General features: G+C 36.6%; 6 protein-coding genes across 7 annotated transcripts; 2 read left to right on the forward strand and 4 right to left on the reverse strand.

Annotated features, from left to right (window-relative positions):
* The first annotated feature begins 9,211 nt into the window (after nucleotides 1-9,211).
* On the forward strand, nucleotides 9,212-10,800 carry LOC134851460 (uncharacterized). Its single transcript, XM_063867561.1, has one exon. It carries the CDS (start codon nucleotides 9,535-9,537, stop codon nucleotides 10,672-10,674), a length of 1,140 nt encoding a protein of 379 aa, XP_063723631.1. The 5' UTR covers nucleotides 9,212-9,534; the 3' UTR covers nucleotides 10,675-10,800.
* A 3,453-nt stretch (nucleotides 10,801-14,253) lies between these two features.
* Nucleotides 14,254-17,358, reverse strand: LOC134851707 (uncharacterized). The gene is made up of 2 exons (XM_063867912.1): nucleotides 15,267-17,358; nucleotides 14,254-14,658 (listed from the first exon to the last, which is right to left on the reverse strand). Exons 1-2 carry the CDS (start codon nucleotides 17,291-17,293, stop codon nucleotides 14,292-14,294), a joined length of 2,394 nt encoding a protein of 797 aa, XP_063723982.1. The 5' UTR covers nucleotides 17,294-17,358; the 3' UTR covers nucleotides 14,254-14,291.
* A 368-nt stretch (nucleotides 17,359-17,726) lies between these two features.
* On the forward strand, nucleotides 17,727-21,036 carry LOC134851396 (uncharacterized). Of its 2 annotated transcripts, none has more exons than XM_063867460.1 (6): nucleotides 17,727-18,462; nucleotides 18,737-18,919; nucleotides 19,107-19,279; nucleotides 19,470-19,762; nucleotides 20,088-20,491; nucleotides 20,686-21,036. In XM_063867460.1, exons 1-6 carry the CDS (start codon nucleotides 18,079-18,081, stop codon nucleotides 20,845-20,847), a joined length of 1,599 nt encoding a protein of 532 aa, XP_063723530.1. In that variant the 5' UTR covers nucleotides 17,727-18,078; the 3' UTR covers nucleotides 20,848-21,036. The 2 variants fall into 2 exon arrangements, with proteins under 2 accessions (XP_063723530.1, XP_063723531.1); XM_063867461.1 differs by having other exon boundaries at nucleotides 18,737-18,880.
* Nucleotides 20,978-23,107, reverse strand: LOC134851398 (something about silencing protein 10-like). The gene is made up of 2 exons (XM_063867462.1): nucleotides 22,875-23,107; nucleotides 20,978-22,503 (listed from the first exon to the last, which is right to left on the reverse strand). Exons 1-2 carry the CDS (start codon nucleotides 23,093-23,095, stop codon nucleotides 21,189-21,191), a joined length of 1,536 nt encoding a protein of 511 aa, XP_063723532.1. The 5' UTR covers nucleotides 23,096-23,107; the 3' UTR covers nucleotides 20,978-21,188.
* Nucleotides 23,108-24,541: 1,434 nt separating this feature from the next.
* LOC134850971 (GTPase Era, mitochondrial-like) lies at nucleotides 24,542-31,298 on the reverse strand. Its single transcript, XM_063866810.1, has 6 exons — nucleotides 31,073-31,298; nucleotides 30,157-30,325; nucleotides 26,635-26,907; nucleotides 25,989-26,452; nucleotides 25,057-25,224; nucleotides 24,542-24,787 (listed from the first exon to the last, which is right to left on the reverse strand). The coding sequence occupies exons 1-6, from the start codon at nucleotides 31,214-31,216 to the stop codon at nucleotides 24,632-24,634; spliced, it is 1,374 nt and encodes a 457-aa protein (XP_063722880.1). The 5' UTR covers nucleotides 31,217-31,298; the 3' UTR covers nucleotides 24,542-24,631.
* A 6-nt stretch (nucleotides 31,299-31,304) lies between these two features.
* On the reverse strand, nucleotides 31,305-41,017 carry LOC134850972 (citramalyl-CoA lyase, mitochondrial-like). The gene is made up of 4 exons (XM_063866811.1): nucleotides 40,560-41,017; nucleotides 32,932-33,120; nucleotides 32,405-32,703; nucleotides 31,305-31,672 (listed from the first exon to the last, which is right to left on the reverse strand). The coding sequence occupies exons 1-4, from the start codon at nucleotides 40,960-40,962 to the stop codon at nucleotides 31,370-31,372; spliced, it is 1,194 nt and encodes a 397-aa protein (XP_063722881.1). The 5' UTR covers nucleotides 40,963-41,017; the 3' UTR covers nucleotides 31,305-31,369.
* Nucleotides 41,018-58,217: the final 17,200 nt, after the last annotated feature.

Genomic DNA, 58,217 nt, shown 5'->3' on the forward strand with positions numbered 1-58,217 from the left:
CGTACTAACCTGTCTTGTTTTGCGATGCTCTACCTTGCTTTGAGCTGCGTTGCCATGCTCTTCCTTCCGTTTTCCGGCGCTTCCATACTCGAACCCTCCTTACCTTGCGCTGCCCTGCCTTGATCTGCAACGCGCAGCTCTGCCGTCTTTCGCCCTGCCAAGCGAAGCTCCCTACCATGCGCTGCTCCACGTGGCCTAATGCTGCGCTGCCCTACCTTGTCTTGCGCAACTTTGCACTGCGTTGCTATTCTCAACCTGCCCTGCCCTGCTTATCAACCTGCCCTACCCTGCAATGATTTGCACTACCCTGCCTTGCGCTTCGCTGCCTTTCCCTGTTTTGACTTGCCCTGCACTTCCCTCCGCTGCCATGCCTTACTTGGCGCTGCGCTGCCCTGCTTTGTTCTGCGCTGAGCTGTCTTGCTTTGCGCCGCCATACTTTTCTTGCCTTGCCCTGCCTTGCCTCTCCTTCCTCTGCCTTGCCTTGTTTTGAGCTGTTCTGCTTTTCTTTGCCTTGCGCTACCCTTCCTTGCCTTGCACTACCCTGCCTTGCTTTGCGCTGCCCTGATATGCTCTTTCTTGCCTTTAGCTGCCCCGCCCCTCCTTGCCTGGCGCATCATGTCCCTTCTTGCGCTTCGCTGCTTTTCCCTGTCTTGACTTGGCCTGCACTTCCCTCCGGTGCCCTGCCTTACTTTGCGCTGCGCTGCCCTGCTTTGTTTTGCGCTGCGCTGTCTTGCTTTGCGCCGCCATACTATTCTTGCCTGGCCCTGCCTGCCTTGCCTCTCCTTCTGCTGCGTTGCCATGTTTTGAGCTGTTCTGCTTTTATTTGCCTTGCGCTACCCTTCTTTGCCTTGCCCTACCCTACCTTTCTTTGCGTTGTCCTGACATGATCTTTCTTGCCTTTAGCTGCCCCGCCACTTATTGCCTTGCGCTGTGCTGCGCCGCCCCTCCTTGCCTTGGGCTGCCCTGCCCCTCCTTGCCTTACGCTACCCCTCCTTGCCTTGCCCTACTCTGCCTTGGCTAGCGTTGCGCTGACATGCTCTTCCTTGCCTCGCGCTGCCATATCCCTCGTTGCTTGCGCTGCCCTGCTCCTCCTTGCCTCACCCTGCCCTGTACCTCCTTGCTTTCCGCTGCCCCGCCCCTCCTTGCCTTGCGCTGCCATGACCTGCGCTCATATAACTTCAAATTTCACAACAATCTGTCTAGACATTTGGCCATGACCTTTTCAAGCTTACTGTATCTTGAAAAAATAAGGTAAAAAAAACGTTACGAGTGGTAAACTGCTAAACATGGCGCCCACAGCAGTTGAAAACGACATACAATTGATCATAAGATACGCATTTTTTTTTAGTTTTTAAGTTTAAGATATCTAAAAGGTAAATCTTAAATACCCGTCGCCTCACAACAAATGCTATTCAGATTACCACAAAAAAGATTTTTTCACAGTTAATTTATCTCATGATTACGTTAAAATTCTATACTCAATCAACATTTTAGTTCTTTGGTTGTTTTTCTATTAAAGCTTGATTCGATTTCTTATGCTACAATGGCTCCAATTTATCTGAAAATATACAAAAATTATATAGCTTTTTGTGAACTGCAGCCAGTAAATTGTAAGATTAATTAAATTGGTACATTTACTTAAAATAGAACAATACGTCGTTTCATTTGAATCTACTTAAGAACTTAAAAATCCTGCCCCCACCTGTGAATAAATAAAGTCATTTAGAACAGAGTTTTTTATTGCTAATTCTACTTTTGCTGCGTTCTAATTGTTGATTGTTTGAAAATTCGATAGTTTTAATCTACTTAACAATCTTGACCCCTCTTTCTTTAAAAGGGGGAGATTGTTAAGTAGGTCCTTTCATTTTAAACAATGACAAAGTGACTCATAATTTTCAGTTTGAAGTATCATTTATGGACTATTTTGCTAGGTAATCACAAGCCAGTCTAAGTCTTGTCAGATGTCAAAAGAAATAGTTTGAGACATAAATCGGTCTGAAGCTCAACAAGCTGGAGACTAAATGAACCTTTTTCAATGTTCTAGTCAAAGCGTTATTGGCTTGTTAAATGATCACTTTTTTACCTCGACGCAGTATTGACGGCCAGCGCACTTAGTCCAGATGGAGGCAGAAAAGATGAGTTGGAAAAAAATAAATTTCGATCCGTAAATCTAACTCAACAATTCGTTAAATACCTGTCAGTTTTATCATACAATTCGATACAATAAAAATTTTTATCATAACATTCCATACATCAAATGTATGAAGAAAATGCTTGTCATACAATTTTCAAAAAATTTTCGAAAAACAATAGAAAATAAAAACTAAATCTCAGGTTTTCTTCTCTGTTCAGAGGTTGCACGGCTTATTAGATGAGATTTAATGTAATTTGTGCCGCATTTGAAAAAAAATTCCAAAAACTGTTTTTTTATACATTTTTTTATGTTTTTTATTTAGTCATACAATTTCCATTTATGGCAAAACTGTTAGTCATACAACTTTAATTTCTGGTAAAATGTTTATTATAGAGATTTCATACAATTTGCTGTACGTATGGAATTGTATGGAATTGTATGACAAGAAAATTCCCATTTATGAGAATTGAATGACGAGCATTTTTGGTCAACCCGGGCTACTTGTAACCTCCCGGGGTTGCGCAAATCTCGCCAGAAAATTGGATCAAATCTTTTAGTTTTGCGAGGTATGAAAGAAAGTCATTTCCCTTTCCAAGATCTTTAGTATACTGCATGCAATTCCCAAGGTTATGCCCTCTCAATTGAGTTTCTACTTTGCCAAGAATATTCTTATAATCACAAATCCTGCAAGAAGGCAGCAAAAAATCGTAAGCTGCAAGCAGTTGATTACAAAATAAACTATTTGTTACATTCCTCTTCGATCAATTATTTGAAGACGAAGAATCAAAAATTTTTTGAGGGATACTTTTACGGAAACTTATTTTGATATTCGAATCCGTCTGAAAGATAGTTTTCCGAAAAATGACTTGATTTCGTCTGCATTTTTTTGTATGATTTCATAATGAGTAAAAGCATGCTGGGACAAAAATATTCCCAACAAAATATGTTTCCCAACAAAATCTCCCGTCTGGTAATCAAAAACTTATAGCCCTTCCAGTTTGCCAGTGCTTGAAGAAATTAAAACAACTGTTGTTTCTTCATTAACTAGTGTATTCATACAACGTTGCATCCATATTTTGTTAGTAGTGAACTATGAGCTGCAAAGAGTTACTAATTATAAACAAGACTGCTCGTATCAGGGCGAAGCCCTGAAAGTTCCGACTGCCTTTTAACATTATGGAGCAGTAATAACATAAACCATATCAAAAAAGACGTTCGCCTTAACCATTTCGCTCATTTTGCTTTTTTTAGACAAAATTGGTTCAATTTGACTGAATTTAGTGGACAACAAAAATGAAACAAAATCTGAAAAAAATTTTTTGAGTCACATTTGATGTGAGAATTGCTGAGAATCGCAAATCGGTCGCATAATTTAAAAGAAACTAGAGGCCCAGCTAAAGCTGGAGGTACCTGTTTGATAATTTTTGACTGTTAAATTTTTGGCTTCATCTAAAAGCTTACGTGTTGCTCTATTAAATTATGAGTGAAAGTTTTTGTCATTTTGGAATTTCCCCAGAGACATAAATTTTTGGTACAAAAGGTATGGCGTAGAAATTTAAACGCGTTGCCTTTGCTCAACCTGTTGCCTCGATTGAACCCTTGATATCAGATTGAGTTGTTTTCGAGAAGGGTCAAAAAAATTCAAAAAAATGGTCAAGAAATCAAAACATTGACATTTCTGAAGGCCACAATTTTTTTGTTACAAAATTTGGACATGAGCTGTCACACAGGGCAGCTTCGCTCAACCCTTTGTTTTGAATGAACCCAACATTTAAGTTTTGAGAGGGTAAATTTCCGAGAAAAGTCAAAAAGCTTTAAAAGACGGTCAAAAAAACTTAACTTTACTGTTCCGAGAGTCATAAGATTTTGTATTACAAACTGATTGTCACCGCTTATGCAGGGTAATTTCCCACAAACCGTTCTACCCATTGAAATCAAAACCACAGATTTGGGCGGGTAGTTTCAATAAAAATCAAAATATTTCAAAAAGATGGTCAAAAATCAAAAGTTCGACATTTCCGAAGATCGCTTCTTTTCGTTTAAAAATTGGGCGCAATTCAGGCTAGTTTCTCACAACCCATTCTCCCCGTTGAAACCAAATCCTCAGATTTGGGTCGGTAGATTTCGAGAAAAATCGAAAGTTTCACAAAACGGTTAAAAAAATTGAAAAATTGATTTTTCTGAGGGTCATAACTTTTTGTGAAGAAAATTCGAAATTAGACGCTGATGCAGGAGAGTTTTCCATAACGCGCTTTTTCGTTAAAATCAAAATCTCAGATTTGGGCTAGTAGTTTTTTGAGAGAATGTAAGAAGTTCAAAAACATGGGTCAAACCAAAAAGTTGCCCCCACCTATGAATAAATAAAGTAATTTTGAACAGAGTTTTTTATTGCTAATTCTACTTTTGCTGCGTTCTGATTGTTGATTGTTTGAAAATTCGATAGTTTTATTCTACTTAACAATCTTGACCCCTCTTTCTTTAAAAGGGGGAGATTGTTAAGTAGGTCCTTTTATTTTAAACAATGACAAAGTGACTCATAATTTTCAGTTTGAAGTATCATTTCAGGACTATTTCTCTAGGTAATCACACACCAGTCTAAGTCTTGTCAGGTGTCAAAAGAAATTGTTTGAGACACAAATCGGTCTGAGCTTCAACAAGCTGGAGACCAAACAAACCTTTTTTAATATTCTAGTCAAAGCGTTATTGGCTTGTTAAATGATCATTTTTATACCTCGACGCAGTATTGACGGCCAGCACATTTAGTCCAGATGGAGGCAGAAAAGAGGAGTTAGAAAAAAATAAATTTTGATCTATAAATCTAACTCAACAATTCGTTAAATATCTGCCAGTTTTACGTAGAGTATCCACTTTTGGTCAATTTGCGTCACTGTTTCAAATAATCTTAGAACAGACAATTTAATTTAAATCAACTTTTATTTCGTTCATTCATTAATTGTAGTGTAAAAACGTGTACATTACAAACGATGGCAACAAAATATTTTATTATGGCACAATCGAACGACTCGAACTTGCTGGGAATCTTTTTGTTGTAACCTAGTCATACTAGAAGCCGACAACTTGGTCTCAATGCAGCGACAAAATTTAATTGGCTATCATTGCGAAGGAGAATGTGGATAAAGAAAATTTAAACGGACCAGAATTACCGTGAAAACATATCGAAACAAAGTACGCTTTAATTTACGCGTTAAGAGTACGAAATAAAACGAGCGTTATTTGTCCCAATTAGGCCAAAATGGCCACCTTTAAACCTCCATAACTTTACGAAAAAAGCTTACAGGTGAATTATTTTTTCAATATTTTTCAAAAAGCCAATCATAAAATTTCAAAAATTAATTTTAAGAAAAGTCGCGAATTATACAAATTTGAAAGTTTGTTTCTAAATTAGTGTCATCGAATTTCGAAAGATTGTTATCTTTTTTTTAGCATAACAATTGATGTATCGTCATTAGAAAAGAACGATTTTTGACAACAGAATGATAATCATAAATTTTTCATAAATAGAAAGAGAATGACCATGACATAGTTTGATTCTGACAAGAAAAACTCGATAAAGCTGTTTCAAAGTTTCCCTTAAAATGTTTCGTAAATTGTTTTCAGACAGCTTGTTTTCAAATTTTTTTTGCATGCAAAATTTCTTTCGCGTGTGTGTGTGTGTGTGTGTGTGCGTAAAGCTGTCCTGGATACAAAAAACGTAGAAATTTTTCCACTTTGTTTTGATTATTATTTTTCACAAACACTCAAAAAGCCTATTTTTGTATATAGGCTTTGGGCAATGAATGATTAGTTTAAATTTCAATTTAAAAAACGCTAGAATAGCACCTTCGAAAGTTTTTGCCAAACATAAGTAGTTTGCCACTTTCAATAAATTGCTTGGGCGAAACATCTGTTCTCAGTTCATTTCCACTGCCATATTTGTATGTACAGTGAAAAAAAGGTTATCTGTGCTAATACGAAGAACAGTCGCGTTCCGAGTTAAGATGTGAAACGATTGCAAAGATGTGAAACGAGGCAAAGTGAAACGATTGACAATCGTGCGGGAAGGTTACATGAATTGAACCGACGGTCGACGGTCAGAGGAGAGGCGGCAGCCACCGGAACCCCCCCCCCCCCAAACCCCCCAAAAAAACTGAATGATCGAGCCATTATTGCGGATGACGCAAAAACTGGATGTTGCAAGTGACCGAGAAAGAAGGAACAGAAACTATTGAGGACTGGGAACCGAAAGGCCAACAGCGAAGCAGGCTAAAAACGCTAATTTTAAAAGCAGCAAGGCAGTGTGAAAACAGGCTGAACCTTCAGAGAAAAAAAAGTGCGACCAACGGGGCGCGAGAAAAAAATAGAAGCTATTGAGTGAATAAAGTTTTTTTGGCTGCTTGTTATTTTTTCAAGCACGGTTAAACTTCCTTTAACATCTTTATAGTTTTTATTTTAAGTTTTAAAAGCTGATTTTTATAGTTACTTCAGAAAAAACGAAAATTGTCAGGTTTACTCAAATGACCGGTTAGCCAAAAGAAGTATTATTCAAGTTTCTAGAATAAATTAACACCGAAGTTGGGAAAAGGGAAGTAAGGGTTGCCAAAAAATTTGAATCAAAAGCTGAGTGACAACAGAGTGCAAGTCAACAGATTGCAAGTTAAATTTTACTTAAAGTTCTTGCTGGTTTCCGGATTGGCGAGTTCCCCCCTAAAACATCGGCTTATTGACAACGCTTTCAGTTGATTTGAATGAATAGTTTTTGGCATGAAGCCATTCAACTTTGTTGAGATTCCACTCAATCCTAAATATTCAATAGTTAAAGATCTCAACAACAAGAAAACAGTTATAAAATATATGGATAGTCTTTCTAAAGCTTTAGGGCAAAAAAATTGAGTTGACATTGGAAGAAATTGAAGCAGCTGTGCGTCTAACAAAACAAGTCTTACTCGACATGGGACTGTAATGCAACGGAGGACAAATTTTCTTCCAAGCTTTTGCAAAAAAAAATTAAAAATTAACTGTCCGCGCTTGTCATGTTGTTCAATATCTTATATCAACTTCTAACATGACCGAAAGGTATTTCGGCAAAGCAGGAGTTGCTTTTGGGGACAGAGACTTCCATAGACTTCTGACAATGAATCTCCAAAAGCAGTTTTTTGAATGTCAATCAGCATTTTTGTGTTGAAAAAATGACGTTTCTAAAACCATAATTGATAAGTCATTTAATTGCAATTATTCGATTGCTGACTAATTCGGAGAAACCAGTTTGAACTATTGACATGAAGTTTATGTAATTGATATTTTACGTCTGAATTGGTTTTTCCATCCCTTCTCTGAACATTTTCAGTGTGAATATAATTAGTTACAAAATGGTTATTTACAGTTTTTTGGTAAGTGTTCATAGTATTCCGATCAATAATTTTCTGTTATTTAGTCAGGTGTCACGTAACTTTCATATCAATGAATCACCCCTCACCAGTAAAAAAAAATTAACAAAATTGATTTTTTTGTCGTTCCTGCGAATCGCAGAGGAGCCATCAGTAAGCCTTAACAGGCCTGTAGAAGGATAGTCCATTTGTATTATCTCCCCGCATTCCAGGTTATGTTTTTTTGTTGAGCTCAATGCCGTTTTTTTGCGTCTAGAACTTCCACGTGGTAACACTTTTGCAGAGGAAATGGGTCACGCTGTGGTAGACATGAAGCTAGAGGTCAATTAAAGTCTCATCCTCACACACTATCATTACCATTGCATGGAATCGAAATTTTGATCTGATGATCTCAAAGTCAATACTTTATCACTATAGTGTCTCTGATTTAAACTCATATGTCGATTTTGTTTTGTCAACGTATTGAAAGGACCGTTAGGAATTATTGCTTAAGTTTGGTGTTTCCGACCAGTTTTAGTTTTTTCGGGAAAATTTTTTTCAAAGATCCCGTGTGCGAAGGACGAAGGACCAAATGGGCGAAGGATCGTGGCCGATGGACCAAATGGACGAAGGACCAAATGGGCGAAGGATCGTGGACGAAGGACCGAAAACAAAAACTGAAAATCAATTATTAAAAAGAATCAATTGGCGTTCCACTAAAAGAAATTAAGTGAAGTATTATTTTGCTTCTTTTAAAATGAAACCAATAAAATATAAAAATAAAATTTGTGCTGATTCGCCGGCGGTCACTGACAATTTGAAAGTTTTTCGTTTTTCTGCCCCTTTTTAAGTTCGGGCAATATTTATGTTTAAAAATAATGTTTTGATTAACCATATTTTCTTATTTCTGTTGAAAAAAGAGCAATTTTATTGCAAATGTGTCCAGTATCCAGCTTAAGATTCTATCAAGAAGCGGATTCAGGCGGGAGTGGGCGGACGTTTCAACCCCCCCCCCCCCTCCTCTTCCTTCTCAGGGATTCGATCCCCTGCCGACCCAAAGCGTCCCCCCTTTGTACTATTTTGGGATATCCATTTTTGGCGGACTGACCTTAAAAAATTTTTTAAAGCGCTTTTGGCGCCCATCTATACTAATTTTGAGGGGGGAGCGCGCGCCAGAAAACGCGATTTTTCGGTCGAAATTTTCCAAAAAGTGCCTAAAAACGCCTTTTTTTGGCCTTTTTTAAAAAAATTGCCTGCGGCGCAGAAAATTTGGTTAAATTTGGGTCTTTGTAATGCTTTGGTAGAGCTCAGAAAATGAATTCGGGTCGACCTAAAAAAAGGTCGACAATATTTTCAATTTTTTTTTGAAAATCCGCCCCCCTCTCCCCTCGGGAAATTCCTAGATCCGCGATATAAAATTTTGAGTACAAGAGTAGCGGGCAATCGGCGTGTCTTTATTGTATCTAATTTTGCGTGGAAAAACACCCAAATACAGAGCTCCTCTTCACCGTTGATAATCAAACAATAAACTTGAAACAGCCTGAAAAATATTTTTTCGAATATGCTTTTTTCAAAAAGAGCACAGCGTTTTGTATGCATGCTGAATCAACAAAACATATCTCGTATCAAGAAACATATCTCATTTTTACTACAACTTGCATTCATATTTGCTATATTTAAATCAAACGTCACTTGTATAAATATAAACACTCAGCTCAGTTGTTCTTCAAATTCATGGCTCATCTGACCAATATTACAAGAAATTGATGCAAATTTGGTCTCTTGATAATTTCTTCAGCGAATTTACATCATAGTTTGTAGAACACGAAACAATGAGTATAAATAAAAAGAGATTGAGCAAAAAAATTAGTAAAACAATTTTCCCTCAAACAATATTTGAGATTATTAAATCCAATTATTCGTCAAATACTGACCACTTATCGAGATAAAAACTCTTGAAACCTCTAGCCAATCTAGCAAAGTACAATCTAGCCAATCATTTTCGTAAGCAACCCAAATTACAAAATCATACAAACAATGTACGCTGAAGATTGTGATATCCCAGCTCTTGTCATTGACAATGGATCCGGAATGGTCAAAGCTGGCTTTGCTGGCGACGATGCTCCTCGAGCAGTCTTCCCTTCAATCGTGGGTCGACCCAAATATGACAGCATCATGGTCGGAATGGGAATCAAAGAAACATACATCGGAGATGAGGCTCAGTCAAAAAGAGGAATCTTGGCTCTCAGAAAACCAATCGAACATGGAATCGTGACCAATTGGGATGACATGGAAAAAATCTGGCATCATACGTTCTACAACGAACTCCGAGTTGCTCCAGAGGAACATCCGGTGCTCCTCACTGAAGCGCCCCTGAACCCGAAAGTGAACCGAGAAAAGATGACCCAAATCATGTTTGAGACGTTCAATGTGCCAGCGATGTATGTTGGTGTCCAAGCCGTTCTATCGCTCTATGCTTCTGGAAGAACAACTGGATGTGTTTTGGACATCGGTGACGGTGTTGCTCATACAGTTCCGATATACGAAGGCTACTCGTTGCCACATGCAATCCAGCGGATGGACCTCGCAGGACGTGACTTGACCGGATACCTTGCTCGCATTCTCCATGAGAGGGGCTACAATTTTGTTACATCTGCCGAAATGGAAATAGTTCGGGATATCAAAGAGAAATTATGCTATACTGCGTTCGACTTCGACCAAGAACTGCTGGAATCCGAAAAGTCGAGCAGAGTTGAGAAAAACTACGAACTTCCCGACGGAGAGGTGATCACGATTGGCAGTGAGAGGTTCCGATGTCCCGAGGTTCTGTTCAAACCTGAACTGACTGGAATGGAATCAGGGTTCGGAGTCCACGAGATGACTTACAAAGCAATCCAGAAATGCGACGTTGACATCCGCAGAGATCTCTTCTACAACACTGTGCTTTCCGGTGGCACTACGATGTTCCCGGGAATCGCGGAGAGATTGAGCAAGGAACTCACAGAACTGAATGGCGACCGAGTAAGGGTGAAAGTGGTTGCACCTTCTGAGAGGAAGTACAGCGTCTGGATTGGGGGCTCAATTTTGGCTTCTCTGTCTTCTTTCCAGCAGATGTGGGTATCAAAAGAGGAATACGACGAGTGTGGACCGAGCATTGTGCATAGAAAATGCTTCTAATTTTAACATGGACTGATGTTTGATGCAGTTTTAAATTATTATTATTTTAGTTTTGTAAGACCAGATCTTTATTCAGTGTACATAGTTTTTTAATTTCTTGAAAATGTAATGTAATTAAATCCGAAATACTTTTCCAAAGAAGCTTTAAGACAGAGAATTCATTTGTTAGAAGTGAAAATGATGTCACCATTTTACTACAACAAAAATTCTCATAGCAATCAGCTGCTTTAGATGCTCGCGTTAAGTGTTTTTGTTTTTAAATAGTAGATAACGGACCGCAGTTAACCATTCAATAATGACCCCCTATCGGCCCAAAGGGTCTGCCTTTGTACTATTTTGAGATCTTCAATTTTGGCCGACGGACCCTAAATTTTTCCACGGGCGCCCTGGCCGCCAATAGATATCAATTTTGAGGTGGAAGCGCAAGCCGAAAAAAATCCGATTGTTAGTCCAACATTTTTCAAAAATTGCCTAAAACTTCTTTTTTCGCCTCCTTTCGAGAAATATCTAAATCTGCCCCTAGCTTCAAGTACAAAACAAGGATAGCCAGTTACTGTGCAAATATCACAACATGTTCCGACTATAGTCTTAACAAAAATACAATTAGTGTCGTTTTTTCTGTGTGGTAGATCCACCCAGCAAAATAGAGGAACCCTTTATAATGATCTTGGTGCTTAGCTTAACAACAGGGGACACGATATAAATTCCACCTGAATCCAAAATATGTAGTCTAAATTTATAAACGTTCAATTTAACTCATTTATCATTATCATTGTTTGTCATTACAGAAGCTTCACCTTTTTTAGTAGTTATCCTCAGAAAATAAGAAATTGAATATTTTTGTTATTTTTATTTTGATCTTGTTTTTTTACCTTCACCCTTTTGGTCGAAAAATTCTATAGCATGATACAGAATTCGACTAATCATTTTTAGTTCTTTTTTTTAATATTAAGTTTTTTTCATTGATTGGCTTTTTTGCTATCATTCCAACCAAAACTTGAAACAAAAGTGATCAATCAGGATCTGGTTTGCCTGAGTTATACAAAAAGCCAGAAAATCATTTTCGATTTTCTTGGCGGAACCCAAGACAACAGCAAGTTTCAATACTTCTCATGCAATCACTAGCTAAGATATGGATAAAATAATGCCCAACCGGATCATAATTAGATAAAACTTGTGTCTTTTTAACATCAGAAGCACAACTTTGGAAAAATTTCTATGAAAAGACTTCTGTGACCTCAGCGTTCCAATAGTATTACAAGTTTCTCAGTAGTTTATGACAAAGAAGCAAGTGTGACCGTCCTAAGCGTCAGAATGTTGAAAATTGAATTTTATTATAAATAAATCAAATTGCTTAGCAACAAAACTAACAGTAATTGAACTATTCAAGCTGTACTTCGCAATTACAAGCAAAAAATGGCAAAGAAACTTTACAAGAAGGGAAAATTGAATTGAAGAAAAAAATATTAAAACACTGCCAACAGGATGAAGCTAAACTTTGCAATTACAAGCAAGGAAATGGCCATAAGTTTAGCTCTTTGTGAGTAAAAAATTCAGAGGGTTTTTTACGAGTTTTACTTTATCGCATTTGAGCCATAATCATTTGCTAATGTGCAAACACTAGCCAAAAATGAACCAGATAGAGTAAAAAATACTCAATTACAAATGCTATGCAGCAAAAGCGCCACTAAAAGAGCCTTTCATTTGCAAGTTAGGTTTAAAAACACGTCGATACGTAATATAACACTATACTAGCTTGTAGAATTATCGTGGACAATATTTCTAATAAGGACATATTTCCAGTAGCGTTTACTTGTTCAGGGCGCTCTTTGCGAATTTTTTTTTCGACATAATTTTCTGACCATAAAATGACAAAAACTTCTGAACATAACATTTTTCAACATAAGCTTTGACTGAACTCAATTAGAATTTTTAAAAAATGTTTTCTGCATTTTAATTGCATACTAATTACTATATGCTCAATGATTACAAATAAATGGTGATTTAATTTTTTCTGCAGTTTGAAAGAACGCTTGTTGCAGTTTTTGGAGCAAAATAAGTTATAAAGATCTGAACCAAAAATTGATGACACATGCTCTCACTTGATTTTTTTTGAGCCACAGAATAAAATGAAATTGTCAAATACGTTGAAGCTTCCCAATTTGATCGATTTTTGCCAGTAACACTGCATTTCAAAAAAAACCTTGTCAAAAATTCAAATTCTCGAAAAGTTGACTTCTCAGTCTAAAAGTAACATCGATGTTCAACCCTTGCTCTCTCCTGTACCTGGTCGTCGTACTCCAGTTTCACGACAAAATTAACGATAAAAAGTCCATTTGAATTGAAACGCATTATTCGACAAAAACATGCAAACATCTCTAATGCTTAAAAAGTTGTGTTTTGTTTTATAACAAAAAAATTCGTAAGGATAATTCCGTCGAACAGTTACATTCAAGAACGGTTTTACATTACTAAGTTAAGTTGATTGTTGCTCAGACCACATGAGTGCAGTATTGTTGTACTTCGTTTTTATCCGAATAAACTCAGATACCCCAAAAAGATGTCACACACCGTCGTGTAGCAGGGAGATTGTCTGCTAGCAGGGTGATTTTGTCTGGAAACAAATATTGGGGGATTTTGTCTTAGGGGGATTTGGTCCTATGGGGTATTTAGTCCTGGGGGTATATATCTGGTGTGATTTTATCAGGGGGGCTTTTATCCTGGGGGATTTAGCCCGCGAGCGTGTCGACTAGAATGTGAAATTTGAAAGTTTTGGTTGTGATAGGGGCATTTATGAAGTTCTAAACAGAATTCTGCTAAGAAAATTTAGTGTTTTGAATTTTGAGCCCATTTTGCTTTCCAGGAAATAAAGTGGTAAATTCGATCTCCACTATCGCTGAAAATTACAACAGTGAACCAAGAAAACCTACAGCTTATTAGTCTTGTTAATTTAGTCATTGTAAATAATATAAAAGCTATTCCAAGTCTTTTTTAAGCCCGCGGCTCTATTTTCACCGTTATACCTCTGGCCGTTCATCCAACTCGCCGTAGCCGGTCCCCCATCATGAAGAGACGGATGACACGGGGACCCCTCAAACCATGCGATTCGAACCTACGACCTTTGAAATGAGCTTTGAATTTTATCCTTTGAATTTGACCACGGCTACTCTGTAATTCGTCCTCTGTAGGCTGTAGCAGCTCACTATTAGCTTGAGCCATTTCATCTATTTAGAATTTGAAGCCGTTGAGTAAATAAAGCTTAAAGCACTAGATTTCGACCAAATCTTTAAAAAGTTTTTCAACGCTCGGTCCCCTTCTTGAATTGTTGCTATTTGGCGCCTCAAGAAAAAACAAGGAAATCGTCAGCTAACTGATAGTGATGGTAAGAGCTTGACGAGGGAAGTGCCAATCACGAATAGTAAGTATGAGATGTGATGGTCGGCTAAAAAGGATGTCTTAAACTTGCACTTAAATAAAGATACCCAGATTAGAGAGAAGCGGTCGCTTCCTCCTCCGTTCTAGGCTCGCTTCTGCTCCTTTTGCTACTTGACTTGCGTAATAAGTATTTGATTTGCGTAATTAACCTTTTATTCTCTCTGTTATCGCAAATTTGAAAATTAACACGAGAAAAATTGATTCTGCTCAATGAAGTACATACATTGCAACAAAACATTTCGCTCATGGCGAATATCAGGAGCTATCAGCATTTCCAGCAAAGTCGCCTTTCGAGGCCTTTTCTTATAAGTTCTCTGAAAGTTTTCACATCCTATCTCATTATTGTTCATCTCTTTCTGTGGACTTTGTGGTGAATCCAAACGTTGCTCAGAACCTGGAGACTTCGTAACATTCACTGGATCCTGTTTACCAACTGGAATTTCCATTGGAGGCGAGTCACTATCCTCAGAATCCGAGTCTTCTTTCTTGATTTCAATGAACTTCGGCTTCTTAGGAGCATCTCCGGGTCTTGTGAACTTCGACAGATACCTGAAAAGCAACGAAAAAATGTATACTAATGTTTTTTTATGAAATTTTTCTTAAAACAACAAATAATCAGTTATTAAAGTGTATTCAATTTCAAATATTGAATTGAAATTGGTCATCGGAAACAGATATCCCGATGGATTACCTCAGTCAAATAATTTTATAAAACTTCTGACAAGTAAAATTAGCGCCAGATAATCATTATTTCTTCAAAATTGTTATTACATAAGCTCGAAACCTTTGAGTTTTGATTTCAAAATAATAATTATCAAATCGGGGGCGGATCTAGGATTTTCTCGAGGGGGGCGGATTTTCAAAAAAGGTCAAAAACTTTGTCGACCTTTTTTAGGTCGACCCAATTGATTGAACATTTTTTGAAGATTTTGATTTAAAAAAATCGCGTTGTTTCTGCACGCGCTCCCTTCTCAAAATTAATATAAATGGCGCCGAAGGCGCGTTTAGACAAATTTTAATGTCAGTCAGTCAAAAACTGATATCTCAAAATAGTACAAAGGGGGACCCTTTGAGTCGGCAGTGGGTCGAATCCCTGAGGGGCTGCCCCCTCCCCTAAATCCGCTACTGTGTCAAATAAGCAGAAGCTCGCGTTTTACCTTTGGCGGCTTGTCAATCTAGGGTTCCTCGCAAACCCTGCATTGTTCTTCACTTCTTGCTTCACTGTCATTGCATCACTATTCTTATTACCCGGTTGTTGCTGTTGCGAATTCTGGTAATTGCCTCTAGGTTTACAATTCGAGTACGACATCGTTTCTATAGTCTCGCCTCGTGATTCCCGAACCATTTTAGTTTTTATCTTCATCTCAACATTCTGCTTCGTCGGAAACTTTTTCTTTCTTTCTTCGCGCCATTTGCGAATGTCTTCAGGCGTGTCCAATTTCAAATGAATCCCTCTTGCATGAGTATTAGCAAAATGAGTTTCAACAGCCTCTTCATTGGCTGAAAATGAGCATCCTGGATGAGGACATTTTGAATGCTCCAATTTATGTTCTTCTAACGACTTTTTAGTCCAAAACACTTTATTGCAGGGATCGCATGAAATCAAAGATTCATATTTATCGTTATCATTTTCAAAAGGTTGCGACCATGAAAAAGCCGTCGGTTTTGTCGCAAAAGACGATTCCACCGAAGTGGAGGCCATGAAGGATCTCGAAAAAGAATCGTTAGATCTTGAGATTGGTTTGAAGGGCGGCTTAGTCTTCTGAGGAGGAGGCTTGGACCAAACTGTTTGACCTGGAACTCCCCACTCTTGCTTGACAGATACTGATTGAGCAAAAGGGTTCCTCGAATAAACATTTGCACGTCTGTGGGATCCCGTTCTTGGTATGGCACTTTTGGTAGCCCCAAAATTCTCAGTTACTGAAACGAGATATTCAGTTCTACGCACTTCAGGGACTACTGTATTTGAAACCTTTGAGATGTTAGATCCAAACATGATCTGATCATTCGGTCGATTGTTCATTCGACCAACTGGGCTTTTTACAGTGGGGTTAACTACTTTGCTTATTTCATCATCATAGACTGCCAATTTTGAAAGACTGCTTGTCGAGTTCACTGATGGTGGTGGACCGTTCAAACTCTGCTTGAAGCAAGCGAAAATTTCTGACGAAGACATCGAGTTGTTGCTCGAGGCGCTTTTCGGCGAAGTTAACATTGACTCTTGTGCAATATTGTTGTTCCAATTTGAGTTTTTGAAACCTCCACTTCCAGTTTCGTTTTTGACAGTTATCGTCGATCCGTTTCCATTACTCTGTTTCATATTATTTATCTTCGCAGAAAACGTAAAAGGCGACATAGATTGACTCTGGGCAGGATCTTTGAAAAATGAATCAAAAGAATCACTTGCTCCTCGTTTTCGACTCGGCGCAGACCAAGAAGCTGAGCTTTCTTCGTTGGAGTCATCTCCACGTCCTAAGTTTCCCCCTGCAGCCTTGCTGCCTACGTTGCTCATTTCGTTGTTTATTTGGCCTAAGTTCGGGTTGGTTGAATTCACTTGAGATTTCAACACTTCGAAAGGCAGTGGCGGCGGAAAAAACGGCGGCGGTTGTGGCAACTGATCTGGTTGTGCCTGTTTCGTAGACGTGGCTGGAATCACCAGCTGATACGTTTCCTGTGCGCTATTCAGACTGTCTGCAAACTGTTTCGCCATCATGTACTGCTGGAACTCTTGGAACATTTTTGGCATGTTTGGTGGTATGTTATTCGCACTGTTCAAATTCACTGAAGACGCTGTTGCTGCTACCTGGGGAGTTGCACTCAAATTAGCAACATCTCCAGTAGTACAGAAACCAATGGGAGGTGAAGGAAGTTTATCTCCTTGTTCCCTTTTCGTCCACATAATATTGTTCGGCGTCGCTATGTTTCGATTCAAGTTGCTACCACCAACAGAGTTGAAGCCAGATTCAACTATATCCGGACGCTGACTAGTTTGGTTTGGTTGGGGCAAATGAAGCTTCGCTCTCACAGTCGGATCTTGCAACATCTGGGACAACAGCTGAACACTTTCTGGGTTCTGCATCAACTCAGCAAAAGGTGACGAAGTAGCTCCGCCCATATTGATTCCAGGCATTGTACCGGCTGAGTTTGGGTTGCCAGAAGGCAGATAATAGTTGTTGAAGCTCATTTTACGCAAGCCTCAAGTATTTTGAATCAATCATCGATCAAGGGGTTCGTTACAAAAACAAAGATAAACCTGAAAAAAATGATTTATTTTTTTTACTTGATGAATCAATTTCTACAATTTTTTTTGGGTATGAAGCATAGTTTTTTGGGCATAAAACATTGGTTGTAATACCGGAGCCTTTGCTTGTGGACTCATACCAAGGGTAAATATTACATATACCAGTTAATACACGGGTAGAATTACTATTTTAGTTTTTCTTTCTTTTGGAGAATCAAGAGCTAAGAGTAGTCGTGTTCAAATTTTCATGTAAATATTTTATGATATGTGTCAAAGATTTCATGGGTGCGATAGCTTCAATAGTTAACGGTTTTTGGTTTGATACAAAAAAAACTAGCAGTAAAATTAGAAACCGTTACACTATTTGTTTCATTTCTATTTTAAAAAAGAATACACATCCAACATGGTTGTTTCAAATCTCAACCACCAAACGTAACGAAGCTCTCATCGTAGTAAAAATGAGCAGACAACGTTTTTTATTCAATCAACAACTGAGCGTAAAATGTTCAAGAACAAATTCTACTTTGTTACAAGCATGAGTGTGCGCTGGATTATAGATTACATCTGAACTCAACTCTGTTATAACATTTCGAGATCACTTCAGCAAAAAAAGCGTAGAAAATTGCCAAAAACGATAAAAGACTATAAAAATTTGTTAAATTCAGCGTATATTGAACAACTGATTATTGATTTTTTTCTTCAATTTCAATTTAGCTTTGGAAACTCAAATGGAGGCACCGGATTTATCATTAACTGTTAATGCATTAATCCCAAATGGATCGACAAAACCTGATTTCTATTATACCTATTACAATCCACCTGGGCGTCCCAAATCTAGCTGGAACTATAAAAAATCAGTGGCTCAAAACGATAATTCCAGGAGCAAAAGTGCACATCCAAATACAACAAAAGGGCCTCAAACGTCTTTAGATCTTAGTCAAATTAGCCCTCGTGAATCGAGAATTTCGATGGCATTAGATCAAGTGATGCAGATAAATGTTAAAAAGGACCCCAGTTTGAGGACGATCGATTTGCCTGAGGAAGGGGAGAAACTGGTCACTACACCTCGCGATGCCCTGCACCCTTTTAGTCACCGTCAGATTATGTTTAATGTTAGTACATGTTTATCAATATAAAACCATACACCAAAAATCAACATAATGAACACCAACATCGCCTTTTTTTCTTTAAAAAAACTTATTTTTACTCTCTTCGTCTAATACAATTTTGAGATGAAATTTATTTTCGCAGTCATCACTCATGAGTATCGGAGTTCGACTAGAATCGGTAATCTACTTTTTCGGCAATTGACATTTACAACTTTCGACCCTCAAGGTTGAAAAGAAAAAATAACGGACAACTTTCTTAAATTAACTTGCAATTTAGCCCAAAGTGAAATCGAAAGAGTACATGCGTGCAGCTGATCCATACCACAGTCAAGACTACTACCACAAGGACAGGACAATCGGCACCCCTCCACCACAAAGACTGCAGCCATTCCAGGAACAAAACCAACAGACCCCACGTCAGGTAATCAATTCCAATCAACACACCGAGCGAACATCGCAGGTCAGTACTAGTTAGCTAGCCATAGTACATACTACACAATTTGAAGCCTCCTCATTCCCGCCTTTTCATATTTACGAGTGAAACTTGTGTACACTCGTTTGAACATTGTCCCTTTTAGCAACATGTTCAATGCTTGCTCCTCATGAAAAGTTGTTATGATTTTCAAAAACAAAAATCGCTGTTGAAGGTGCGACCTATTTCGACACACAAGATGCCAGAATGGGGAAAAAACTCCAGTGGGCGGAACATGGCAGGCAATCAGAAGCATTACATGTTGTACTTGAGGTCTCTCAGACACAGACACGACCACGACAGACAGAACCACAGTCAGAGTGTCGACAGCAGCCTCCAACGTATTCAGTTAGTCACAAAAACAACATTACTTTGGATTCAATTTGATATTACTGTATTGATTTAGCTATAATTGTTTTTGACTTTTATAATTGCTTAATTATTTACAAAATTAATACGCAAATCAATAAAAAGCAAAAAATTGTCGAAAAATTAACAAAGCCTAGAAATTTTTATCAAAGTTTCAACAACTACTTAGGAGCAGCAAGCATTCTTCTCGCGTGGACCAATCCAGCGCCAAAGCTCTTTCGAATGGAGCCAAACGACCTCCTCAGATGTGCACGCTAACCGAAACCTGGGATGTGAAACACGCTCGTAACGGGACATCCAAATCACCCATGGACATCGCTGAGAGAAAGAGTGAATTCCACCGGGAGTTACTGTATACCAAGCAGCGCAAACAACAGATGAATATTCGCACGTCCGAGACTCCTAGAGATGACGAAGGGATTTTAGATTGGCTTCTCAGATCAGTGACTGCAGTACCGTTAGGTAACTTTTGTAACTTACTAACATTTATCTGTAATTACGAGGACTAGTAATGCTATGCATTTTAAGTTAATGTATCTAAATAGTCTTGTAATTTCGGGAGTTTTATTCCGACTAAACGGAGTGGACATAAAAATTGGGCTTATCGAACAGATCTATAAAAATGCCCAAAAATCGACAAAAAAAACTTTAAAATGTGGTCTCTGTTTTGTTCTCGGAGAGCTCGTAAACTGAATCAGTGTCTGAAATTAGATAACTTTATGCAAAATTGTACAGGAAAAAAACCCTAAGGCACATTTCATTACGCTAACTTAAGATTTCACTTCAGATTCGAAATACGCTCCCAGAAACACAACTCGCTTGTTTCAACTGTCAGTTCACGCCCTCGAGAAACAAATTTCATCTCCAAGCACAGTCACAAAACCCGATAGATCTAAATCTGCAATCTTCCCTCGGAATCCAACAGAGAATCAATCGCGGCGCCTTTACATCGACCCCAAAGTTCGCGCCAAAACTGCCGATCTGAGGAACCGAGGAGTGTCAATCAACGTGCTAAGGACTCCCGCAAGCGGAATCACGAGGGGCCGCAACGTCAAGAGTGCCGTATCATCGGCAGCCGGTAGACTTTCCCTGCATGGCGATGAGAGCACGGAAGAAAAAGTGGAAAGTTCACGGCGCCTCTGGAGTGCACATCATCGGCAGAATTATGACAAACGCACATCTGTTCCAACCGTGAGTCGTCTCAAATAAAGTATTGAATTACGTTCAACAAAATAGGTCGACACCGACAAACAAAAAAACTGGTTTGGTTTTTTATTTTAAAAATGATATGGTTTTTTGAATCGATACCGAATGGGCCGATTCGCTCATAGAAAAAACAATACAGAGAAGAAATCTTATAGCTCTAAAACTGATTTATTTTCCAGGCAACGGACTTGGATCTAGACTTCGGCCAAGAAGTAATTCAACAGTACATTCCAAATGAGAACAACGATGACGAAGAAGAATATGTAAACGATGAAACTCTGGCTGGGCTCACTCTTCAAGAATCTTTTCCACAGATGGAGTCAAATTTAGCCACCGCCTAACATTAAAAACTGAGCACTAACTAACGCGTCACTAACCTTAAATGCTGCAGAATACAAAAATAGAACACAAAACGTGATAGTTTGATAACTGAGAGCCAATTCCAGTTCACCTAAATCTCGATAAAAACAATAGAAAATAGCTAGATTTATTTTGAATCTTTCTTTTTTCGAAATCAAGCTTGCTTCCAATTGTTTTTAGAAAAGAAATGGACTAGTAGGTTCTGTTCTGACAAATCGCCGGCATTAAACATCAAACCATGCCATGCCCTCTGCAACTCCAGCAACATCGTTCCCATTTCTCCAATCTGGCTCAACATTTATGCTCACATTTAATTCAATCACTATGATAACTTCGTTCCCCGCTTCGCCTGTACGTTTATTCCTGTAGTCTCGCCCTTGTAGTTCACTGAAGCGTCCCTCATGGGTCTAACTTGACCACTTCTCTTTATATTTGCAATCAGAGACTTCTTTCTATTCTTCGTTCGTGGATTCTTCTCTTTTCTCGCTAGTATATTTCTCATTTCAACCACTGATTTGTTCACGCGAATCGGCCTCGACACTTTTCGCTTGGTCACGCCGCCTTTTTCCACCATCAGTTTCGACATTTGGTCTTTCTTGCGTTGAATCTTTTGGTCGCGCTCTAACTCAGTTTCTTTTTCTTGATTTTCTCTGGCTAGTTTTGACAAAGTTTTCTTTCCTTCTTGGTACATTTTCAATTGCTCGTACAGATCGAATGCATCTTCTGTTTTACTGAAACTCTCAACATCCATTGCGTTGGAATTTTTCTTAACACCAGAAGATTCATCATTTGATTTATGGTTCAACTGATTAGCGCCACTTTTGCTTTGCTTTTCAAATTTATTCAACTTCGTTATATATTTTCTGAAATCTAGTAATTTTTCCATAACCGGATGGTTTTCAGTTGGTTCCTTGTTCATCTTCAACAAAAAATAAACAGATAAACACATCACATAATGCGAATAAACAGTGTACTTAAGCTGAGTTAACTTTTGCTTTTCAGTAATTAAATCGGGTTTATCGGGGTTAATTTTCCGTAGCTTTGGTTCCAATTCATTAACTAATTCTTCGTTTATCGAGTTGTACTCTTCAATCATGTGTTCTAGTTCAGGATGCCTCAACTTCAAATTAGCAACCTTTTCTTCTTGGGTCACGAGCGTGGGTTGAACTTTAACAGAACTTGAAGCAATTTTAGAATCATTCTCTATTTCATTGTTTTTATCATCAAAAAAGAGCTCCGTTTCGAAATCATTTTCGGCTAATTGATTTACCAGAGCTCTTTTATGCGCAATGACCGCTTCTTCCTCTTCGTCTTCTAAAGCATCTGCTTCTTCTCTTGTTTTCTTTTTCTGTCTCTGGTAATCAGATCCATAAAATGCAGACGATTTGTTTCCCCAAGATTTTGAGGCTCTTAGAACTTGTGGACCATCCTCGTCGTCTGAAAATTTCCGACGATCTTCCAAATCCGAAGCCATGCTGTCTACGTCATCTGATTGTTTATCTTCTCTTCCCTCATCAAACGTTCTAGAATCGTCTTCATCTTCGTCGTCTTCTGATTGGTCGTCTTCTCCGTCTATGACGTCATCTTCGTACTCGTCTGAGTCGTCAACTCCTTCAAGTCCGAACACTTCCTCTTCGCTGAAATAATTTTTAAATTTCATTTATTTATTAATGAGCTGCGGCGAACACAGCCGAATATCATTTCAGTCTAATCATAAAATATAGAACTTTATGGCCTTTTTTGTATTTTTGCATTTACGATTCCATTGAAAATATATGATTTCAAAACGAAATTTTTCGAAAATTAGTTCTATTTTGTGGAATCGGATAGCCTAATTTCGGCTCTAACTAGAAAATGAATTTAAAAAACTTACTTCAAAATAAAAACCACCAATATAAAATCATGAAAAACCAAAGCCAAATACATTAGTGGTTCCACAACGTCCAGTAACGTTTTGAAAAAAATTAGTGCGAGACTCATTTCTGTAGAAGAATTCAGTCTCAATTACCTCTCCTCTGATTCATCCTGGCGTGGTCCCTTTGTTCCACTTAAGAGTATCTGGTCTTTGTCCAGATCGAACTGGTCCACCTCATCTTCTACCACTCCATCCCACTGCTCCCTCTTTCTCTTCGACTCCTCAGAGGCAGCCAACAGTCCCTTCTTCTCCCTTAGATTCTTCAGGAACTGGTTGCGCTTCTTGTTCTCATTGCGCACCTTATGCTTACCCATTACAACATACACTCAACTGAAAACAAGTCCATTTCATACATATCATACAACCATACTATTGCACTTCGCATGTCTGACGATAACTAATGCACTTAAGTCATTTTTGCATTTGGCAAGACAGAAGCTTTTAAGTAATAGTAATTTCACCCTCGTACGCAACAATCATGGCACCAATCATGAGCGCTCTCGAATTAAGAACCTCTCAAATGAAGAAATCTCCCTCAAAAACAACTTTCAAAATCAAAACAGACAACAGACAGCTAGAGAAGTGTTAATGAACTCGGTAAAGCAGATTTTTTTTCGAATTTTCAAAAAATTTGCAAATTTTGAATTTCGACAAGAATATACAGAATTATCCGGACAAAACGAAATCAGAAATCGAAATTTAAAACCAGTTCTCAAATTGAGTCAAGATTAGACAAAAAGTTAAGAGAAAAAAGTTGCTTAGAATTACCAGAATTAATATGGTGCAATCTTTTCCTCAAAATTCTTCACCAAAACTTTAAAAAGAAATGGTTTTTTTGGCTTTTTTTAGTTAATGAAGATTTACACTGAAACTACCAAGTTAATAGATGAGACAGTTGTATCAAAAGAAGCCTCTTAAACAACCCAACGAAGGATCTAAAAGGATAAAATTTCTAAAATCTGTACAAGAGAATATATTTCTGGTTGATAGCCAAAAAAGGTCATTTTTACTTTATAAAAATACAATACACAATATATACTATAAAAAATTCTTTGGCTAAAAACAATTTCAAGACTTAGGCAAATTTTTGAAAAATTTATCCTCCGAGAATTTCGTTGCGCTGTTTAAGAGGCTTCTTGTGATACAACTTTCTCATCAATTAACTTGGTAGTGTCAGCGTAGTTCTTGATTATTTAAAAAAGCCAAAATGACCCATTTTGGGGTAAAATTTTAGTTGGGAATTTCGAAGAAAAAATGCATCAGATTATTTCTGGTGAAATTCTAAGCAATTTTTGCTTTCTTTTTTTTGTCTAACTTGAACCCAGGTTGAGAAAAACGGTGTTAAATTTTCAATTTTTGTTGGTTTTGTCCGGATAATTTAAATCAGCACTGTATATCACTTAAAAGAAATCAAAAGTTTGACCGCAGAAAAAATCATCACGACCTATATAAGCGTCTTCACAACGTTCATTGACAATTAAAGAACAACGTTATCAGTAGCATCCAAAGAAGAGTCGCCCTACCCACACGTAGCCTCAATTTTGATTGCCAAATGTTTGATAATGGCACCCTTTGGTTCTTGTTGTAGCTATACCCGACCTGTTTTCAGCTTCCGATTGAAATGGAGTGATCGATTGTTTGAGAAATAGATAGATGATGGGAATTTTTGCTGATGTCTGGTACAGGCGAAGTCTATCACTGCAGTTCGCTCAGGGTCTCTAGCGACAAACCCGACGTAGAACTGGATACACTTTCAAAACTCAGCAATTTAAATTGCAATTTAAGACACAATCTCATCAGATTATTTCAATGCGCAGAAAATGAAGTTTTAAATCAAAGTTGTTTGTGGTTTATCTCCTTGGCTGAGGATAGAAGCGCTCTTCTACTGTGAGTGATATCTTGACGGGCACTTGTGTGATTGTGGAGATGAGCTCTTTGCTCTCCGAGATGATCTTTCGAAGGGTGTTCGCGTTCTCCCCCAAAATCAGACCCATCTGGTAGGGAGTCTAAACACAATATGACTTATTAATCTGTCCATCGCAGTCTGCTCAATCTTACAACTAAATCAAATTAAGAACTATGCCAGCCACTTCGTAACGAAAAGAATCAATATTAACTTGTGGGTGACCAGGCATTGATTGATGTATTTGAGGTTAAAAAACAGCACACAACAGTGGACAAAAAGGAGTCCCTAAAAGCCAGTTCTAGGAAAATAGAAGATGGCTTTCAAAATCCCGTCAAAATGGTTTGACGACCACACTCGCACACCACTTACAATGAGAAGAGCCACAATGACTAGTTCGTGATCTGTTTCGAACACATCTTGAATCTCAATGTTGACCTTGTATGGCAAATGCTGTGGCAGGTTCTCAAACACTCGAGAGATGATAGCATTTTCAATCACTTTCTCCACACTCGCATTAGTGTACACCCCGTCTTTTACCTGAAACAGCATTCAAGGGGGTATTTTTTGATACTCATTCTTGATAATCTCTCTTTCTTGATAATCTCTCTTTCTTTACTGTTCTGGTAAACACATGTGAACGAAAAGAGACAAGACCGGTAACTGATGAAGCTGTTTCTCATTTTCGCGGTTCCAGATTACCCCCAAGAGCAAGATGCATTACTCCATCCCCACTACCCCTCCCCCCAAATTTCCGTTTTTGTGCTTTGATTATAAGAAATGAGAAACTGCATAGAATCCACAAACGGATCATTTGATAACGTTGCTGAGATTATCCGATTTTTTTTCGAAAAAGGGGCGACTACCGAATATATAAAATTTGAGTGAAAATCTTGTGGATTTTTCTGATATAATTCCGTTACAAAAAACTTGCCGTTAATTTACTTTTTCTTTTTATACGAAATTTTAAAAAACGGATGACAAATCTTTGTTTTCTGAAGAAAAAGTCAGCATATGGTCGGAGAAGCATTAACAGCTAACAATGAAATGCGCCGGGAAGATAGCGTAATTAAGCATTAACCGATCAAATTAGCTGAGTTCAGTTTCACATGTATTAAAATGGTCAATGGAGAGTAAAAAAGACGGCATGCTAACTATAGTAGGCTTAGTATGTGATATGACCCACGGCAAAAGCAGTTCGCGTATTAACATTTCCAAAACGTTTTTGATCAAGTTGATTTCCGAATTATGGCAAATGACCATATTTTGCCAAAAAGTTCTCTGCAACTTGAAGTTTCACCAACCTCAAATTTCCCAGGCTTCGCTTTGCCCATAAAATAACTTTTCAGCTCACTCAATCCAAAACCACGCAATGCTGATATTTGAAACACGGCCGAAAACCCATTAAAGCCCCTTCGTTTCTTCAGCACATTTAACTGTTGAAAATACTCTTCATCGTCTCTGTCTATAACTTCAACAATCGAAGGCTTCTCTTGAGGTTTCTTTTCAGATTCAAACGCAAGCATTGAGCTATTTTCAACCTCCAAACTTTCTCTTGTCAGCAATTCATTTTCTACATCTATGGAGTTTTCGTTGATTTTACTTCTGGCGTGACTTCGTTTGAGTTTGCTTGGTAAATGGGTTGAAAAGTCGGCTGCAAGAAGACCTTTGCCCGGCTTAGCCTGTGTACTTCTACTCTCGATTGATTTGCCTCCAATAATTCCCTCGGTTAGCACTTGGACCAAGCTCTTCATACTTTTGATGCTACCTACAATAAAATATCAGGCTTCAAGAAATTATCGAATCGTAACTGGCTTTTTAATTTTTTTTTACATTGGACTTGTATATTTCGAACTTTTAATCAACCAGTATAAACTTCTTTTTTACGATTGCCACTTTTTGGGAAAATTCCACGAGTCGAGAAAAATGTTTGAACCTACATGAACTAACCTTTGTACACATCGACCTTATTAAGAATAAGCACGACTTCTTTATCAGGGAAAACTGATGTTGTCGCGAACAACTTGGCCAGTTGCTCTTTCACGACTGGTGGAATTTTATTCGTATTCTTGTGGTCCTCACAGTCGATCATCAGGGCTATTAGATCACAGTGAAGAAACGCTCTTCTTGGGTCGTCATAGATGGATTTAGGCAGTTTGTGCTTCCTCGCTTGTTTGCTGTCTATCAGACCAGGAGTATCCCAGAATATAAGTTGAGTATCACCTACACTAAACAAGCAATTACTTTTCCAACAGTAACTAAATTCCATCCTTCTCACCAAAAATGTCTCAAAAGGAGCAAGTTAACTGTACTAATAATGACTCAGTTTTCTATTGTTTGACATTGGACGCCTGAAATTCAGTAGTAGATTTAAAAATCACAAACTGTGTCAATCCGAACTTCCGAACAAAATCTTCCGATGCCAACTTATTCTCGTGGTAACAACAACATTCCTGAAGAGTGACATTTTTCAGCATTTTTTAAAATATCAATCATTAATCAAGTTTTAAACATAGGCGCTACGCGCAATACACCGAAGGCATAGAAACTGAAGCAAAAACCAAACAACTTGAACAACTAATAATTGAAGAATAACAGTTCTAGAACAAAAAATCGTACTAATACATGTATACACCAAAATTTTGCTATATCGAGAAAGATCCTGAAATAACAGTTCTAGAACTAAAAATCGTACTAACACATGTATAGGTTAAATTTTTGATATATCAACGAAGATCATAAAATAACACTTCTAGAACTAAAAATCGTACTAACACATGTATACACCAAAATTTTAAACAAAACACACCTGATAAATAAATAAACAATAAAAAAATAAATCAATACATAAATAAATAAATACATAAATAAATAAATAAATAAATAAACGCAAAACTGAAATGTACAAATAATTAAATTAACATGAAAAAATATATATCTCATGAACAAATAACCAAACAAACAGACCCATGATATAAATAAATGAAAGTAAATGAATTAAATAAAAACACATACATAAATAATAAAAGCAAAACTAAATGAAAGAAAGAATAATTAAATAAATATAGAAATAAATATCAACAAATAAACAAAACACACCTGATAAATAAATAAGCAATAAAAAAATAAATCAATACATAAATAAAGAAATAAATACATAAATGAATACATAAATAAATAAATATATAAATAAATAAAAGCAAAAGTGAAATGTACAAATAATTAAATAGACATGAAAAAATATATATGAACAAATAACCAAACAAACAGACCCATAATATGAATAAATGAAAATAAATAAATGAAATAAATACACATACATAAATAATAAAAGCAAAACTAAATGAAAGAAAGAATAATTAAATAAATATAGAAATAAATATCAACAAATAAACAAAACACACCTGATAAATAAATAAGCAATAAAAAAATAAATCAATACATAAATAAATAAATAAATACATAAATAAATACATAAATAAATAAATAAATAAATAAATAAATAAAAGCAAAAGTGAAATGTACTAATAATTAAATAGACATGAAAAATATATATGAACAAATAACCAAACAAACAGACCCATAATATAAATAAATGAAAAACAATAAATTAAATAAATACGCACGCAGAAATAATAAAAGCAAAACTAAATGAAAGAAAGAATAATTAAATAAATAAACAAAACACGTGATAAAAATAAACAAAAATAAATATGTACATACATAAATTATAAATAAATATAAGCAAACTAAACATAATTAAATAAATAGAACAGATAATTAAATAAATAAAGATGAACAAATAAAGAAACAAACATACGCAATCACGTGGCATAGCGCGATATAGTCCAGCTCACATGATAATTGATAACTGTGGACGTTATTTGTCGACACTTGACAACAGACAACATTAAAAAAAAACCCGTTACACGATACCATAACACCTTGACTAAAGTCTTCGGTGTAATCAATGCCACAGCAACAGTTTGTCATCAAAAAGACTAACAGATTCTTGAGATCTCTTCAACTATCTCAACCAGTGATGTCTATTTAAAATACAGTGATTTAAATTATCCGGACAAAACGAACAAAACTTGAATTTTCAAACGCGTTTTTCTCAAATTGGGTTAAGATGAGACAAAAAGTGAAGAGAACAAAAGTTGCTTAGAATTTCATCAGAATTGATATGGTGCCATTTTTTCTCAGAAATTCTGAACAAAAATTTTACCCCAAAAATGGGTTATTTTGGCTTTTTTCAATTTATCAAGAATTACGCGGAAACTGCTTTGTTAATTGATAAGAAAATTATATCACAAGAAGCTTCTTACGCAGCTCAACAAAGTTTAATAAGGGTTAAATCCCCAAAAACTAGTATAAGAGAAAAAAATTTCACTTGATAGTCAATAAATGTGATTTTTACTATATAAAACCCAGAATCTGTTTACAAATAAATTTTAAGCAAATTGCGCAACTTTTTGGAGATTTAACCTTCTTAAACTTTGTTGAACTGCGTGAGAGGCTTCTTGTGATATAATTTTCTTTTCAATTAACAAAGTAGTTTCAGCGTAATTCTTGATTAATTGAAAAAAGCCAAAATAACCCATTTTTGGGGTAAAATTTTTGTTGAGAATTTCGGGAAAAAATGGCACCATATTAATTCTGGTGAAATTCTAAGCAACTTTTGTTCTCTTCACTTTTTGTGTAATCTTAACCCAATTTGAGAAAAACGCGTTTGAAAATTCAAGTTTTGTTCGATTTGTCTGGATAATTCAAATCAGCACTGTAAAAACTGAAATTTAAATTAACTTTGTTCAAGAAATTTATTAAAATAGTTGGCAATTTAAATTTCCCTGAAACTATTTAAATTTTTCCTTGGTAATTTAAACTTTTCTTAAGTCTGTTTTTGGCAGTTTTTCTGCCATTTTTGGGTATTTTTTGAAAAAATAGATCGAAAGCAATTTTTTGGGCATATCTATGTAAGACAAAACCTTATCAATCTTGTCGTGAAAATTTCGATTCATTGCTTGTTCCGTGAAAGTGCGAAAAGTGAAACTAATTGACATGAATTAACTGTGTACCGTGGTGCCGGATCGAATACCGCCCAAGGAAGTTGTTTTTTTTTTCAATTTAAATTGTTCGACTTAAATTAAAGTTTTTCATTTAAATTGAGTGGGCTCATAATTTCACATCTAAATAAATTAAAATTGAAAAGAAAATTAAAACTTATTTATATTGCTTCTTTTCAAATGGACATCACTGATCTCAAGCTATGGTACCTAGAAACGAATTGTCAACCCTACAGAGAAATAACTCAACGGCTCAGCATATGTAATTTTTATACGCTACTAACGAATCTCTACCCCTACCCCCTTTGCGAAAAGAGGGGGGGGGGCAGAAAAGGGGCTTCCCTATCATATAAATGTTCTTAATCTAATTCTATGCTTTTACAATATTAATCTAATCAGTCTGCACCTTGGGTGAGGTATCCTCTCATGGATGCTCTTGTGGTGTGCACTTTGGAGGACACTGGCATCACGTCCTTCCCACACACACTGTTCACCAGAGTCGATTTACCCGCATTCGGGTGACCCACAACTGCTATGTCCAGCCTCTTCGTTTCCACATCAGGCTTAGCCAACTTCTGAATTCAACCACATATTTGAATTGTCTGACTCTGACATATTTTAAAATTATACCAACTCGGATTTACGTGGATTTAATATGAAAACTCGACAAAAATTCGGGTGGAATTCGTTCTGACCAAATTTTCTGCGCCCCAGGCATTTTTTTAAAAAACAGGCCAACAAAAAAGGCGTTTTAGACATTTTTTTGGAAATCGCGCTCCCCCTCAAAATTGGCATATATTGGCGCCTTTAGAAAAACTTAGGGTCCGTCAGCCAAAAATGGATATCTCAAAATAGTACCAAGAAGGGACCATTTGGGTCGGTAGGGCGTCGAATCCATAAACCCACTTTGGATACTATTTTTTAACATCCATTTTAGGTGACCAACCATAAATTGTTCAAAAGGCGCCTTTGGCGCCAATATATACTGATTTTGAAGGAGCGCGAGTCGCCGAAAAACGCGATTATTTTGTCAAAAAAACTTCCCAAAAGAGCCCAAAACAGGATTTTCGACCTAAATGCTGAAACAATTTCCTGCGGGGCTAGTTTTTTTTTGTAAAAACAGGGTATTTTTTATGTTCTGAGAGCGCTCGAAAAACCAACTTTGTCGACCTAAAAAAAGTTTCTGAAAATCGCCCTCTCGAGAAAATCCTAGATCCGCCCCTGAAATGGATTATACTGACAGACGCGAGGGGAACGGGTTGCCCAATTGAGATGAAAACCTTCGCGTACGATAATGCTTGGTTGTATTGTATTACACTTACATCAACATCTGGTTTCCCATTCGCTTCTGATATCCTGTTGTCTATACTCTGTGAGCAAAAACTACGCGTATTTCCAGCAGGGTTGCAAAAAGAACATATCTGCAATCGACTGAAAGTTCGAAATAATTTCACTGATTTATTCATTTAACTTTCAAATGACAAAATATCTGAAAAAGAATTAAATTAGTTTTAAAGTGCATCGATCCGGTTTTTCATCTTTTTTTTTTCGTGATAACTACAAATTCTTAAATTCATTTCACTGAAATAGATAAAAATTTAACGAAGAAAAAAGACCAGTTACAAATTCATATTTTGCTTCACTCTCAGTATGTTTCTCGCTTGTTTAACTAAAGGCATGTCAATCATTTTGCCCTCATACAAAATAGCCCCGACGCCATCACTGGACATCTTCTCCCATTCAGCCACTAGCCCTGTGGCCCATTTGATCTCTCGTTCAGTTGGGGAGAAACAAGTCTGCACTGTTTCGATCTGTTTTGGGTTTATGATTTGTTTGCCATTGAAGCCCATCAGCTTACCTTCTGTGCAGCTCTTGATTAGACCCTGCTCGTTCGCTAGGTCATTATAAACCATGTCAATAGCCTGCAACAGCAAGTAAGTTTCAATATTCAATTTCCATAAAATTTCAATATTATTTCAGTCATTACACTCAGGGGCGGATCTAGGATTTTCTCGAGGGGGGCGGATTTTCAAAAAATTTCCAAAATTTTGACGACCTTTTTTTTTAGGTCGACCAAATTGATTTTTCGAGCTCTCCCAAAGCACTGTTTTGCCCCTATTTTGGCAAAATTTTCTGAGCCGCAGACAAATTTTTGAAAAAACAGTCAAAAAAGCCGTTTTTGGGCACTTTTTGAAAAATGTTGACAAAAAAATCGCGTTTTTTTGGCGCGCGCTCCCCCTCAAAGTTAGTATATATTGGCGCCAAAGGCGCCTTTAGAAAAAAATTAAGGGTCGGTCGGCCAAAACTGGATTTCTGAAAAAGTATCAAAGGGGGGACCCTTTGGGTCGGCAGGGGGTCGAATCCCTGAGGGGGGGAGGGGGCGTTCGCCACCCGCCCCCCCCCCCACCCCTAAATCTGCCCCTGATTACACTACAGCCCTCTTTCGATGAAACCACTTGAAAAAAATCACAGAAAGATGCAGACATCTGAAATAACTTGAAGCAATAATCCCAGTCTGACATGACCTTTAAAAACTTTGGGGCAACGAAGCTAGGAAAAAAACCTTCATACTACTAACAAAAACTTCAGAAAACCAATTTAATTATCAGCCTCGCAGAAATTTATAATCGAAGATAGTTTTAAAAAAAGCTAGCCTGAAGTGAAAACATTTTGGCCACCATCAACAGTTTCTGTCTAACATACAGCACCTCCGTCGCATCTTCAGTCCTCGTAGCACCAACAGAGGCTAAGTAATCATCAGAACCAAACACAATGGCATCTGGGACCAAGTTACAATTCAACATTGTCGACAGTTCGTTCATTTCGTTGCATATACTTTGAAGATTTATGATAGCTCGAGGTGTTTCGCATATGAGCACTATATGCACTGTATAGCTCGGAGGTCTTTCCATTGCCAGGCCATAGATCTTGTTAAGAAGCCAGTCGACCTCGGCTGGAAAGGAAAAAAAAAATTAAATTAACATGTTTGTTCAAAAATCCTTAGAAAATTGAGCTAAACTGGGTCGGTTAAAGTAACCAAAACAAGCTCAGACAGTTCGTAATTGATAAAAAAAACTTCCTAATTTGAAAGTTCGTTCAGATAGTTTAAAATTAATATTTCTAGTTTACACAACATCAGATAAACAACGTTTATACCATATGATCAATAAATATATCTAACCTGGATCCTCGACTTTCGGCACACATATCGATTCAGGTGCATTCTGACTACCAAACACCGCTTCCAGGTCTTTAACTGCCCTCGTAGACGATACAGGATTTATCCTCACACAAACATCTATACTTTCTTTAAACTTGATTTTATCCAAAGAATGGGCTATATTATCTCTCGCTTTGTCTTTGCTCGAATCTATAATCCAGATATATGATACAATATGATCATCCATATCCTGTTCTATGTTCAAATTGAACCAGAAACTTGAAACAGAAATAATTATTTTTCTTTTTATTGATATAAGAGAGCTATTTAATTCGCATATGCAGAGCCGCACAATTGCATTTCAGGCCAATAAGTACTACGAGAGCTATTTTATCAAACATTTGAATCGCCGTATAATTGCACTTCAGTTCAATCCTATTCATTGCGTTGCTCCGCATCAATTTTCTGTTCTAGATTATTCTAGAATTAGAAGCTCAAAGTTGAGCACTCAGCAATTTTCTCTTTTAGTGGACGCTATTTAAATAAATTTGAGCACTAAGCAAAAGTGATCACGCTCCGTTTACAGAAAATTGCCTACTGCTCAAAATTCGAGTATAAAAGCTAAGCTGAAAACGACTTAAAACCACAACGCTCCATTTTAACAAAATAGTAACTAACTCAATCCCAACCTTTGGATAGCCATCGGAAAATAGTTCCGGGTTCATCCTTTCTAACCTCTTAAAACATAAAACTTAAATCCAGCCGAACCTTCCAGTGAACGACGAAAGAGAAGTTAAAGGTCTCAAGAGCGAATTTGAAATAAAAAGAGAACTTTAAATTTTTGATTTGGACTGCAATATTTCTGAGAAATTCAAAAAACAGCCATTCTTGACTATAACAGCCTGTCAAGGACACAACAGCCGATTGTGAGACGAAACGATTAAATAAAAGAGGCGCTTACTTGAAAAAGACAGCGTGGACAGAAGGTCCAGTGGGACATTCGAGACAGCTCCGAACCCTCCTGTGCAACGGAGATCGAGAGATAACAACATTATCTCTGGGAGAAGTTGGAGTTATTAGAGGCCCGGTGTCTAGAGACTTTTAACAAACATTAACCAACTTTTAGCTGTTGTAATGCCCTGAACGCATTTAAACTAATTCGATATTGATATAGTATTTCAGTGCATGAGCAGTTAAGGGCGAGGAAAGTTTCAATTCATCTCTAATGAATCCAGTATGTAACTGTCACTAAAATATTTTACATTGTGGTTATTGGCCCGTGTTTTTAGTAATTGTAACGTTTTATGTAGATCCGAGACCCAGCTACGAGGTTATTTTTGCATATGAACTAAAGCTGATTAAAACTCGTTTGGCTGATGCCCTAAAAACGGTGACATGATAATTTGCCCATAAAAAAACCAAGAAAACCAACTGGCTAGGTCAAGACGGTTAAAAACGAGTAGAATCAAGGTAACTGACGTCAGCCAATCGTCAATAGGTACTTTTTAGGCGCTCCATCACTGTGTAATTTCTGGACGAATGTTACATAAACAACTACATGGGATCAACTGAAGGGAGGCTTCCTAGATCATTTCGCTGACTGTAGAGACCAATTTGAACATAGGGTTGATGTCGAAAATGCAGTTCGCCAAGATAGTTAACTCTTCAAAAATTATTTGCAGAATTAAATATTCTATAGATAAAGGTTGGCCAGAAAACATTAATCCAGCGTTTATTAACGCCGCTAGAGACGTTGCAGCAATTACAAAAGCTCGACTAAGAAGCTAAAAGTACATTGGTTTTTACATGAAGGGGTTAAGACCATTATCTCTGAAACAAAAAGCTCATGAATACATGATCGAACATCCAAATTCAACTTGAGATGAATTTACAGAAAAATGTCATCACTAAGGATCTAACACTCAGTAATGCTACAGATCCGGCCAATAAATCTACAACTGACAAAATAACTTCCTTGGAAACTCAATTAAGGGAATTAACCTAACTGATAAAACATCATTTTCATTGCTGCAACCCTGACACAAAGGTTAAGCCCAACAATACTAGATTCTGTGAACAATGTAGAATGAATGTACATTCACTATTTCGGAAAATAGTTCCGGGTTCATCCTTTTTAACCTCTTAAAACATAAAACTTTAATCAGGCTTAAACATCTGATATAAAATAAACAATTTGTCCGATAATAAAATCTAGAGAAAAGAATAGTTTTCTTAATGTAGAACGGCTATCTTATTAACTAGCAGCGCTATCTCGCGTATTAGGATGAATGTCCAGCTAGTATAATCCATTGGTGCGACCAGTGAGGCGTACAATTATCTAGGAAAATTGTTCTCATTCTCTAGAGAGAGAACTATCTGTCTAAAACAATTTTGAAAGCCAGAGAAATCTATCACGTTCCAAAAAAAAGAGCGAATTGTCAATTGATTTTCTCAAAACAAGAGAATTTATTGTCCTCCTCAAATTAGAGAGACTTCATACGTTCCAAATTGTTAACTTGAACTAAATTAAAAACTTTGAATTTAAAATGATAGGATAGAATGAATTTAATTCTTTTTCAATCTACCCTATGCTTTCATAATTTTCCTTTCTTTCTAACAAACTACAAAAATGGCTGACGTTCCAGTTAGAGGCCCGGTGTCTAGAGACTTTTAACAAACATTAACCAACTTTTAGCTGTTGTAATGCCCTGAACGCATTTAAACTAATTCGATATTGATATAGTATTTCAGTGCATGAGCAGTTAAGGGCGAGGAAAGTTTCAATTCATCTCTAATGAATCCAGTATGTAACTGTCACTAAAATATTTTACATTGTGGTTATTGGCCCGTGTTTTTAGTAATTGTAACGTTTTATGTAGATCCGAGACCCAGCTACGAGGTTATTTTTGCATATGAACTAAAGCTGATTAAAACTCGTTTGGCTGATGCCCTAAAAACGGTGACATGATAATTAGCCCATAAAAAGACCAAGAAAATCAACTGGCTAGGTCAAGACGATTAAAAAGGAGTAGAATTAAGGTAACTGACGTCAGCCAACCGTCAATAGGTACTTTTTCGGCGCTCCATCACTGTGTAATTTCTGGGCGAATGTTACATAAATAACTACATGGGATCAACTGAAGGGAGGCTTCCTAGATCAATTCGTTGACTGTAGAGACCAATTTAAACATAGGGTTGATGTCGAAAATGCAGTTCGCCAAGATAGTTAACTATTCAAAAATTATTTGCAGAATTAAAAATTCTGTAGATAAAGGTTGGCCAGAAAACATTAATCCAGCGTTTATTAACGCCGCTAGAGACGCTGCAGCAATTACAAAAGCTCGACAAAGAAGCTAAAAATACAATGATTTTTACATGAAGGGGGTTAAGACCATTATCTCTGAAACAAAAGGCTCATGAATACATGATCGAACATCCAAATTCAACTTGAGATGAATTTACAGAAAATGTCATCACTTAGGATCTAACATTAAGTAAATCTACAGATCCGGCCAATAAATCTACAACTGACAAAATAACTTCCTTGGAAACTCAATTAAGGGAATTAATCTAAATGATAAAACATCAAGAAGCTTTTGATAAAACATCATTTTCATTGCTGCAAGCCTGACATAATGGTTAAGCCAAACAATACCAGATTTTGTGAACATTGCAGAATGAATGGACATTCCTTATCCAAGTGCTCCAAAAAGTAAATAAAAGATGAAGTGAGCAAACTGAGAAAAGAATTGACATTTAAAAAAGAGCGAAAGGTCTCAATCGGAACTAATTATAGGAAGCAAAGGCCCAATAATTTTCCCGACCAAAACAGTCAGTAAGGAAAGAGAAACAAAGGCAATTTTGGAAATAATCAGAATTGTTCTAACCCAAATCAAAATAACTACACCATTCGTTATTATAATAATTATAAAGAAAATGCTTACCAAAGAAAAAATAGTCAGCCTGCCCAAAATTCAAAAAATGTTTTTCGAAAAAATCAGCAAGCCTCTGAAGAATATTATGCCAAGATAATAGACGACAACCTATTAATGACCCTAGAGGTCGACAAAATTATCCAAATGACTATAATCGTAATAGCAGCAGAGAATCAAACTGATCTCATTCGCCGAGTTTCCAAAATAGACTATTGCAATGCAATCATTGATCTTTTACCTCTAAACTGTTTAAGTCTCCGAAACCGAGTAAGGATAGTAATCCTAAACCAAGGATACACCTTAAACTCTATCATTTTGCCACCGGAGACAAAAATAAGAAACAGATTTTTGGAAATGGAAGTTAGGTTTGATTCAGAGTCATCATGCAGTATAATAAACTATCCTTTTATCAAGATTTACAAAAAACTAGGTCAAAAAAACAATTTTACAAATTCAGAAGAAAAGCAAAATCCTACAATGGATCTGAAGTACGAATGTTAGGTCATACTTCAACTCAATCATGTTTTGACACTGATGGAAAATATCCTTTCAATCACTAAGCATGGATAACAGAAGATGAAATGTGATTTAATTGGAATAGATTTTGCCATCCTTTCCTTATAGCCCTTTATTTCCATATCCCAGCAGCGGAACTGAAAACCAATTAAGGAGTTATTTCATGGCTTTTATTATAATGATTATCCCAATGTATCTAAAATAGCCGTTTTAAAGGGCCACACAGGGTAAAAACTAAGCATTACCTGACTTATTAAGTCGAAACCTAACACATCGTGATATTTAAAAATATCAAGTAGAAAACAAATAAATTATTGTGTATTACACAAAATGATAAGAAAATGATAAATGTTAGTGATAAAGATGATTTCACTAAAAGAAAATGATAAACATTAGTGAAAAAGGTGATTTCAGTATAGAAGACGCTTCAGACTACTTCGAATCGAAGAGTCTTGTTGCTCAATTAAAAAAAACGATTTCTCCCGATTTGAATAAAAAAATCAATCAGATAAAAAAATTATCACAACCTGATATAACAGACGATAATTTAAATGAGAAAACTCCTGGCGAAATCATCGCATTGGACCATTACCTAGACCAATCAGAAAGACTCAATTTATTGGAAGGAAACGCTGAAAACAGTCTCTTTCAAAATTTAGCCAAAGGCATAACAATCATACGATTCCTACACCGGCTTTAAAGTTAATTGGACCCCCTAGCCTCGAATGTGAAAGCAACAAACCAAGTTATTTTAGAACTACTTTCGAAAATGAGTGTGCAGAAAACTCAAACTCGGATAATGACACAATTCGCGAAGAACAGTACAATGATACTGTAATTGTATATATAAAAAAACCATGAAAAACCCGTCAGAAACAACATAACAGTATATCTTGAGGAAAGAGGATTGAAAGCTTATATTCAGCAATATGTACTTTTGTTCAATGACGAACAAACTGATCTCTTACGCACGAATGAAGATAGTGCTGATTGCACTCAGAGTCCAAAAATCTGCTCTGTCGAATTTAGCGCAGGTGAATTAGCCTATAAACAACCACCATGGTGAAACCAGGACTTTACAAATATGCTGCTTCATGAATGTTTAGAATATCAGACGAATGAACCCAAAAGAAAGGACTTAAATGAAGCTCCATAACAACAATGGGGGCGACTGGAACCAGGTCCAATGATAACAATTCACATTGATCGCAAAAGTCCATTGAGACCATGGAGTCGAGGCAAAAATTATTGCCTAATTGTTGCCGACGCCTTTTCCCGATATGTCCTTGTTTATCCATGTAGACTCAAAACAGACCATTAAGCTATTAGAAAAATACATAAGCACATTTGGTTTTCCGCAGCAAATTATCAATGATAACGAAGTGCATTTATGAGCAATTATTTTGCTCATTGGTCATCGGAACTCAAAATAACTCTGAGAGTTAGAACCGCATATTCTCCGTGGTCTAAGGGAAAAGCCGAAAATCCAAAACAAGCATTTAACCTGAAAAATCAGGCATTTTATATTACCTCAGGCTCAAACTGGTCTGAGCTGACAAACAAAAATTTACTTTCGCACACAATACCGCCATCAATTATAGTACGGGATATACATCATATGAGATTGTAATTGGCATTCAGCACCAGGTTCCCTTAAGCCTTAACTTAGGTCTGTCTCGTGATCAAAACAAAAGATGTGCATCTGACTTTTGTGCTGTCTCAACGATCGTACACCTAGTGAACACCAGTCGAATAATGAGAGAATAAACAAATTTCTTCAAAATCGCATATCGATAGAAATAATGAAAGAGGAAAAAGATTTCAAAATAATCTACAGTAATAATTATGCTAATTGCCGCCGCATTACTAATCAGGCCCACTCCTATAATACCAGTTCAAATTAGGAAAGCCTATAAAAGAAGGGACAAAAAAATTGCAAGAAAAAATGTCGGAACCCGTATTGAAACCCCTCAAAAACATTTGAATTTACATTCTGGACCATATACTGTTATATAAAAAAAACACAGAAGTAACGTATGAAATCCAAAACAATTTTACCGACGAAAAAAGATTGTGCATTGCAATTAAATTGTTGAGTACTTTCCGAAAGAGGAAAAAAATGCCACATCCTGTAGAGGAGTATTCTACTGGTCCTTTTTTGAATGATTTTATGATCATATTACGAATAGATATATCAAACCAGTCTAAAGAGTTTGAAAATCCAAATAAAGCATTTTGGCCAGTAAGTAACGATGGCTGTCAGCCCAAGCCTATCATAATTTTACAATAGTAGATCAAAACAGAACAATAGAACCCGAAGAAACAATCAGGCCACGATACTATGCATCTAAGAACGCTGTTCGACTGGAATACAACAGAACTGAATTTAAAACCTATTAGAAGTTCCACTCCTTATCCCAATTAAAGTAATACTAACAATTTTATTATGAATTCCAATGCTTTTGATAACCAAAGTAGTATATATTTTTTTTTCACATGAATTTTTATTTGGCACCCAATCAACTTACGTCATCTCCGAAAAGCAGATAAACCAAACCAATTGTTTCATTCGAATTTTTTTCTCTCCAGCCAGTAAAATTTCTCAGGCTCTCTTTTTATATCCATGACAAGTGACATTTCGCTGGCCAAATACAAGGGCAGCTCGAATATATGCGACCCCGCTGCCAGCTGTTTGAACTCTAACGCAGAAACATGCACTAAGCACCTTGGTGACATATATTGACTCTTTGATATTTTACCTCTACCCTCCTTAAGGTTAATTATATAACCATTTTATCCTATTTCTTTTTCAACTCTAGCTCATTTGGAGTTAGCATTTTTAATTTCACAATTTGTGTAGACGATAATAAAGGTAAAAAAAACTTCTCTGGAATAACAATCCACGGTACATAGAACAACCCAATTTAATTCACATGTGAAAACGGCGCTTCAAGGTCTGACTTATCAAGCCTGAAATCAGTTTTAGAAACCTGAAACCAAAATTAGCAACACAGACTACACCGACTTTAGCATGATCGACAGCAAACTTTCAGATGATCGACAGCAAATGATGGCCGATTTAAGTCTTTTAGAGCGTCTTTGATTTGATGTTGATCAAACTGCTTTAGAAATAAGTTATGTATGCTCAAAAAATGCTGTTCAATTTATACCAATGTGCCACATATTGTATCATATCACCTGCCACACCATCCTCCATGTCTAAACATATGGAGTCAATTAGAAGTTGAGAGGCTTTCAGTACCATTTTCTCACTGTCTCCAGGAACATACATGAACGCTCTTCTCGCTTTAGGCAGCAATGATACTTCTGAACCCGTGGAATCTGACGAGCTCATAAGACGTGAAAAACATCTACTCGTTCTACTGGATTTTATCCGGTTGCGAGACATATTTTGCGACATAACACAGTGGTGTAGCTTCACATTAGAAGTTATTGGACGTGTTTGATAGTAGTGGAACTGATTCGATAATGATTTACAGCTTGAAACATACTCCGAGGAACTTTTCGAGTGAATAAAACTTTTTGCGAATAGCTTTGAGCAAGTCGAGCTGAAACCGACGCCTGAACATTTCTTGGCCATCGCAGAAAACTACTGATGCTAAATAATGAAAACTATTCGTTGTTATACAAATCTGATACCTGAAAGACGGACAAAAAATATGAAGCATCAACTTTTAAGAAAAGAATTATTTATTCAACGAAATATTTTGAAAACTAGATGAAACATTTCGGTTGAAATAATTATCGAAATAAAAATATGCAAAAGACATTCTCTGATACAACAATTGAAACAATGAATTAAAACTTCTACCAAAAAAAGGCATTCAACATGCGCAGATCTACAATTTAATCGATAAGGGGTGGGGGTTGCTTGATTTTAATTTTTTTTTACCTCGAACAAATTGATTTTCTGAGTCTTCCCAAAAAATTAGAGACCCTGCCCTGTTTTGCTCAAATTAAACTGCTTTATTTCATATTCAGCCGTATTTCGAAAGAAATCACATCAAATTAAAGTTTTCAATTACCAATGAGATTTTTGAATGCTGCTTTGTTGATATTATCCGGGTTGAAGTTGCATTTTAATTCAAAAAAGTATCATTGTTATTGTATTGTTATGACAAGTTTCAGTAATATACCAGACCAAAGCATAGATTAAGTGAGTTTATTCCAAGTTCATTGTTTTTCTATAACTTATTACAAAAACATTGATGCGACATTGATGAAATATCGATGTGACATCTATGTTTTGACAATTTTGTTACATTGATGTTAGATCAATGAAACATCTATTTCACATCCATGTTTGAACTATATTTCGTTTTTTTAACGAAAATTCGATTTGTTTTCAAAGTTTTGATGCGTGTCGTTACAAGTGATAAAAAAGATCAAAATGGCCTTACAGTATATTGATGGTTGATTGGGTTAATGCGCAGTCAGGCTATCCTAGACAGTCAAAGTCTCACAAACATAGTATCTGTTGGAACGTGGAAAGTACGTCGCCTGAGAAACCAACTGAAAATATGGAAAAGTCTTACTCAGAAAAAATATGGAAATTTGTCGTCTTCAGGAAACCAAAGTCTATGAATTACAAGGAGATCTCGACAGTTACGACATCTTCTGCTTAAAAAGAACCGACAAACACTACGGCCAAGCCTTCTACGTGAATAAAATAATCCACGCGGAGGAATGTACGAAAAAAAAATTACAGAATCACGTACATCGCCCTTAGAAAATCGACAAGGTTTTGCTCCAAAGAAACAGTGAAAGGAATAAAAATTTGTCGGATGAATTAGAAACCGTCTAAACGGGTAGTAGTGAATATATACGCTCCTAAAATTTCTAAAACGAATTGTGCAAAGTAACCATGAAATTCAAAGGGTGTGACACAATCTTCACAGGAGACTTCAACGCTAAGAAAAAGGAAGACGAAAACGATAAAAATGTTGGTTTCTCATGGCCCGTTCAAGTGAAGTCCAGCAATGAGCTTAAGTCTTTTCTCCCCCAGAAAAGCGTAGCAGATAAATATCTGGAAGAATCAATAATGGAAGCAGACACTACAGTAAATTATCGAACGTTGGCCGAAACAACTGATACCCCTAAGTTACCAGCACCGCTGCAAAGAAAACCCGACTCAAAAAGGAGCGTTGAGACCAAAAAGAAAATTCATGCTCTCACCACTTGAAGAAACAAATCAAAGTAATCTAGCTAATGAATTGATCAATGCTGTTGTACCAGCTATTGTTAGTGCTATTCAACCTGCTGTTAAAGTTGCTAGAAATTCATCGCCTCACAAAGAAACTCCTTTTTCAGTTGAAAATGGAACCGATTAACATTACATCTGCTGTAACTTCTGTGCTACTCAATAAGGCTAGGTCCATGTTGAAAAATTGGGACTTGGAAGCACTTATATATTGTCTTGAATTTCCGCGGTCAATTTTATGCATAACTGAAACATGGTTAAATACTCAAGGTGATTCCAACGCTTTACTTATAAAAAGTTATGATCAATACAGAGTGAAGTCTCGTGAATTGAGAGGTGGAGGTGTAATGATTCAAGCCCTGAAGGGTATCAACATTGTTGAAGAATTGCCGATAGTTATTGTAGAGGCTTTACCGAGGAAAATCTCACACCTAGGTTCTTGACAACGGTCAAAAAGGTACAAGAAGAAGCAACAGAAAATTGAGAAAAGCTCGAGGATCAGTCTGAGTCAAACCTAATATCTGCCATACATTTATAGCAGAATTAGAGCGAACAGTTGAGAAAACGTAGGAGTCACTGAAGTCACGGCTGACAACCTCATTGCCTGCTTCTAAGTTGCCAACCGAAGAATTATCAATTGAATGCGTTCTACTTACAATGGGGCTTAGAAAAAAATGATAATCAAACCTCATCGAAGCGGATTGCAGACAGTTTACTGTGCTTGGTGATCTCAACTTTCCCGATATTTGTCAAAAATCTGGCGAGTCTGCCAATCTATATTTCAACAAAACTATTCTCAGCAATTGAGGACTTTCATTTATGAGCCCACGAACATTGATGGAAAATCTATCCTTTCTTGCCATCCTTTTCAGAACGATATCTCCCATGTGATTTAAATATCTAATTTGACTGCGCTTCAAGGATCGTGCACTCTAAAACGCAGAAATCGCTCGAATCTTTCATAGTAGAATTCGTCACACACTATCCACTATCTGAATAAATTCCAGATTTTCAAGTGCTAGCAATGCTTCTTTGATCAGTCTTTGAACCGAATACGAGCAATAAGTGATATTCATGACATGAATTGTCTCACCTTAATTATAGAAAAATTCGGTAAAATCTTTTAATAATAGCATGATTTGTTCCAAACTAATGAGTAATAAATTTGACTTCAACAAAGTGACTTTTAAGACATATGTTCATCAAACTGTCTTAAATATTTGGCGACAAAAATTGAAAAAGATATCGAAGTCTACAGCAAGTCAACAAGGACAACTTCAACTACCCCCTCAACTTCAAGGCACAGCCCAGGACACAACCAGCGGTTCTACCTCACAACCAACATCTCCAACGTTCCATAGGCAGAACCTAGGACAGAACCAACATCTCCAAAGTTCCACAGGCAGAGCCCAGGACACAACCAGCGGTTCCACCTCACAACCAACGTGCCATAGGCAGAGCCCAGGACAGAACCAGCGGTTCGACCTCACTACCAACATCTCCAGAGGTTCAGATGCAGAACACAGGTCCTGACCAAGGGTTCTACATCACAACTCAGGCTAGATCCATTTCGAAAACATTTTTTTTCACTTTAAAAACATTTTTGTGCTTAAACTTAAAAATTTATGATCCTGCTACAAAAATTTCAAACCCATAGTCGATTTTGAAAGCTTTATTCAAGTTCGTGCTATAGCAAAACCCACATTGTGCTAAAAATTTAAAACAAATGTGCTAAACTTTTGTACAGTTTTTTTAAAAGAAATCTACATCCTCCAATGTGAAATGTTAGTACTGAATGGGTCAATTTAATTTTAATCCTCGGGGTATTAAGGTAGTAAAAACACACAAAATAACAAGGTTCCCACTTATACAACAAAAAAATACTGATAGCCAAAACCCGATAGCCAAAACTGTCTAGCCCAAAACTAGCTGCTGAGAATTTTCAAAAGTCCATTTTTTCCGAAACGTTTTCTTTAAACCCATAACTAAAAAAGGTTTTACTAGCCACATCTACAAGTTTTACAAAAATTTTGAAAGTCTCAAAACTTTTTACTCATTTGAACTCTTAAAAAAAACCGTTAAAAAAAAGAAAGTTTCACCGCTTAGTCCTTAACAATAATTAAAAAGCTCATATATGCGTGAGCTGTAGCTCACTTTGTTTATTTAACCACCAGGCTAACCCTCTGGCTGGTTGACTTAAACACAAAATTAAACGTAACTTATAGTAAAAATCTTGAGAAAGCTCAAAAAAGCTTCATTACCGGAACTACTTTGCGATCGCTGCCATCCGAGCTCGTAAACTTTTAATGCATCATTCTACTCTTTGTACTACTTTCTTGAATGGCTCTAACGAAGCCAACGTTACAACAGCTACTCAATCAATGGAGTGGCCGCTACAGTACTTTCGAGGAGCTTGAGGAAGAAGTAACGAGGCAAATAGCCAACTCAAGCAAAATCGAGTACGTTAAACTCAGTTTTGAGGGGATAACCACTTGTTTTGATCTGCTTGATACGCTCGCAGACGACTTAGCCGCGTTTTCTTCTCAGGAAGCACAAGACTGCCTCAACACTGCTTCAACGCTACGCAAACGAAAAAGCGACCTACTAATCAATGTTATAAAATACGAAAAGGTCTTAACAAACGATGGTTCAGTTTCCACAAGGTCAAGGCACATCTGCAACAGCCAGTGTACCAGTAAGAAGCTCAAATACTACTGAAAACTTGGACAACACCTTCATCAGCACTACGGCTGCCGACTTCAACTTACACATCCACCTACGGCTTGAGTACATTCGACTTAGACGCTCCCCAACGCTATAGTTTCCCACCTCTACCGGGAATCAACAGAGCTATAGATCAGACAATCAACGGTGTCATCATTACTTCTACAACTGATTTCAGATCAGTCTCACCGTCTGGAAATCCGTGTACTTTCAACTTTCGAGCTCCTCTACGATACAACTTCTCGCCTCCACCAGTTTACAATGAAAATCTCATTTGGAACGACAACTCAAGACACGGAGCCCAGATGTCAACTGGCAATAACCGATATGGTCTGATAACAACTTCAATTGCAAATAGTCCTGCTACTACATCTGAACAGATCGTTACCAACCACTTCAACGACCATCATAGGACTATCTTACAAGCACACGAGAAACAACGAAACAGCCTTTTCGATAATGAACAAAGACAAGTCAGAAACCACGCTACCAGTCATCCGACCACTGCCATCAACTACAGTTTGATGGGATTCAAATTGCCAGATATAAAACTACAAAAGTTTGACGGCAACCCACTGGAGTGGAACAACTGGTTCGAACTCTTCCAGACTGCGATTGGCAACAACCCACGCCTAAGCCCGGTTGAAAAATTACTTACTTGCAGTCATTATGCACTGATAATGCTAAATCTCTATTAGAGAGCTACGGAACCAATTCTTCTCAGTATGAACAGGCATTACTTGAATTAGTGCGTAGATACGGTAACCCAAAATATGTGGTGTCAGCGTTCATCAGGGAACTTGAAAAGTTTGACAAATTGATACTAAGCAAACCACAGGGCTTTATAAGATACGCTGCTTTTCTACGGAAACTAATCCACAACTTCGAACTCAACGGCTACACCGCTGATCTAAATTCTAGTAATGAAGTGGGAAGAACACTGCGTGCTGCACGATCTCGATTATGCTACACTCAAAGACTTGACGCAGTACCTCAATAACTACTCGCGAGCATGCGAGAGTTTGGACATAGAGCCGTTGACTTCAAACCAAGCGGGACGAAATCGCCAACCTATGAAGCAACAACAATCCGACAGCCGACCCAACCAATTTACTTCTATGTCCAGGCAAAACTACGACAAATCTTCAGGCATATCAGCAAGACCAACAATTTTAACATGTCCAATAGATAACCAAGTTCACTACGTTGGAAAACGTCCGGACTTTTTGAAACTTCCCATAGATCAACGGGCAGAGCTGGTGAAGCAACATAAGCTGTGCTTCAACTGCTTACGCCAACACAGATTTAGTGAATGCTTATCGTCTAAGCGATGTTTCATCAACAACTGCGGAGGGAAACACCATTCAACTCTACACATCGACAAAAAACCATTTCAAACGCACAACCAAAAATCAAATAACATGCAGCTTGGCACTACAAAAAACCAAGCCCTCGGAACAAGCTGAGGATCCAATCCAAAATATGAACAACATCAGAAATCAGTTACAATTTATGCCGGTAACACTGTTTAACAATGGCATGTAACTAGATTGCTACGCCATACTCGACAACTGCAGCAGCTGCTCATACATCCTCAGCAAAACAGCTGAAACACTTCAGTGCAAACCAAGCCAACAACTACAGCTTAGCGTACGAGGTGCTTTCAGTAAGGACAAAGTGTCTTCCTCGCTGGTCCAGCTTAGTATCGGACCACATAACGCTACAAAGCCTACTTTCACCCTAAAATCAGTCTATTCAGTTGAAGCTCTGAGTTTTGACGCCATCGACGCAAACAACCTTAACAAAACGTGCTCACTCTACAATCACCTTCGACATAACAACTTTCCTGAACTAGGCGACAACACAGTTCAAATTTTGCTTGGCGTAGATGCTTTCTGGAATATTGCGGAGCGCGATATCAGGAAAGGTCCTACAGGTACCCTCTACGCTGTAAAAAACCTAGGTTCGACGATCACTGGCCCACTCAACCAGAAATCTAATAGTTCCGGATCAAATTCACACTCAACTAACTTCATTGACTTAAATGATCAAGAAGACGCTAATCTCACTGAATTAGTGGAAAAATTCTGGAAAGTGGAAGGATCAAGCATCCAGGAAGATAACAAAGCTACATACTCTGATAAAAACAAACGACAACTAAGATTTATGGAAAAAAGCATTGAGCACGATGGAGATCGCTACAAAATAAATCTACTCTGGAAGAACGAAATGAAATTGCCGAACAATTATCCGGTAGCTAAAGCTCAACTGCTTTCGCTACAAAAACGGCTCAGAAAAGACTGAAACCATGCAACTCTATGAGAAATCGCTTACTACTGACCTGGAAAATAACTACGTCAAGCCCGTTACTTTCCAATATCCACAACCTGAATTACTTTGGTACCTCCCACATCACCCTGTAACTAATCCAAAAAAGCCCGGAAAGGTACGCAGTGGCCAACGCTGCCTCAACGTACAAGGACGTCTCGCTGAAATCTTGCCTCGAAACTGGACCTGACCTTCGGAACAACATGTTTGGACTTCTACTACGATTCCGGGAAAAAACCTGTGGCTGTATCGGCTGATATTGAAGGTATGTTTATGCACATAGGTATTAAAATTAAGATCAAATTGCGCTTCGCTTCCTTTGACCTACTAAAAATGGTATCAAACAATACCAATACACGCGACTTATCTTTGGTGCAAAATGCTCACCATCCATTGCCATCTTTGCACTTCATCAAACAGCTGCCGATTACTGCGTAACCAAACCCACAAAAGCTTTTACATGGACGACTTTGTTCACTCGTTCAACACGACAAACGAGGCTAGAGACTCTACTACGCAACTAAAATCCTCCCTAAGACAGGAGGGATTCAAGCTAACTAAGTTCGTATCTAACACTAATGAAGCGATCTACTCCATTGACAGAGGCGAAGTTTCTACTAATGCTACAGTGCATCATGTCCTGGGGGTCAAATGGGACACAACTGACGATACGATATTCGAACAACCAACAACCAAGCTAACTATTACTACATCATCTACACTCCGAACAGTTCTCTCAGTAGTATAGATATACGACAATGGGATCGGGGGGTGAATCGCTACAGGGATCATTGGGTATAGATTATACCTAATGATCCCTATGTAAATATTTATACCTAATGATCCCTATGTAAAATATTTATACCTTATGATCCCTATGTAAAATATTTATAACTAATGATCCCTATGTAAAATATTTATACCTAAAGATCCCTATATAAATATTTATACCTAATGATCCCTATGTAAAATATTTATACCTAAAGATCCCTGTAAATATTTATACCTAATGATCCCTATGTAAAATAATTATACCTAATGATCCCTATGTAAAATATTTATACCTAATGATCCCTATGTAAAATATTTACGCCTAATGATCCCTTTGTAAAATATTTATACCTAATGATCCTTATGTATAATTTTTATAGCAAATGATTCCTATGTAAAATTATTGATCCCTAATGATCCCAATGTAAAATTTTTATACTTAATGATCCTTATGTGAAAGTTGTGTTGGTTAAAACAAAATCGTTCTGGCGATATATTATTTCTTTCCGCCACCTATAGCTCGGCAAGCTATGTTGTATTCAAATTGAACTAAAACTATTAGATGCGTTTTGCGGTTGAAGGTCTTTGCGAATTGGTTCTTTCAATGTTTCTACAAACTCTATGGTCTTGGTAAAAATAGATATGAAATGAAATGGTTGAATTATACACACAATCTTCTAAAACAAGTGTCGGTTAAATGCACCAAAAACAGTTTGGGGTCAATTCCAATACGAGAACGAGTTTGAATTTGAATAGCTTTTCCCGCTTAACTTTGAATTTGAACTCTTTTCAGGCAAAAATTTAAATTGGAATGAAAATTAAACCAAAAGGTCTAGAAACCATAACAAAATTGCTTCAATTTACAATTACAAATGTTGAAAAAGAAACATTTTGGAAGGAAACTTTTTATTAAAAAGAAGTTAAATACCGTTAGAAAGCAAACTTTTCAAAATTATAAATTTCGATTAAGTCAACAACGTTTGAATATGTTAAATTAGTTTTTTCCGCCAAAATTTGTATTGTAGTTGTTTTCCTGCCAAAAATACATAAAATCAAACTAGATTTGCGTTCAATTTTTTAAAAAGTTTCAGTTGCTTTGTAATTAGAAAACCGACATCAGCAAAAAAAACGTATATCTTTTCATAGGATACCTTATGAATATTGTGAAATCATTTAATACTTTTTCTGTTTTATTTAGGATATATGGGAAATTCAAAGAGGTTTAACCAACCACTTTTTTCCACAAAAACTAACCAGTTTCTTTGATTAACCCAAAAAATATCTCATAAAAAGGGTTTTTTTTGGGCTTCAAACGTTGATCTCCACAAAACTTTGCAATACAGGTTCTGACCCCTTGTATAAAAATGCGTAGCTCACTGAGAGCAGCAATATGAGTGGTCGGAAGACTATATTCGGACCGTAACAAAAAGTTAGAAAATTGATATAGCATGAGGCTTTTCGAAAAAGAAATGTCTGTATCTCTTCAGTGGATGGTCTGAACATAGTCGTGCAATATATCAAAATACTGCTCACGACCAGTTAATTTTGTTCAGAGGCCTAAAGACTATAGGACCTCAAGTTTACGAGATAAAAATTTTCAACATTTTTCCGAGATTTAAAAATTCAAGTTCTTTTTTGTAATTTGATTGAAGACTTGTCAAACATTCGGTTATAAAATGACTTATTATGCTCTCCTTTTCCTAGCAAATTGATAAGTGAAGCATTAGGAGGCAGAGAGTTTTAATTTACAAAATGTTTATGGATGAGAACACCAAATGAAAGCTATTAAACATCAATCTGAGTTTCAAGTTTAAATCTTTTTACACAATAAAACCAAATTAAAATCAATCAAACGCAACCACAGTTTCAAAGTTAAATAAGATCTAAGTACTCCTGAGCTTTTTCTAGTGTTGTTAGCTTTCGCTTTTTCTTTGGTGCAAGGCATAGAGAAGGAGTCAAATTTTCCATGTGATTACTCACTGTCGCTTCGGGGGTGCGCGTTGGAGTTGAAGAATCTGGTTCATCAAGCCATGGTGACACTGTAGGGGAAGGATCAGCTTTCGAGGTAACTAATAAGGGTAATTCAATCTGTTCTATTCCCCATAAACGATCAAAAAATTCAATTTCTTCAAAGTTTTGTAACTGGTTTTCACACATCGATTAACATCACAATCGTTTTTATACAAATTTTTTTTTTACTGGTTTTGATAAAGTTGAAATATCAACCTGAAGAGCAAGAGGCTCGTCAGGATCCGTATATTTACCAGAATTTTCAAGGTAACTCAAATACTTTATATTCAGTTCTTCGTCCTCCTTTGACTTTTTTAAGGAAAATTTACTGAATAAATGTAAAAAAATTTTGGGAATCATAATGTGATGTGTACAAGTCCACTCATCAGAATTGAAATTTTTTTCTTCGTTAATTATTGCTACAAAAATACCGTGGACGGTTTCATAAAAATTGGTTCTTTCGTGATTGGAACATCCGGCAATAATATAACAAGGCATTTTTGAAGAAAATTGAAAGAAAAGGACAAACGTAACGCGGAAAGAAAAGAAACTGAAATGAATTGTGAAAACGCCTCAAGAGATTGAAATAGGGATTGGTTCTTCTAAAATTAGAAATTTCAAGACCTCCTATGTAGTTCTTGATATTCTATGTTTATATAAATTGAATTCAAACAAATAGCTTGTATCAAAAAGAACGTTTAAACATTATGACCTGTGATCCCTAATCCAATTGAACCAAATTGCAATCCAATATTTTTCCGATATAAAGTACATGTGTATATAAAGTAAAATAGATACAACGCTTTCTTTCGCAGACATATACAATCAATCGGAACCATTTCTTTTTAATCAGTTTAAAATCAAGTTACTTTAAAAATTTACTCGTTACAATGAAAAAAAAAAAAAAGCACCACAGCAATCGCAAATAAAGATTTTGGCGATTGCTATTTCGATATTTCGGAAAACAGTAAAAGATTGGTGCGTGCTACATTGAAAACATATGACCAAACTGGAACTTACGTATTCCTGAAAGTTTTCAAAAAAGCAACTGAAGGCGCTGAATTTGAATGTGTACAAAGACTTTCCTTAAGCAGCGAAGAATTTTCAAAATTACTAAAATCGGGAAAGTCAACCCGAGCGCAAACAGGTGAAATTTCCGATACTGTTGAAAACAAAGACAAACCACAGCCTAATTGTAAACGAGCCAGGAAATCTCAACTTTCCTCAAACACAAACAATTTCAAGCACGACTCGAATTAATTTTTTTCTACAAAATGGCAGAAGCTATGTTCGAAGTTGTGTTACCTGATTATTTCAAAAAATTTCAACCAAATTTCAAACTTTTTATTAGTGAAAAAGTTCCTAATTTATCTACTTTTAAAAATTATGCTTTTGGAAGCCACTTCAAATCTGAATATTGCCCTTTTTCAATTGAGATTTTTAAAAAAAAAACTCATTACCATATATTGATTCAAGTAGATTCAGAGGAACAATTAAACCAATTTCAATTTTTTCTTCCCAAAAATGATTCAGTTTTCCTTGTATTTTCACTTGCTTCAAATAATTAGTTTCTCCTGCTAAAGATGTCAAAGGAAACGGTGAGTTATTTGACAAGCTTAAACTAGCTCTCACTTATTCAGCACAACTTGTTGCAGTCAATCTCGATTTGTTAGATTTCACTGCAATCAAAAAACGATTACCCAACTTATTGCTTTCTGCAACATCATCTAACAAACAGACTTCACCAAATCAAAACGTTTTCAAGAAATCTCCGACCGTTGGGGGACAGAAACGAAATGATAATACAGTTACGCCTGCTGCATCGTCGACGTCAAACAAATCCGCAAGAATATCGACTTCAGTTTCAAAGAAACACACAGAAAGCAGACATGTTCAAACAGATGAGATGAATTCAGAAACTTTGAAAAGATTTGAAAGTTCAATTAATGGACCCCATTCTGCCGCTTTTTGTAAATTAATGGATATTTTGACAAGTGAATATGGGAAACTTGATGCAGATACTGATGTTTAGTTTGTGAAATTTATTGTTCGTGAAGTTTTAATTGATACTTTTCATTATTCCTTTTTTATTATATTGAGTTCAGTAAACATGATTTCAACTTTCGATTTAAAACTTATTCATGTAAATTTTTCAGACTTAAAATCACAATATCCAGATAAATCAGTCAGATTTCAGTATTTTTTTGCCACTTGTTTGTATTTGGATGCTGATATTAAATTGGTTTTTGTTTTGAAAAACAGACCATATGGTGGTTTAATTGGAATAGACAATTCGTCGCTCGACAAACACTTGAAACATTTCAAATTTCTTAGAATACATGCTATTTTGCATGACGCAGCAGGATATTTGCAAGAAAAAATCATACCGGTCCTGGGTACACATATGTTTTGCCTTATCCAATAAAAAACTGTTACCTGGGTCACGTGACAGGTATTGCGTTTTGCTTATTTCTTAAAGCATTCAAACCAAAGTTATTTCGTTTGTTGGAATGTTGAGTGAAAGTCATGTTAACCCAAAGAAAGAAAACTAAAAATTTGATTGTCAACCATCTCATTATTTTAGATATTGAAGGATTTAAATGTGGCAAGAAACCTTTGATCATGAAAGGAACTTTCCGTTTGCTCTGCTAGTTCAATTGATACAATTCATTTTCTGCCACCAGTTCAATTCAACAATTTATCAAAAGAAGAGAAAAAAGCTTACAATTGGGTATCTAAATTTCTACACAGCATTCTTTTGAGGAACCCAAACTCCCATTTTTTTGCTAAAGGTACACAAAAATCTGTTTCATTAGCTGATTACTTGAAATTACCCGTGACAAATTTGGAAAATATTGGCTGCCCAAAGATTGAACAGTTATTGGGTCAAGAAAAACATATTTGCAAACGACATTCTCAGTTACTTCCCTCGCATCAATTATTAAAGCATTGTACCCGTAGAAAATCCAAATTTTTTTTTCGATTGGTTACAAAATGAACTGTCCAATGATTCAAACAACCTTATCAGCAAATTTGGTGGTTTACGCTTCAATGACTAATCAGAGTCCTGAAAACAATTCAACACCAAGAATTAAAGTTACTCTTACGCGGACAGGCAAATTAGATTGTCGAGGAAAACCTCTCCTGCAAAAACTCGAACAAATTACACTGAACGATATCGAAATCGATAATTTACGGAAACTTTTTACAGTTCTGGACTACTTTCAACTATACAATGTCCAGACTCCAGGAATTTCGCCAGTCAATTCCGTTGTTCAATCTCAACCTGGAAGGGCTGCAACCTCAGCTGGGAGAGAGAAGTCAAATCCATTTGCATGACCAACAGCTTCCAGCTGAACTGAAAGAATTAGTCAAAGATGATAACGTTGAGGAAATACATTTAGTTCAAGCCACTATCAGAGTTGCTGCTCATTTTGTTGTAAAGTTCAAATCTAATTGTAACCATGACAAATTCACAAAATATGAGTTTTTCTTCATTCAACGAGGAGTTGATTTGCCTGCTGAACCGAAATGAAGAATCACATATATATACCAAGTTTTGTGAATCATGATAAATATATTTTTTGATTGTTTTCATTTTCTTTTGCTCTTGTGTGATTACTAGTCTAAAGAGTTATTAGACGAAATCAGTACCGTAAACGTAGAAAAAATTGTTCGGATACATCTGACAGACAAAAACATAGCAAGATATATAATAAAATACAAACCAAACGGCAATAGATCAGAGAAAAAAAAGGCGATTGGTATGCAGTTGTAACTATCAACCTTGATACAAATAAGCAAAAAAAGTCTTCCAGTAAACATGGAAAATGATGAAACCACTGTCGAGAACAATGATTGCGACTTTGTAGACATTGGTGGTGCCGAACAGTCTTTATCTCACGAAAACAGATCTTGGAAATTTTGTAATTCTGTTTCTCTTCCGTCTGCAGAAGTTGTCTTTTTCACACAAGTCTGTTTCATTTTCATTTTGCTCTCTTTATCTATTTCACAACCTTAGTTGTGACGAGACTGCCATTTGGCTTTCAATACTATCCAGTACAGTTGGTTACATGTAACCCAATCCCAAGTTATAATAATGAATAAGATCATTTCAACACAAGATCGTCTGTTTATGTCCGTTTCAGGTCCCTCGGGATCTGGCAAAACTGATTTAATTTTCAAATGCTTCTCAAAGGTACATTCTATCCATCGTATAACAAGATAATTTATTTTTATCTTCACGATCAACCCAAATACCGTTCCTTTGTTTCCCACAACAAATTTGATATTGAATTTATAAAATTGTCCAGCTTTGAACTTGTTAATAACTTACGGGATTGCATGATTGTCTTTGATGATACCTGTGAAGAAATTTTAAATGGCAATGATTTTGTTAAATTAGCTACAGCAGGCCGACATAAAAATGTTCATGTTATTTATGTCAAGCAGAATTTATTTCAGCAAAGTAAGCAATCACATACAATAGATTTGAATACAACTCACTTAATTTTGCTCAAATCACCTCGAGACATTCAACAGATTGATTATTTAGGCAGACAATTGAATAATGCAAAATTCCTCCGTCATGCGTATCAATTGGCAACGAAAGAAGAATTCGGTCATCTTTTGATAGACTACTTGAATCCCAAAACTTCAGAATGTCTTCGTTATTGTCAAACGTAGTTGCACCATCGCCAACCATTTTCTATTTACCATCCTCTAAAGCAGTTATCACATCTCTTGAAAATGAAAGATAAAGAATTATGTATATTGAAGCAAATGCTCAATAGTCATCATTGTAGATCAATTTTGACAGGAGCTGATTCAAATTTTATTAGATTTCTTTGCGATTGTTTCGTAAATGTTTTTCTCGGACATGTTCCAGCTAACAACAGTTTCATCGAGAGTAAGAAAGTACCATTTGGAACAATTGTTGACACTAAGTTTAGTATCCGAGAAAAACGAATTTTTGGCAAACAATATTTCACTGGTTAAATCAATCGGATAATCGTGTTACATTTACCTGAAAAACTAGAACCTTAGGCCTGTATGCTGAAGAATTCATCCTCATTCCTCGAAAAACATATGCTCCAGATGAAAAAACTGCACCACAATCTCAAATCCTTCAAATTCCAATAATTAACGACAAATCATCTCAAGTCAATTACATACAACGATTTCGAGAACGAAATATCAGCCGTGACTCTCCACCACCATTAAAGCCAACATCTCCTATTCCTTTAACCACTAGTAATGTAGCACCAAATCTTCGAAAAAGAAATTTATCTGCACATAGTAATTTCAGTGGTGATGGTGGTGATGAAGCAGAAAAAAATGTTGAATCATACAATTCTGTGCAGCAGACAAGTTCAAAGAGATTAGAAAAAAACGATGAAAAAATTAATGGAACAACCGCTGAAGTGTTTCGAAAGGTTATGGAATCCATTCAAGAGCTATTGGAAGCTAATAAATTGGAAAGGGCAAACATAGTGCTAAAGCAGTTGTTCAAAGTTGAATCCTTGACTTTAGACGTTGACGGATATGTTCTAATTCAAGGAAAACCAACACTTGTTAAAATTGATTCTTTTTTGTACGATACACAGCAAAACACAAAAAAACTTGAGGGCGTTTTTTATCCACAAATTTTGAAAGAACTGAATCTTGATCCTAGTTTAGTGCCCAACACTTATGCCAAACAGATGCTCCGCTCGCTTAAAAGCGAAGCAGCTAAGCCTTCAACTTCTTCCTTTTTGTCTCCGACACCCGACAACTGAGGAGTCGTAGAGATCAAAACCCTCCTCATCGAAGACTCGATCGACAACTTTCAAGCCCAGAATCAAGCAATCCGACAAAAGAAAAACCCAGAAAAAAGAATTTTTCCCCACCAACGAGGACGATGATAAAAACTACGAAAGCAGTAAAGAATCGTTTGCGACGACGTCAACAAAAGAATGGAAATCCTACTATCAGTGAAGAAAAGAAACTCAAAATACTCTACACGAAAGGTCCAGCTGCATTTGGTAGCGTTAAAAATTTAGCAAATGCTAGTCAACTCTCACCAAAAAAAGTTCTATTTACCATCCTCTAAAGCAGTTATCACATCTCTTGAAAATGAAAGATAAAGAATTATGTATATTGAAGCAAATGCTCAATAGTCATCATTGTAGATCAATTTTGACAGGAGCTGATTCAAATTTTATTAGATTTCTTTGCGATTGTTTCGTAAATGTTTTTCTCGGACATGTTCCAGCTAACAACAGTTTCATCGAGAGTAAGAAAGTACCATTTGGAACAATTGTTGACACTAAGTTTAGTATCCGAGAAAAACGAATTTTTGGCAAACAATATTTCACTGGTTAAATCAATCGGATAATCGTGTTACATTTACCTGAAAAACTAGAACCTTAGGCCTGTATGCTGAAGAATTCATCCTCATTCCTCGAAAAACATATGCTCCAGATGAAAAAACTGCACCACAATCTCAAATCCTTCAAATTCCAATAATTAACGACAAATCATCTCAAGTCAATTACATACAACGATTTCGAGAACGAAATATCAGCCGTGACTCTCCACCACCATTAAAGCCAACATCTCCTATTCCTTTAACCACTAGTAATGTAGCACCAAATCTTCGAAAAAGAAATTTATCTGCACATAGTAATTTCAGTGGTGATGGTGGTGATGAAGCAGAAAAAAATGTTGAATCATACAATTCTGTGCAGCAGACAAGTTCAAAGAGATTAGAAAAAAACGATGAAAAAATTAATGGAACAACCGCTGAAGTGTTTCGAAAGGTTATGGAATCCATTCAAGAGCTTTTGGAAGCTAATAAATTGGAAAGGGCAAACATAGTGCTAAAGCAGTTGTTCAAAGTTGAATCCTTGACTTTAGACGTTGACGGATATGTTCTAATTCAAGGAAAACCAACACTTGTTAAAATTGATTCTTTTTTGTACGATACACAGCAAAACACAAAAAAACTTGAGGGCGTTTTTTATCCACAAATTTTGAAAGAACTGAATCTTGATCCTAGTTTAGTGCCCAACACTTATGCCAAACAGATGCTCCGCTCGCTTAAAAGCGAAGCAGCTAAGCCTTCAACTTCTTCCTTTTTGTCTCCGACACCCGACAACTGAGGAGTCGTAGAGATCAAAACCCTCCTCATCGAAGACTCGATCGACAACTTTCAAGCCCAGAATCAAGCAATCCGACAAAAGAAAAACCCAGAAAAAAGAATTTTTCCCCACCAACGAGGACGATGATAAAAACTACGAAAGCAGTAAAGAATCGTTTGCGACGACGTCAACAAAAGAATGGAAATCCTACTATCAGTGAAGAAAAGAAACTCAAAATACTCTACACGAAAGGTCCAGCTGCATTTGGTAGCGTTAAAAATTTAGCAAATGCTAGTCAACTCTCACCAAAAAAAGTTAAAAATTTTCTCATATCTCAATCATCACATACAAAGTATGGATTGTTCCGTAAAACATATCCTCGGCTAAAAGTGATTGTTAACGATATCAACGAAACTTGGTCTCTTGACTTGTCTTATGTTGATAAATTGGCTGAATATAACCGAGGGGTACGATATTTGTTAGTTGCTGTCGATTGTCTCTCTCGCTACTTACGAGTGGAACCCCTGAAGACCAAATATGCTAGAGAAACAACCGAAGCTTTCAAAAAATGATCAAAACAAAACAACTAAAAAAAGTTTGGGTTGACAAAGGCACCGAGTTTAAAGGAGAGTTCGAAAAGTTATGAACTAAACGAGAAATCATCAAATACAATATTCACAG

The sequence above is a fragment of the Symsagittifera roscoffensis genome, chromosome 7 (assembly GCF_963678635.1).
Source record: "Symsagittifera roscoffensis chromosome 7, txSymRosc1.1, whole genome shotgun sequence".
In the NCBI taxonomy this organism is placed as follows: domain Eukaryota; kingdom Metazoa; phylum Xenacoelomorpha; order Acoela; family Convolutidae; genus Symsagittifera; species Symsagittifera roscoffensis.

Bases quoted from the DNA above. Each gene is read 5' to 3' on its own strand.
- LOC134851460 (XM_063867561.1), top strand. From the start codon at position 9,535: ATGTACGCTGAAGATTGTGATATCCCAGCTCTTGTCATTGACAATGGA.
- LOC134851707 (XM_063867912.1), bottom strand. From the start codon at position 17,293: ATGAGCTTCAACAACTATTATCTGCCTTCTGGCAACCCAAACTCAGCC. The intron at 14,659-15,266 runs GTAAAACGCGAG...GTTGCTTTTCAG, and splicing joins AGATTGACAAGCCGCCAAAG to GTATCTGTCGAAGTTCACAA.
- LOC134851396 (XM_063867460.1), top strand. From the start codon at position 18,079: ATGGAGGCACCGGATTTATCATTAACTGTTAATGCATTAATCCCAAAT. The intron at 19,763-20,087 runs GTAACTTTTGTA...ATTTCACTTCAG, and splicing joins AGTGACTGCAGTACCGTTAG to ATTCGAAATACGCTCCCAGA. The intron at 20,492-20,685 runs GTGAGTCGTCTC...TTTATTTTCCAG, and splicing joins AACGCACATCTGTTCCAACC to GCAACGGACTTGGATCTAGA.
- LOC134850971 (XM_063866810.1), bottom strand. From the start codon at position 31,216: ATGAATAAATCAGTGAAATTATTTCGAACTTTCAGTCGATTGCAGATA. The intron at 26,453-26,634 runs GTTAGTTCATGT...ATTTTATTGTAG, and splicing joins TAAGGTCGATGTGTACAAAG to GTAGCATCAAAAGTATGAAG. The intron at 25,225-25,988 runs GTTGGTGAAACT...ATGCTGTTTCAG, and splicing joins CGAAGCCTGGGAAATTTGAG to GTAAAAGACGGGGTGTACAC.
- LOC134851398 (XM_063867462.1), bottom strand. From the start codon at position 23,095: ATGGGTAAGCATAAGGTGCGCAATGAGAACAAGAAGCGCAACCAGTTC. The intron at 22,504-22,874 runs GTAATTGAGACT...AAATTATTTCAG, and splicing joins CAGGATGAATCAGAGGAGAG to CGAAGAGGAAGTGTTCGGAC.
- LOC134850972 (XM_063866811.1), bottom strand. From the start codon at position 40,962: ATGGCCAAGAAATGTTCAGGCGTCGGTTTCAGCTCGACTTGCTCAAAG. The intron at 33,121-40,559 runs GTGATATGATAC...TCTGGATTATAG, and splicing joins CATGGAGGATGGTGTGGCAG to ATTCGAGCAAAGACAAAGCG. The intron at 32,704-32,931 runs GTTAGATATATT...TTTCCTTTCCAG, and splicing joins GCCGAAAGTCGAGGATCCAG to CCGAGGTCGACTGGCTTCTT.